The following is a 72,089-nucleotide window of genomic DNA, read 5'->3' on the forward strand; positions in this document are numbered from 1 at the left end:
TGGCTCAGTCACAAAACAATGCTTTCATTAGTAATCTGACAGAAATTTCTCTCTTCAGAAAACTGAGCCTTCCCCACTTTCTATACCTGGCCAAAACCCTCTCTCTTCTTTTCTCCTTGATCAATTTCGACCCTAGTGAAAGAGTAAGTGCCCACACACAGCAAGCAGTAACTCAATCATAGATTGGAAGACTGTGAAGGATCAAACTTGAAGAAGAAGGACATTCGGGCTCAGATCTTGATTATACTCGCTACGTAAAAGGAATCAAGGGTTAGAGATCTGAGTGGAAGGAGACATTAATTCCGCTGCATCAATGTAAGGTTTTCTTAACTTTATATGTGTTTATTTATCGTTTTAGAAAGTTCATATTTAGGATGTTTAAACAACATACTTGTGAGTAGATCTAAGATTCTGGTAAAATAATTTCCAACAATTGGCATCAGAGCCATGGTAATTGATTTACTTGCATGAAATTTGGACTTTAAAACGATTGTTTGTTTGTTTTTGGATGGTATCATGTTGTATTGAGTGTTATTTGATGGTTGATTGATGTTTGTAAATTTTCGTGAAAAATAATTGCGATTCTGTCTCTGGAATTATTTTTATTGGATAGTATGAAAACAATTAAGCAAGTTATCCTTTTACAGAACTCAATTTCGATTTTATTTGAATTAGTTATGAATTTTTGAAAATTTGAAAAAATCGGGGCTGTGCTGAAATTTTCATGCGATCGCGAAACTGTCCGTACAGTTCACAATTTTTTCGTTTTCCTTCGATTTTTCATGCTTTTTCATGGAATTAACTTCCGATTTTTTGTATAGTTTTGTATATATACTATTACTATTCCTAATTCAATTCTAATTATCATTTTGAATTAATTTAATATTTTTTAAATTTAATTCAAGATATTAGTGTAATTTGAATTTGAATAGAATTAGTATCTATCTTCTTGCTTAAAAATCTATCTTATTTTTAAATTTGATTATATCTTATCTTATTTTTAAATTTAAGGTCAGATTTTATATATATTTTTTTTTAAATTAAATCTTTTTAGATATTTTGACCTTATTTAAATTTAAAATAAGATATTTATAATCATGTAATTTTAAATAGATGTAAGATATTTTGCTAACTTTTAAATTTTGTTATTTTATTTATTTAAATTAAATTTAAAAATCTGATAAGATATTTCATTTATCTTTTCTAATTTTTATTTAATTTTTATTTTTAAAATAACATTTAATTTTTAAAAGTAGTTAGCAAATTTTGAAATGATATTTAGGTTGGTTGAAACCTAATTTTTCAAAAAGTAGGTTTAATTTTAAATATTTTTTTTTAAATTTCGAAATCTAATTTTTTTTTATTTCCGAAATTAAAATATTTTTTTTTTAATTTTTTTTGAAAATTAAAATATTTTTTATTTAATTATTTATTTTTCGAAATATTTATTTAAAATTAAATAAATCCTACTTCCAACTATCCAGCTAACCTTGTTCCAGGAGTATGTGGTTTTAACTTGTGTGTAAGTTTTCAAAACCTATTATTACTTGATTGCAAATAGCCATGGTTACTTTTTGCCAGATCTAATGATCTGATGGCTCCCTTGGTCAAGATAAAAATTTGTAACAGGTATATTTACAATCTTCTTTCATCTGTGTATGACCTAGCAACATGATAGGATCCATCCAAAGTGTGCCTGTGTGAGCCTATATGTTTATTTTATTATATAGATGCATATAGGTTATTGCTAAATAAAATGTCACACCATGATAGATTTTATTTAGGTCCATTTAGTTCTTGGACCTATTCAATTAATAACAGTTATTTATTTTAAGGTTATTTAGTTCCGCTGCATCAATGTAAGGTTTTCTTAACTTTATATGTGTTTATTTATCGTTTTAGAAAGTTTATATTTAGGATGTTTAAACAACATACTTGTGAGTAGATCTAAGATCCTGGTAAAATAATTTCCAACATGTCAAACCTAAATGTTTCCAATATGGAAGACGAAAAAAGATGGATTTTATTTGACAACAACCATTTGGTTTCTTTTTTTTTTTTTGTGTGTCTTTTCATACTTAAAATCTATTGGTTCTACTTCTTAGAGAATTTGTTCCCCTGATAGTGGCAAAGGAGTCATATCTCCCTCTTTAGTATCATCGAATGTTTTCTTCTTCTATCTATCAGGATGATCTTTAGGCAAGTACCGTCTATGACCCATATAACACATCTTGTGTCCATTTGGCAAGCAACAAGCTCATGTGTCAGTGTAATAAATCGGACAACCTTGGTAACCTATTGTGTTTAAGCTTGATAAATTACTCTAAGCTTAAAAATTGCTAACAGTCCACAATAACACTACCTTCAAATTAAAGAATTCTTTCTTAAGACCATCGTAGGCTTGAACACCATTCTCATACAATTCTGTTAAATCGTCAATTAATAGTTCTAAATATATCGATATTATGTCCAAGTTGTTGTGGGCCTGATATAATTAAAGAAAGCATATTGAATTTCCTTTTCATCAATAACCATGGAGGAAGATTGTACATAACAAGAAAGATAAACCACGAACTACGAGACTACTTAGAGATATATATGAATTTACTCCATCCGCAAATAGACTGAGATGAAGATGTCTTGTTTTAGATTTGAATTCTAGATTTATGTAGTTTACTTTTTTTTTCAAGCTTGTGAATCTACAGGATGTTTGAGTTATCCATTTTAACTCTCTCTGTCTCGTGTCAAATCAAAATTTCAGAATGTTTTGCACTATGATATAATCGTTTAAGTCGCATAATCAAAGGCATGTACCACACCACCTTTTGGGGGATAAGTTTCCTATTCTCCTTACTCTTATTTATTTTATGGCAGGATTAACCACAAGTTGGGCAATTGTCCATGTCTGCATATTCTTTACACTATAAAATGCAATCGTTCGAACATACATAGATCTTTTCATACTTCAATCCTATAAAATTTAAAGTTTTTTTCATTTCATATGTAGATTCTGGGAAACAATTATCAAATGGAAAAATATCTTTAAAAGCAGCTAAATTGAGTAAAATATTTATTGCTCACTCAATTTCTGCTTTGATATTGTAAAACTTTACTATTGTAGGTAATCTTATTTTTTTACAACCATCGAACAAGAGTTTATCTGCACCACTTAGCAAATTATCGATTTTTTTAGGATCAACAAGAGATTCTTCTTGTGCTTCATCAAGCAAGTCCATTGGATGATCATCAAAATTATTACCCTCAATATCATCTACCCCCGCTTCCCTAATGGATATGCACCATCAGTTAAATGTTCATCATGCTAATACTATGTTGTCTAACTTCTATTAAAACTTCTTAAGTACACAAAATCCTTAATCATCGTAATGTTTTCTTTTGATCTAATACGGTAATTTACGCATGGACAATGAATACATTCGAGTTTCTAAAATTATTTAGGGAAAACTCTATAAAGGCCTCAAATCCTACTTGAAATTGTAGTGTATCTCTCTCCTCACGCGTCCATAATTTATCCATAACGAAAATTAATAAAAAAAATCTTAACATGCAAGTTTGAGAGAAACTTAAATCAAATAATTTTATCCTAATTCTACCAAAATTTTGTCAACATAACTGCATAACGTCTATGATTAAACGTTCTAAATTTTTTTAAAGCTACTAATAACTACAAAACCATTCGAAAACAAGATAAACCAAACACAACAACACTAATCTCAATATTTAGTACTGAATTACTAACTACTGACTCAATCTTAATGTGCCTTAAATTTCAAACAAGATACAATGTTTTAAGAGATAATCTCTTATCTCAAACTCTAGATAATTTTTTTATGTCTTTATTGATTGAGATGCATAACTCTAACCACTTATCTCAAACTCTAGGTATTTTTTTATGTCGTTATTGATTGAGATGCATAACCCTAAGATTTTAAAAAATGGTAGCAATTGAGACAAGGGTTTCTTTCATATTACTAATTAAAACTAGTTATATAATTTGTAACTAACTAGTTTCTCACAACTAGCTATTATTTATATAATTTGTAACTAACTATTAACTAATCTTACTCTAAATTACTAACTAGTAACTAATTATAGTATACTAAATTACTAACTAGTAACTAGTTCTAATTCTACTAAAATTTCAGCAACATAACGACTATAATTGAACGTTTCCAAAAAATTAAAGTTATTAATAACAACGAAACTCATTCCAAAATAATATAAATAATCACAACAACATTTAGCAATGTAAATTTTTTTCACCCATCCGACCATAGTATAATTTATCGCAGAACCTACTTCACTACTTTTGAATATTTAGAATATTTAAATCCATCTAACATGCATATTATTCCACCCATCCGACTGCAGTACAATACATCACAGAACCTACTTCACTACGGATGAATATTTAAGATATTCAAACTCTTCCAACATGCATATTATTCTACCCATTCGACCGCAATATAACATATCGTAGAAACTATTTCACTACGGATAAATATTTAAGATATTTAAATTCTTCTAAGCATTGATAATTAATTAATGACAAAAGTTAGTGAATGCATACATCCTGGCTAAAAACAGATCAACACCAAATAAATCAGATCCTTGCAAATTGATCTTACAACCTACAATATAAGAAATACTATAAAATTAAAATTTTAATTATTTAATTACTTACTAGTTATATCATTTATGAGTAACTAGTTAAATTAGTACTTTATTACTAATGAGTAAGTAGTTAGTAAAGTTAGTAATTAGATAGTAATAAAAATATATGAATACAAATAAAAATTAATAACTAGTTAGAGGACTCCCAACAGCTTCTCTACTTTATTTTTTTAAAATATCTCGCCAAAATTTTATTTTTTTCTAATTTACTTCACACATTTACATTACACTATATATCAGTTTCTCTATATTTTTCTTTATATCATTTAAATATTACATCTTTATATATATTATATTAATTAAAACAAAGAGAAATATGAAAATGAGTAAAAAAGTAATTAAAAAAGTAATTAATGGAATGAAAGAGAGAAAAATATATATATATATATATATATAATATATTTTACCACTTCACTATTCATGAGAAAAAATTCTTGAAGTTTGGGATGAGGCATAATAGCTAAGGGTTAGCATTTGGTGGAGCTCAATTTTAAGCTCTTAGCTATTTTTTTTAGCTTTTAACTATTATAACTCAATTGTTGCAAGTGCTCTACTAATTGTAACTAAATATTAGTTACTAGCTAGTAAAAAACTAAAAATACATGAATAGGAATGAAAAAATAAATTAAATTTAATATGCAAATAGAAAAATAAACAAAAGAGTTATTTTTTTTTTCTTATCTTATATTTACATAAAAAAAAAGTTCCATATACATTATGTATAATCAATTATATCTTACTAACAAATTTTTTAGAACCTAATTTCTAAACTTTTATTTTAATATTCTCCTATCTCATTCTCAATTTATATTTTCATCTTAATATTTAAGATATACAATATTTAACATATAAATATTTACTAAAAAATAATTATTTTATAGGGTAGACCCGACACGTCTCGTAAGTCTGGTAATTTCGTACCGTGCTCAGATTCGTATAGTGATTTATTCGGGTTGACCCATTTTTGTTAAATAGACCAACCTATTTTTTTATATGGGCTCAAATTCATACTTAAAATTTTTGTATCTTTGTTACAATTGATGAACTAAATACTAAAATATATGTGTATTTTATAGTTTTAGTTACTTTTATATCTTTTTTTAATAATAGTTACACACAATCATATAAAAAATAGTTATAATTATTATAATTTGAATATTCTTATCATTTTAATTGATAAATAAATATTTATCATTGTTATTATTATTAAATTAATGGACATTTTAATGTGTTATGCTTTTAAGCTAATCTATTCGTGCTTTTGGGCTTGTCGTGTCGTGTCATGTCGTGCCTAAATCTATATTTTTTCGTGTCGTGTCATGCTTAAGCCCATATTTTCTCCTGTCGTGCTATGCCTTATCTAAGCACATATTTTTTCGTGGCCGATTGTGCTCATGCCTCTCGGGCTTGTACTGTGTCAAAAACCCGACTCATATTTGCATCATTAAAAGACATCTTTAAGTACCAAATATCATAAAATGTATACTGTTATTAGTGTATTTTAATATAAATCCAATATAATTTAATTTAATAAATAATATAAGGAACTAATAAATTACATTGCCACACCACAAATGTGTAAAGCATAATAAACCTATCCCCTCTAAAACAATACCCTAGAATTTATTTTTCTTTTTTGAAAAAACCCTACAAAGTTAGAAACGTGTAAAGCATAACAAACTCATCCGTGTTGGGACCGTGTACCATTACCATCCACATTAAAATTATTAAACTCTTCATTTTCTTCCCCTAAAAAAATAAATAAATAAAAACACTCCCATTTTCTTTTTCTTTAACCTCTCTCAAGTCTCAACTCTTAATTCCTAATCTTACACCCCACTTCATTTTATTTTCTTTCATGTTCTAACATAACACAAACACCATTTATATCTCTTAAGAAGATAAATAATCATACAATAAACTAAACAAAAGTTTATCTTACAAAAAAAAATTAAACAAAAGTTTAAAAAAAGAAATTTGCAATAATAATAATAATTATAAAGATAACTTTATTGTATGCAGAATTTCAAAAAAAAAAAAAACTTTATTGTATGCTATTGATGGTGGTGGTGGGGTGGCCATTGGGTCCCACGTGGCACTCTTCCAAGCTGTCTTCTCTGCCCTTTGGCTCTGACTCAAGTTTTTTATTTTTAATTTTGTTTTTTAAAAAAGAAATATAATAATTGTACTATTTTTTTTGCTGAATAATAATTGTAGTTTTTTTTAATAAATGATACAATTTTATTAATATTAATTAACTTAAATAATAGCATACAATTTAATTAAGATATATTTTTAGATGCCATCAAGATTAGAATTAAAAAAGTAAGTTAAATAAATAGTTATTTAATTTCAAATTGTTTGATGAAAAAAATTTAAAAATATAAAAAAAATAAAAATATTACTGTTAATCTTAAAAAAAATACATATAGTTATTTTCATCTACCACTTAAAAGATATAATAATAAAAATTGTTATAGGTTCATTTAATCTCATAGTTTGAGCATTTAATACTTATACAATGTTAGTAATTGTACTACTAATAATTCCTTCAGTTGTAAAGAACTTATTATTAACAATCACTAACAACGATTTGATAGTGAACCATTAAAGAATCAACAACGAAACAAAACAAAATTATGTTACGAGATAAAACTAAAATAATAAAAATTATATCATAAATATAAAATTAAAATACTCAAAACTATAACAATAATAAAAATCGAATTACAATAATAAAATACAACTCCAACTAAGTTGCAGATGCTTAAGGAAAGACGGATGGCGTAACCGGGAAAAAAAAAATTAACCTCCTTTAATTATAAATTTAAGATAATTTTTTATATAAAGTTAATAGTTATTGAAACTATGTATTAAATAAAAAAAATATAAATATATAATTGTAGTAGTTTAGTATGGTTTTTTTTTCTTTTTTTTTTTTTTGATAAGTATGGTTTTAGTATGGTTTTATTTGCTGCTTTGGATTTGGGGTTTTTGAATTTCATATCATATAATTAATATGTATGTAGATGTAGATTGAGAGATGAGAGAGAGAGAAAGGGTATGAAACTGAAGTTACTGTTACTCCCGCGACGCCATTGTTACATCCTTGTTCTCCATCTTCCCAATTACTATTACTATTACTATTATTAGTACATACATACCCACTGTTCCTCACCTCATAATGGTTCTTCCTTTTCTCTCTCTTTTGATTCTTATTTAGGTTTATTGGACTGATTGATCACTCTGTTTCGCCATCTCTTTTTCTTTCTACCCGATTCGAGACCTTCCTTCCTTACCTAGTACCCACCACCACAATACCATAGAAACTCATCCGAATTCAATTGATTCCCAGTATATTTCTACTAGTTCTTGGGTTTTTCTAGGGTTTTCCTTCTACTATGCTGCTTAATCTTTATTGGGTCGTATTTACTTTCCCTTGTCAATAGTATTTTCGATCTGATTACCCTTTACCGACTTATATCCAACTTCCCCTTTTGCTCGAAAAAAAAAAAGGAAAAAAGAGAAAAGAAATTGTCTTTCATGGCGTATCACCATGTTCCGGGTCCGAGCTCGGGATCGAGTTCCAGTTCTGGGTATCAGTTTCTTAATTCCCCTTTTGGGGATACTACTTACACAAAGGTTTTCGTGGGCGGTCTCGCTTGGGAGACGCAGAGCGAGACTATGAGACGTTACTTCGAGCAGTTTGGGGATATTCTGGAGGCAGTTGTCATCACTGATAAGAACACTGGACGATCCAAAGGCTACGGTTTTGTGAGTATCTATTGTTTTCATTTTATATGTCATAAAATGTAAACATGTTCATCTGGGTTTTTAACTACCATTTTTGAAGTAGTTCCTCTTAAGTGGATTAATTGCATTTATATATTGACCATAGAATGGTCTATTTGTACATATGGAAGGTTTAGGTTTTACGTTATAGAGTGTTAAACATGTTCATCTTGTTTTGGGAAGATATTTTTTTGTGATAGTAATCATTGATGCTTCCATAAAATGACTTGGTGTTTGGTCTGTCTTTACATGGAGGGTTTAGGTGACTTTCCGGGACCCGGAGTCTGCTAGAAGAGCCTGTGCTGATCCAGCTCCAATTATCGACGGCAGGCGCGCAAACTGCAATCTTGCTTCCCTTGGCCGGCCTAGGCCACCTATGCCCTATGGTAGTGTCTCTTGTTTTAGATTTTGTTGGTTTACTTTATTGATTACAATTTCTTAGCAATGTTTTAGGTCTGAAGTTTTGAAACCTTTTGCTCTCAATTCACTTCTTTAGTTTGTTTTCTTACAGGACGTCCAAGACCTTCGGCTCAATACATAGGAAACATGCAAACTGCTCGTGGGAGTTATGTTGGAAGTTTTGGGTACCAACAACAACCTCTCTCTTACAGCTACCAAGGGCTAATGTATCCACCTTATGGGTGAGCTATATATGTATATTCATGATCAAGTTGTTAGTATGTAGAAAACTAAATACGTCTATCCTGGGTTAATTTGGCTCGATTTCATTGTTTATGGAAAATGTATTATTCCTTAAATTCTTCCCTCCATGTTATTTATTTATTTATTTTTTTGAAAAAAAAACAATATCAATGTAATTTCCCTCTTACCTCGCTGTTGTTGGCAGTTATGTATACCTGTTTGAAAATGAACAAATAGTTAAGTGGCACAATTATGGTGATTGCAGCCCTTTCACTGCAGAAAATCTTGTGCCTTTGATTTTTGTGGTTAGATGTTGCACTGTTTTCTGAAAGTTTTACCTGGTTCTGGCTACCGGCATGTTGTTTGACATAGTATGGCTTTGTGCATCTACAATTGTGTCCGTATTAGCCCAACATGTATAGGGAGTGGCAGATACTTGATAGACTAGCACTAGTTAGTGGGTGTTATTTGTTTACCCTTTTTTTGTTATTGTAGTTGTCTTTGACTGATGGTTGGAGAGCTGTTAACTCATTTTCGTTCGACTCCTTTGCAACTCCTTTCTCATTCTTTCTTTCTTTTGTGTGGCATATGCCAATCTCAACACACTGCCCCGCCCTAAATACATAATTGGTCAATCCCTTTCAAGTCAGGGTTGGTTCTATCCAAATTATAGTGATGTGATATGGTGTGATTGGTAATTGCAGGAATTCAAAAGTTTTAGTTGCGGAGGATATGTGCCCCAGATCAATGTTTATTGAGCAGGCAAGATTGTAATTGGTGTTGTTTGATAAGGGCCCCGAATTGTGTTGTTAGTCACTTTTTCCTGATTGATCTTGTACTTGGGATAAATTACTTGTAGAATAGGAGCCGTTTAGTCTGTAATTTGGAAGTTTTCTTGTCATAATGATTCATGCGTGCTAATGTTCATTTATGTGGAACTTCATATTGTGGAAGTTAAGGTTCATTTTTGTTTAATGAACTTCAATATATACATATATATATATTTGTCTAAAAATCACGACTGGAGCTATTCTGTTCAGGAAGTGTGATGCCTGTTTAACTTTTGCAGGTATGCAACATATGGACCAGAGTATGTGTATCCACAGGTCAATAGTGTAAAATAAAACCATTGCTTCTGTTATTAATATTCTTATTATGTTTGATCCTTTGATTCCGACTTCTTTCATTGTTTTCCATATTCATGTAGAGTGGTTACAATCCGTATGCTGGTCAGCAATATCTTCAGATATATGGAGTACCTGCGGCAGTTAATTCAGCTGTTTATCCATATGGACAAGTAGGTCAATCTGTTCCTAGCGGTCAGGGTTATACCAATATGCATGGATATACAATGCAAAGTCATCAACTAGTGCAGTTTAGTGGACCTGGGGTGAACCCTTTAACAACTTCACCTATGCCTACGATGCAAACACCATATCCTACAGGTACAATTCCGGTGATAAGTTAAACTAGTTCTTATGTTTGAAACTACTATCATAATAAAACTGGCAAATTATAGGCCACCTTTTGGTTCTAAGGAGGCTTAGGTTTTCTAGTTTATGTTATTCGTTTATGGGATTTGGAACATTGACCATTCTCGGGCTTCTGCTGTACTAATGTGCATCAGAAAAACAAAATATGAATTTGGTGTAGATGTTTCTTCAAGATTGATACTATTGCTATGTAGATAGACCTGATTGGAGATTTCTTGTGTTTTTACTTTTAAGGTATGGCAGCACCTGTTATGGCCCAACCACAGTTTATAGTTCCTGCTCCATCTCAGTATGTACACGGTGGCAGTTCTGACCAAACATCTGGGTGAGGGGTTGATTGAGGTTAGTTTCATATATCTTGCAGTTAGTAGAATTCTCTAATTTTATGCAACTTCTTCAGCTATTTTAAGATTGTTAGTTGTACTCACTTTTCAGGTATCCTTAGATTGCAGCAGGACTAAGAGCAGGGGAACTGCTACTTGAGTGGCAGGCTTCGAATCTAGCCTTGCAAATTGTTTGTTTTGCATTCTAGAGGTATAATTGATTTGGCATTGTGACATATACTATTGGTGAGCATTATGAGACATGAATGAATACACCCTAATACTCCTGAGAACTCTCTTCATCTACATCTGTACCGGGGTCTTTATTATGTCATGTTTTCCTGATTTTTGCAGGTCATACATAGTCATGCTCACCAGAGAAGTCAGATGTCTGTGTCGTCGCTCCAGATGGGTGGAGAAGGATTTTGGAGGATGGCAGGGCTGTTCTTCCTCTAAAGATCTTTCCGTTTAGCATATCTAAACCCTTTGTAAACTTCCATTGCTCAGACAGAGCTGTCATGGATTGGTGGGTGCCGGAAATGGCTTCCGGCCACCCAAGTAGGAATAAGAACTATGTAAAAAAAAAAAAGTCGACACGTTAGAATCAACATATGATTCTTTTATAGCTTAGTCTTCCCAGCATTTTGGGTGTATAGAGTCTCTGGTGTTATCTATCTTCGTGGGTTCATTGTTGTTTAGATGTGATATGTCTTAATGTGCATATCAGTCTTAGGATTTTTTTTTTTATTTTTCTTTTTAAATTTCAAAAAACTGAGCTCCTACAATCTGGATGATTCTAGGGGCTGGCTTCGTAACCAAAGCAGAAGCTTCAAGTATTTATTATTGTTTTTTTTTAAAAAAAAATTATTTGTGTGCCTAGTGATACTCAGGTCTTATTAATCTTTCTAATTGTTTTAAAAATAGAAAATACCAACACAGAATGGTAAAGTTCGAGTCTTAAGGGCGGAAAGAAAATAGTCGATTAAACTGCAGTCTCACAATTTTTTTTAAAAAATTTAGAATAATTTAATACGTTAAAAAATAATGTTTAAACAGTTTGTTGTACGCTTAATTTATACGCATGTAAAATAGTATTTAAATTTTGCTTTGAATTTTTTAAAATTATCATATCAAAAATAATAATGGGGTACATTGATGCACTCCAAAATAGAACACAAATAATTAATGATTGAGAATTGAGATTATAACATCATTTTAACACCAAACAAGTTGAAACTTGGGATTGTTATGTATCCATCTATTTGGCTGGTTACACTATCAGTTGTCAGATAAACCTAAACGATTTGACTGCCTGCAAAACCAGTTGAGAAGTGGATTAATAGCTACTTTCATTATAATTTGAGTGAAGATTTATTACTTAAGTCCTCACCTGCTGTATCTGTGAGCCATAGTTGTCCAAATCTGCTTCCTCAAACTACATCCAAAAATGTTATATCCAATGAAATTGGTTGGTTTCAAGACATCAAAAACTTTAAGGGCGGGAAACTTTTAGTTACAATATGCGGGTTTGACGCGAATACTAAACGGAATTTTACAGGTTTGACACGACAGAAATTTATGCGGACTCAAGTTTGTGTTGGGGTTGTATTTGTGTTTTTATCAACTTTTCGTGGCACACGTCGTGTTTGTCGTGTTTATGTCAACTTCATAAAATAAATTTAAGAACTCAACGTGACACTAACACTACACGATGACGCAAAAAGCAACTGCTTAGCATACAACACGACACAAAATTTATGTGAGTCGTGTTTGTATTCGTGTTTTATAAACTTTTCATATCATGAATCGTTTTCTTCTCAGCAGTTTTTCAATAAATTTAAGACCTTAACACAAGGTGATCATACGCTAAGATGAATTTTCACCCTAAAAAATCTTGGGAATGTATTAATACCTGTCCAGTGATTGTGTATAGCCTATTGTTCCAACCATTAGATGCCATTCCAAGCGCTGAGAACAAGTATCTGCGAGTCTCCCCTGGTCTTTGCAAGGAGTACTCGATGTAATAGAAACCTGATATGATTACAGTACAAAATATACTGCAACATTAGTACAATACCAGAGTTTTGTAAACCAATGCTCGATTAATTTTTTTTTTTCTTTTCTTTTGATTAAGAAGAAAATGAACTTCATTAATCAACAAGCAAACATACGACCACCAAAACACAAGAGAGCTACAAGCAGCACTCTTACAAAAAGCAAAGAACAAAACTACTCATTCATAATTTTTGAATAAAAAATCGTCTCCTGTACATTTGCTTTTTTCACTTTAACATTCAAAATTCTGATCCGAATCAACTTTTTGATATTTTACAACTATGTCCCAAGCCATTAAACTGCTTCTTTCGAACATACATCTGTTACGACTGAGCCAAATGCAGCTATGTAACATTGGATTAAAGTCAAGAACATACAACTATGTGCTGGATTAAAGTCTTTTACCATTGGAAGATTTACTATTGATAAGCTTGGCTGCCACTCCTGGTGGTCTTTGCCAACTCCTGTCCAATCCACTCACCTGTTTGTAATGATTACGAAATTGAATTTAAGACAGGAGAAGAATAGAACAAAAGAAATGTCACAACAACAACAACAACTTGGTAGAATTTGAGAATGCTTACCAGAGTCTCAGCAAACTCATCAACTTTGCCGAATGATTCTATCTTGGTGAAATCAGGACCGAGCCCTGTGATCACAACGCTCACTGGTAGCAGTGAAAAAGGAAACCAAACCCAATTGAGTCATTCTATCGAACACATAGAGATCAGAAATACAACTATGATCTTATACCGTTGGAGCTAGTGTTCCCTTCTGGGTAAAAAGCAGTGACAGATTTGAATCCATCAGGCTCACCTGCAGCCACTAGCCACCCTACAAAAAGCAAGTGATTGAAAATTTGAAATTATATACAGAACAAGTTGAACAGAAACAAAAAAGGCAGACATTTTCAGCTCACCTTTTGGTACAGATATCTTGAACTTGTTTACATCATCAGTGTAGATACGAAAATCTTCTGCCACTTCTGAAAGAATTACCCAATACCCACTTAGAATAAGAAATAATAGTAAAGAAAAAATGGCAACTTTAAAGGAAGGAAGGCATTGATACCGGTTTCTGCTAATGCATCTGACAAAATTGAATTAAATGAAAACCCAACAACACTCATGGTCATGCCCACCAAAATTTCCCTCCTATTTTGGAAACTGCACCAAAATTAACAGTTAATATTAGAGAGAGAAAGAAGCCTATTTCTCACAAATGCTAAGAAAAATGGAAGGATACCATTGTTGTTGCTCGTTGTTCTTGCAGCATCGAACAACCCATTGTTGTTTACCAAGTTTGGGAGACCCTTTTATGAAGAAAAAAGAGAGAGCAGAGATTTTGATTAAAAGTAAAGAAAAAGAAGAAGAAGAAGATGAGGTGACCAACCATTGTTATTCTTCGATACAAATGTGAAGTGGCTCAGTGGACGTTGCAGAGACCAAGGACACCAAAGCCCAATACTCGCCATGGATTTTTAGATTATTTCCTACTTTTTATTATAATATATATCAAATATTACTTTTATATGGCTGAAAATTGATGTACTAGCATTCGTTTTGGCAAGTAGAGTTTTTGTTCTTGGTCTTTATGTACTGCCTTTTGTTTGTTATTTGTTATATAATCTAATGGTAGATAGAGAAGGAATAATAATGAAAAATATTTGTGGAGTGCACTTTTAACTTTTTATTATAATTTGTCAGATGCTTGAAAATACATATTGAAATATATTTTGTTGAGAAATGTAAGTAAATGATCTTATTTTTAATTCTATAGATAATTAATGTCCCTTTTTTAAAATAATAAAGTAAATGTTCTTTTTTACTTTTTAATACCTAAAATACATTTCATTATATAAAAGGTATTATATATTTTATTCCTTTTATAAATATTATGAAAAACAATAAATCAACACCTCTCTACTGAATTTTTGTCAACTATTTTTTCATTATATAAAAAGTATTATATATTTTATTCTTTTAGATTTTGCTGCTGCTGTTGTTGTCTAATATGTTATTTAATCATATAATTAATTTTTTATTAATATATCGTATGATATACAAACAATATACCTTAAACCAATATATATATACTAAATGAAATTTACGTGGCCAGCCACGTAAATATTAGTTTTATTTAAGTTCTAGTGGTTTTTGTTTAAGAATTCGGTAACTAATTGTAGATTACTTTACAAACAATGCTCCTCCACTGGGTCAGTTGAGAGATGACTGAGGAAGAGAAACGGCAAAGTTAACTGGCGAGGTCACAAAATTGTAAACATCATTGGGTTATACAGCATTAAAATGCTTATACAGCATTTGGTTCAAATATCTTTTAATAATCTAACTGCGCCAAACAATACAGCAGTGCTTGTAATAAACTTGCCTTTTGACCTTCAGATACGCCATAGCCCTGTTTGCATAAGCTCTCCAACAAAATCCTTGTTTCCTTCTTGCTCTCTTGGTTTTGTTCCTTCTATCTCTCTAGATTTTGAATCATTTGCATCTGGCCCAACTGCTTTACCTTTTTAGAAATCTAAAACAATCTTCTTTGGTCGTACAAATAGTCGTGGGAAATCCTCAGTGAGAAGTTTTTTTAAAAACTGGAGAAATAAAAAAATTAAGAGATATCTATGTGTCCAAAGGTGAAAGCTATACACAAAGGATGGATAAATAAAATGGCATGTTGCTATAATTCCTAAGTTTCTTTGATGCTTATTGTGTAAACAAGGGATAATTGCGGCAAAAGTCCCCAAAAACTTGAGGTTGATACCGATTAGTCCTCAACCTCAAAAATTGGCGGTGAAAATACCCAAGGTGGACAAAGTTGTTTGTCCGTTCATACTCAGTCCGTTAGTGAGACTAACGGGACACGTGGACGCACCAGATTTAATCCCCTTTTTATTTTTAATTATCCCCTAAAATATAAAAGTATTAACTAAAAAAAATTAATAAAACCTAAAAAAATAAATAAAACAAATTAATATAACAAATTAATTTAAAACCTGAAAACATTTCAAAAAAAAAAAAACTTCATTACAGAAGTAAAAACCAAACACACTGAAAACACGCAGCCCTAAATCAAACCTAAATCCCTAAATCCCTAGGTCGAAGGTTTAAGAACGACGATGATGGACGAAGCTTAACAACAACGAAGCTTGGACGAAGGTTGAGAAGAATGGATGGGGAAGGTTCGTACAGTAGTTCTGGTGTCAATAATAGAAGGTTGAGAGTAGCTGGTGGTTCAAACCATGAAAGGGAACCTCAAAATTGCTACTGTGGTATCCCGTGGATTTCAAGAACATCGAACACAGAGGCAAACCCAGGTCGTCGTTTCAGGAGGTGCAGATTTTCAAGTGTAAGGATTTAATTTTTGAATTATCCCTACATCATATAAATTGAACTTAGAACCTTATGTGTGCCGCAGCTTATTTTTCAACTTTTGATATTATTTTTCACGGTTTGTTCAACTTTAGAGCAACACTAACTTGAAGATGATCAAGTTAGACATAATATGTATCTTGTTGTGAAAATTCAGTGTTTTGTGAATAATGGATCTTTTACTTGATCCCACCACATCTATATTTTACTTTTACTTTCAAAATATATTAAATTAGTTAAAAATGAGCAATTGAAGTTTGCAGAATGTTGGCTTGCTTATATAGCAAATGAAAGGTTTAGCCAGATTAAGTACAAATATATGTAATACACTTGAATTCAACTGTCTTCACTTGTGTTCACTCAGTAGTTATTTGTCATTATTTTTTCAGGCTGATGGAGGATGTAAGTTCTTTGAATGGATGGATGTTGAATCTTGTGGAAGGTGCAGAGAAATAATTCCAGGACTTTTGAGAAAGATAACCAAACTTGAAGATCAATTGATGTTGTATGAAGAAAATGAACATTTGCAAGCAAATCAAGATTTGGGAAAGGTTCATGGTTGTGATTGTGGGCACATATGGGTACTGAGAAATTGGAGAAAAATTCTGATGATTACTTGTGTATTTGTTTTTGTAAGTTATCTGGTGAAGTAGTGGTAATCTCTATGTAATGACAATTTTCAATTTTATGTAATGGTATTATGTAATGGACATGGCACTTGTATTGCCATTGTTAATGGAATGTATTTTTGGTACAATATGTGGTACTGGTACTGGTTTTGGTACAATATGTAATGGTATTATGTAATGGACATGGCACTTGTATTGCCATTGTTAATTGAATGTATTTTTGTCAAGTATGTGGTACTGGTTTTGGTGTGTGTACAACAAAAGTTGTTAATGGAATGTATTTTTCAGACAATATGGCAATGCATTACTGAAATTGTAGTTTTGGTACAATTAGAACTATGTCATTTGAAGCAAAACCTGTAATTTGATTTTTGGTAATGCAATATCACAAAAACAGTATATAAACCTGTAATCAAGAACTTCATACAACAAAATATTGAACTATTAAGACAATACCCTTTAAAAAAGCACAAGGCAATGTTCTAATTTAGTGATCAAAGCACAAAGCAGTAGGCAATGTGATCAAAAAGATCATACAATATTACATTCACTACTGGTACCATTAAAAATGCACAAAGGCAATGTTTTAAGTCTGTCATCAAAGCACAAAGCACTAGGCAATGTGATAAAAAAGATCATAAAACATAACATTCACTACTAATAATATGCCATCTAAGGTGTTCACAAAATATGGCCTTAATTACTATGACATAATCCAAAATACAATACAAAAGTTGAGTAGTACAGCAACTAATTTGCAGATGATGGTGGTTGAGTGTTTCTTGATTCCCTTTCTTGCTGCTTGGTTCTCCTCATGTTCCTCTTAACAGTTTGAGGATCTGGATTCTTTTTGGGAGGACGACCCATCTTTTTCTTCTGGGGAGGTTCCTGATACCATGATAAATGTTAGGTTATATGTATACCATGGAAAAATCAATACAAAGTTAATTGACATTAATGAAATAATATACCTTCTCCTGTACTGGTTGTTTGCAAGTGGTCTTTGTATGGCCTGGTTTTTTGCAATTAGAACAGTTGTTAGACTGCCCGAATCTCCTCATTTTAGTTGCACCAGGTGGAGGTTCATCTACTTCTCTTCTCCTTGATTTCTTGGGCTGCCCGAGTAGAACGATTCTGTGGTGGAAGGATTGGATTCAGGCCTTTATTAGGCCAATGTTCAGGACCAGGCATAGGTGCACTTGACCCTTCATAAGTTGCTAAGAAGGCTTCTTTCTTGTAACATTCAGCAAGAAAATCATACTCACTGAGGTTGGAATACCATATGCAAGCTAATGCATGACCACAGGGAATACCTGTGAGGTCATAAGATCTGCAAGAGCATGTTTTGGTCTCCAAATTTGTTGCTTCCACAGCCGAGACACTGTCACTTGGAACAAGCCTCCAACAGATTTTGTACACTGACATTTCATTGCTAACTTCCTATTCTTCTGCAGGATATCAAAGATTCTCTTCCCAACTGGTTTTGTCCACTTACTAATACTTTCTCTTTGCTTTCTCATTCTATCCATCAGCCAGTATCTTACATACTCTAACAGAGTTATGATTGCCTTGTCTCTTCCATCTAGTATGGCTGAGTTGAAACTCTCACAGAGATTATTTAGCAACATATCACACTTACTGAAAGTCCTAAAGTGGGACTTGGTCCATTCAGATGGTGACTTTTTGGACAACCATTCAAAAGTCCGCCGCATTAGTCTCCTTCAGTTCATCCATTCTCCTTTTGAATTCTTCCACTGTTGTAGCTCTAGCACAAGCCCATAATTGTTGCTTCAACAACAATCCAGGGAACTCCTTCTTGAAGTTGGCATAAAGATGCCTAACACAAAAACGTATTTCAGAACCTTCATAAATTTCTGCTACAGCCCTTTCCAGCCCCTTCTGCCTGTCTGAAATGAATGTGAACAATCTTGTGTCTTGTACATCTAGGTCCTCTTTCAGTAGTTGCACAAACCAAGTCCAACTATCAGTGTTTTCCTTCTCAACAACAGCATATGTAAGAGGAAACATGCTGTTGTTTGCATCTATACCAATGGCTACAAGCAACATACCCCTGCAATACCCTTTCAAAAAGCAACCATCTAACCCGATGATGGGCCTACAGAACTTGAAACCAGCTTTACATGCTGCAAGGCATATGTAAACCCTCTCGAAATACCTTACATCATCCACTAAGCTTGTTCTGATGAAAGCTGTGCTACCAGGATTCAGTTTCACTAATATAGCACAATAATCATGCAGAATAGCATATTGATCTTTAACGGTTCCATGTATCTTGGCCATTGCTTTGTTCTTAGCTCGATAAAAAGTCCAAGAGGAAAGTTTGGAGTACTTACCCTCAGGATTTGCTTTCTTGAAATCACCAAAAGACATGGCTGGATTTGCTCTGAACTTCTCCAAGAACTCTTTTACAATCCAATTAGCATCTACCAGCCTGTTCTCCCATAAAATTCCACAGTTGTGTTCTTCCTCAAATTTGTTGATTCGCATTGTAGTGCAATCATCTCTCATCCTTCGAGCATACATTAACCATTTGCAGCCTTCTCCTTGGCATACAATTCTAATTCTTAACCTGTCATTGTGAATATACTTGTACTGCCTGTCAATGCTGATGAAATGCTCCTTCAATGCTTCCCTCAAGTGCTCAACAGTAGGGAATTCCATTCCTAACTCAAACTTGATGTTCTCAGGCTTGAAGTGTGGATCAAACTCAATGTGTTTCTTTTTAAGCACTGGTCCATCTTCTTCATCACTAACCAAGCTGACCAAATCATCATCCTCTTCATATCCTCCACCATCATCATCATCTTGGTAAGCTTGACTGCATAGATCATTGACTGACCCCCACCATTGGCTAGGGTCAGTTGCTCCTTCTTCTGCTAATTCAGGATCTTGGGTATCTGCAGCATATTCCTCTTCCAAAAAATCTTCCTCTTCCACTGATTGGTTTTTTTTTCTTCTTGGTTGGTGTTTTGGATGGTGTTTGTCTTGGTCTCTTTCTGGTTTGGGTTGGTGTTTTGGTTTGTGTTTCTCTTCCTCTTTTTCTGCTTTGGGTTGGTGTTTCTCTTGGTCTTTTTCTGGTTTGGGTTGGTGTTTTTGATGGTGTTTCTCTTACTCTCTGTCTAGTTTGAGCTGGTGTTCGAGATACACTTTTGGATCTGGTTTGGGGTGGTGTTTGAGATACATTACTGGATCTGGTACAGGGTGGTGTTTGGGCTAATGTGTGACTGTTTTGAGGTGTTGTAGAAGCTCTTTGGGATCTGGTTTGTGGTGTTCTCGAACAACCCTCTCCTTTCCTAGTTCTGGATGTTGTTTGAGCTCTGTTTTGGGGTGATTTGTTGAGGTCTGACTGCCCTTTGTTTTTCCTGGTTTGGGGTGGTGTTTTGGATGGAGTTTTTGACCTACTTTTGGGTGATTGCAACAGCTCAGTCTGGCAACTTTTTTTCTTGGTTGGAGGTGGTGTTTGAGATGTTAATTGGGACCTTGTATTGGGTGATGTGCAGGGATTTAAATGTCCAGTTTTGCCTTGTGTTTGGGATCTGGTTTTTGGTGTTCTTTTACTGGTTTGGATGGTGTTTCAAATATGTTTTGGGCATGTGTTTGGGTATTGGGGTGTAAATGGGCCTCCTCTGTTGGGCCTTCATTGTCAGACTCAATATCCACCACTGTCTCAATAATTTGGACACTAGAATCAGTGTCTTCATCACTTCCTCCAACACCATCTTCCATGTCAAACTCTGGCATGTCAATATCTGGCATGTACACAACAAACTCATCAACCCCATCATCAGAATCACCACTGGAATCCTGTAAATTCTCTGCCAATTCCTCTTCAACATCCCTCATTGCTGCTTTGGACATAACATAGTCATCTGGTCTAGCACTTACCCGAGCATCAACAATCACATTTGCATCATCTGGTAGCTCCTCTATTATGCATCTTTTCAGCTTACTTCCAGCAGGTGGTGTATTCTCAACACTCACATTTGCATCAACAGGCAAAATTGCTAATTCACCATTGTTGCCTCCAAAAGTTCCAGATAAATCAGCATAAACATCCACCTTCCTATATCTCTGTTGTCTCATGTCCTCAAACATAGCCAACAAATCCTTGTCAGTCTTAAGCTCAAATCCATCATGTAGTTCTTTGTCTTTAGGCTTAAACCAGAAATACAGAGGGGAACCATGACACCACTGTACTTGCAAAAGCATCCCTTCAAGTTCCATCATGTTGAAGAAATCTGTATGGCACTTATCAAACTCGGTTGTAGTGCCACCCACATAGTGTTTCAACCCATTTCTAGTGCACCAAGAACCCCCATGGTGCATATTCACACTAAAATACAAACCTGCCAGCAACAAACCAAGGCCAATTTACAATAAAGTTGATGACATACAGCCTAAAACTATGTGCAAAGATGCTCACATGCTCACATGCTCACTAGTCAAAGCCTATACCCCACACAACATTGAAAAATAGTTTAATACCAACTTTATCATGTCCCAACAAAAACAATATAGATCAATTAAATGTGTACACCTAACACATTATACTCAACCCTATATAAATATCAAACTGCCATCATCTACACACTTTTTTCATACAGTGAATGGGAAATGGAAAAAATATACACAGTAAAACTTATAAACCATTTCTCAGTAAAACCATAGACAAAAAATTTACTGCAAACCATTTTTCTTCACTAAAATTACATAATAAACTATGAATAAGCAAGGAAATGAAAAATGGGATTGTACCTTCACCATCGTCGTCCTCCATTATACGACTGGTTTTTTGGGGACCTCCTTTGCTGTATCTTCAACCTTTAGGGATTTAGCTTAGGAATGCTCTTCGAATGGGGTCAATATTCAAAAAATCGACTGCATTTTAATGGATACACAGTGTTCGCCTTCGATTTTGAGGGATTTAGTTTCAAATTCGTGATTAGGGTTTGGGTGTGGACAGAGGGCCTCGATTTCGTGTTCAGTGTGTTTGGTTTTTACTTCTGTAATGAAGTTTTTTTTTTGAAATGTTTTCAGGTTTTACATTAATTTGTTTAATTAATTTGTTATATTAATTTGTTATATTAATTTGTTTTATTTATTTTTTTAGGTTTTATTAATTTTTTTTAGTTAATACTTTTATATTTTAGGGGAAAATTAAAAATAAAAAAGGGGATTAAATCTGGTGCGTCCACGTGTCCCGTTAGTCTCACTAACGGACTGAGTATGAACGGACAAACAACTTTGTCCACCTTCGGTATTTTCACCGCCAATTTTTGAGGTTGAGGACTAATCGGCATCAAACTCAAGTTTTTGGGGACTTTTGCCGCAATTATCCCTGTAAACAAATATTAAGAATACTATTACTTTTTTATACCTTTTGAAAGTCATTCCCTGGTACGCAATGTAACATTTGAAAGTTCTCTTATCTTTCCATCAATGGCTTGCGGAGAGAAAAATAAACTAGGTCAACCACTACTGCATGTTATCAATTCAGTAACAATAGAAATTAAAAAGCTATCAATTAATATCTATCTGTGGCGGCGAATCATAGGTATCAAAAGCCAAGAATGTTACCCCTATTACTATAGTCTGCCAATTCCACTGTAAAGTAATGATAGATTAGTTGAAAATTATTAATTCAAGTAGTATAAAGCTTAAAAAAAAAAGAATCATAATATTTTTATTCAAGTAGTATAACATTACCATTAAAAGAATCTCATTATGCAATTTCAAATTCAAACTACAACAATACCATTAGTGTAACTCAAAGAAACATCACTAAAAAAATCAGAGCATGGAGATTAAAAATATCAATGCTTAATCCACGTTGTTACCTCTAGCTGAGTGCAGAGTAGACGACATCATTACCTCCAACAAATGCGAACAACGACCAAAGAGAAAAATGGCAGCGGAGGAAGCGATGATGGGCGAGGCTTGGTGGTGAACTACCTGAGAAGAATCGAAGAGGGAGGAGAGAGCTTGTCAATTGGTTGGTGGTCTGATATGGGTTCTCGTTTCCCCTGGTCAAAAATCTGGGGATTTTAGTTTATGTATGTGTAGGGAAGACAAAGAGAAGCTTATAAATAAAAGGACATAAAAATGCTTTCATTCTTATACTGTATATTTTGTCCTTATACAAACATATATATAATTAATTAAATAGCTAGTGCTGGCATCTCTAATAACAGTATGGTGATATAACACCAACTCTAATATTTTTCTTTATTTTTTTAACTTCTGAGAGATCAAAACCAAAATAATAATAATAATAATAAAAAAACTTCTTCTCAATATTTGTTCATCCATCTTATTAAAAAAAAGAAAGAAAGAAAGAAAATAAGAGTATGCATCAATTATTACACACCTTCATAAAGCTTTGCAACTATCTCAGAGACAACAAAAGCCTCAATTTTGTTCTTGCTACTATGCTTGTTATTAACAGTCTCTTTTCCATATGGCACATTTATGAAAGAGTAAGAGCCATACATCTTTCCTTGCAGAAAACATTGGCTGTAACTCCTTTGTTTAACATTCTGACCATCAAAAATCTCATTGTTATAAAACTGCTTATTTGGAAAAGAACTGATTAAAGGGTGCATCCTGTGCTAGACATTGAGAAGGTGTTTCTTATGGCCAACCAAAGCCAATCCCTCAAACAAACTTCTTCCGAAATTGGCTTTTGCTGAAACTTGATACAAGAAGTTTCATAATGGAGAGAATACATAATATGAACACAGTTCACATAATAAACAAGAAAATTCTCCCGATGCAGCTAGAGTATGAAGAGGTAACCATTTTTTCTGGAAAATATGAAGAAACGTTTATCCTTTTAGTTAACAAATGGTTAATTTTTAAAATAAGAAAAGGGATTATCGATAGAATAATTGTCACGAAACATTGAAAACTTACACAGGTAGCAGATTTCAGATCAGGTACCCGCTTATTTAGAAGAATTTTCTCCTCCTTTGTAAACACATGGTAATCGTTAACTTCCTTCGACGATTAAAATATTACATTGTAAATTACCAGTGATATTATTATTCGCCACAACTTCAATTAGAGAGCCATTAAGAAAAATGGAGAGGCTGGAGCTGGGAGATGCCGAGTGCCGAGAAGGAGAGAGAGATGAGTGAAACGGAGAGAGAACGGTGGTGGAGGTCGACGCCGGCAATAGGAGCCGAGAAGAGAAAGGGAATCGTGGAGGGTGAGAGTGAGACGCAGAGAGAGGGAAAATTATAGTAATTTGCCTCAGCTTAATAAAAAAATATCAAAAATTGGAGATATACGGTTTGTTAGAGAGATATATGGCTAAGGTGATTTTTTTAATTTAAAAAAAGATTATTAATATTTAAAAGATTGTTTAATTTTTTGGGTTTAATTATTGGGTTTATTTGTTAACGGGGGATCAAACCTAATCGTTAAATTTAACAGAATATTATTCTGTTAAACTAAGAAATGTTAAACCAAGAAATGCCGTTAGATAGACACTTTTAATATATAAAGATATCACAAACTTAAACTAATATACTATTAAATGAATTATTTTCCACAATATATAGTAGCATATAAAAACTATATACCACAATCATAAGCAGATATACTATAGTCAAAAATTAATATACCACCAGCATAGTGAAAAAAAATTATATAAAAAACTTAATTTAATATTCCACAAATTTTTTTTTCTTGTTCTTTCCTTCATGAAATACGAATGAACATAAAATCAATATACCTCAGTCAAATATAACTATACCTCATACTTAAATTAATATTTAATAGTTTTTTTTTTCTTTATATCCTTCACAATATACATATCACATACAAACGATATACCTTAGACCAATATAAATATACCATAAACTTAAACTAATACACTATTAAATGATTTTTTTTTTCACGATATATAATAGCATATATAAACTATATTCTGCAATCATAAGCATAAATACTATAGTGAAAAATTAATATACCACCAATATAATGGAAAATATATATATACTAAAAACTTAATTTAATATTCCACATGTTTTTTTTTTCTTTTTCTTTCCTTCATGATATACTAATGAACATAAAGACAATATTTCCTAGTGAAATATAACTATACCTCAAACTCAAACTAATATTCTATATTTTTTAATTTCTATCTTTTGTTCATTATATACCATAGCAAATTAAAATAATATACTACAATCTTAAACTAATATACTACCTTTCAGTTATTTCAAAATATATATATATATATACTACCTTTCAGTTTTTTTAATATATTATTGCACATAAAAACGATATACTATTGTACAAAATAACTATACCAAAGACTTAATTATTCAAGGTTATAATTGTAATTTTATCATCAAATTTTTAACTAAAAGGACATTTTGTTAATTTTTGTTAAAAAGGAACATTTATTAACTTAATTGTTAGATTTAGGGCCATTTTACATCTTGGCCCTATATTTTTTTAATTTTTATTTTATAGCGGTGTTCGTTATGCTTACAGTATCATTTTCGTAAATTTTTTAAATTTTTTGAATAGTTTGCAGAGCTGAAAATACATTTAAAGTTTTTTAAACGCGCGTGATAAACTGGAATATCAAAAAATCTATTTTTGGTATCGTAAACTATTCGAAATTTTTCAAAAATTTACAGGGATGATACTGTAACTATAACGAATACTGCTATAAAAAAAAAATTGAAAAAAATATTCTATTATGTAATTTAAAGCATAAAGATTAACTAAAAAAATTGTAATTAGCATTCCTCAAAATATTTTATTTTTAAAAACCACTTAGAAACTTATTGTTCTAGTTATATTGATATTGAAATAATAAATTTTCCTTTTCTCTATATTTTTTTCCTATTTACTCTGTTTAGGCATGTATTCTTGCATTTTAATAATTTTAATATAAAATAATATTTAAATTTTTAATGTAATTTTTATGAAAAAAAAGCATATTTAAATACAATTTAATAATTAAAATATTTCATTGAATTTGAATGATATTTTTGGTCACCAAATAAGTTATGTTTATTGTAAATTAGCTAACTAATGCGAAGTCTGACTAGATCTAATTTCGTTTATGGTTGTCACGTGCAGAGTGATAATAAATATGAAGGACACAAGAATTTATAGAAGTTCGACCCATTTGATCAGGTAATAATCTACTCTCTTTTTGTTGTATTCACTCTTGAGATAATACCATACAGATTACAGGCTAAAATCTTGTACTTTCTAGCTATAACTGTCTTCAGTATTACAATAATGAGAATGAGTATGAGAAGACTTGTGAAATGATGAGAAGATGAGAGAATGCAAGAACTCTAAACACTTAGGTGGTGTTTGGTTGAAGGTAATGAAATGGAATTGAATAAATGAAACAATTTTCATTTCATTCTTTTGTTTGGTTGTATTTAAAACAATTGGAATGCCATTTCGATGGAATGGTCTTTCCATCATTTTGGTGGAATGACTATTCCATTTTAAAATGGAAGGAAAGACCATTCCAATGCAAAATTTGAAAAAATTTAATAATTTTTTTATTAATTTTTTTATGCATTTTAAATTTTATTTCATCACATTCCTATTCTTATTCCAATATTTTCATTCCTCCCAACTAAACGCCACTTTAGGATCTTAGGTAGCATTTGTTTGAGAGGAATGAAAACATAGGAATGAGAATAGGAATGTAATGGAATAAAATTTAAAATGCATAAAAAAATTGATTAAAAAATTATTAAATTTTTTCTCATCATGCATTGGAATGATCTTTCGTTCTATTTTAAAATGGAATTGTCATTCTACCAAAATGGTAGAAAGGTCATTCCATTAAAATGACATTCCAACACTTTAATATGCAACTAAACAAAGAAATAGAATGGAGATTATTTCATTTTCTTTCCATTCTACGTTATTACCGTGTTAAGACCTTTTATATAGTGTTAACTGTTAAGTTTTTTCATGTATCACATTAGTGTATTACAACTCTAGCTATACCCCTCTATTTATAGCAACTTTGATACTTTATTTTTCTTCTAATTATTTAATTAATAAAAATAAAACTAATAGGAAAAATGCATTCATAATCGAAATCTCCTATGTGAATTTAGACTTGGGCTTTTTTTAATTTTGAGTAAAAGTCCAATTGACTTTTAACTAAAAATATCATTTTTTACCATATTTAAACAATTATGCAAAATAGTTATTTAACTAAAATTACAGGTAAAAATAATATCTTTCGGCCATCTTACGCAAAGTGTTGGTCCAATATGATTTTACTCTTTTAGTTCAAGCCCAATGGTCTTAAATTAAAATATCCTTTTAATTTTAAAAAAATTACACCTCATACTTTTTTTTTTCATTTTTCTTTCTTTTTTATTGTCATACGGTATTAATTACTTTCATACTGTATTTTTTTTTTATTCTGTTGTTATACTATATTATTTTTTAAACTAATTTTTGTCATTTTTTGTTACACGTGCCATCTCACAGTTCAGTCATATCTTTATATATTTTTTTAAGAATTTAAAAAGTGTTGATTTGACCCGGTTGTCACTTTAGTGATAGTTTTCTTTTTCTTTTTTTTTTTAATTTTTCTTTTAAATAAAATTTATGTTGAAAATTAGTTTTCCTTTAATCTTCATTACCCCTTCATTTCAATTTAATCCCTCTTCCCCATCATTCCATCTTACTGTTCATCATCTTCTTCCTTTTTTTTAATTTTTTTATTCATACGGTTATTATGTTGGTAGGGGCAGTTTCAGTCTGTTTTATTTCAAATTTATTCAGTTTTTTTTTTTTTGTTTTAAATCACAAGTTTCCCTCTTCTTTTTCCCCCCTTTAGTTGTAGTTCTTCTTCTATAAATATTATTCTTATCTTCATTATCTATGACTATTACCCGATCAATCTCTTCTTCTCCATTTATAAAAAATCCCGAAAAAAAAAAACTCTAGAAAAACAAACCTCGATCACCAATGGGTAAGATGAATTTCAAAAATCATCCTCCTAGCCCTACGCCTCCAGTTCCTTCCAAAAAAAAAAAATTAGTTGGTGGAACTTCGAAGAAGACGATATCCAAACGTCCTCGCCCCATTTTGGAAAATTCAGACTCTGATTTTGAGTTGGAGCCAAAGTTTTTACAGTCGCCCAAACTTGATAAGATAATTTTTAGTTATTTTTGTGTTATTTTACGAGTTTTGTTTCAATTTTTTTTCCTTACAGATATCTCTGTCTGTGATTTCTTTATCTTCCATGTCATTTTTTTGTTATATTTTTTGTGTTTGTTTCGTTTGAATAAAGTATCCTTTGTTTAACAGTTGTCTTCTTGTTATTTTGTTCTGTCGTAAGGGAAGGGTAAAACCCAGTTAAGAAGGTTGGATTTGATGATGTGTTTAAGGAGATCACTGAAAAAATGGTTGTTAAGGTGTGTACTTTCTTTATTTTTGTTTTAGTATCTATTTTATGCTTGATTTGTTGTTATTTTATTTTTGTGTTGTTTTAGTAGTTTTTTTATTCTGTTTTTCTAGGATTTGGAATGCAAGTACAGCCGTTTGGAACACTAGCATTCCTAAGTTATAACCTCTAGTTATTAATATTATATTATAAATGATATTAAAATTATTCTCACTGAAACCTAATTATAAATATTTTCCAAAACTGTGTTTGGTCATTTTCTTCGTATTCTTGAGAATAGTATCTACTTTTAACTAACTCATGGTCTGGTGTTAAGGGAGGTTCAACAACCAAATGAGTTAGAATTTTGAAAATTTGTGCAAGGCAAATTTTTGAGGTTTAGTATTGAGGAATTTTCGTTAATTACGGGTTTAGATTGCCATGTTGACTCTGATATATTCCAGTACAAACAGGATGATAATATGCTTGTTAGACACTATTTAAAGGGACATAAAAAAATTACAAAGAATGTTATCCAAGTTGTACTTATTGCTGACAATTTTAAGGATAATTATGAACTTACAGTCAAGTTGACTATTTTATATTTTGTTCATTGCTATTTGTTGGGTGGTCCTCCCAGAAAGGTTGTTTCCATTGAGAAAATTGATGGTTTGGATAGCGGTTGTTACAATGATTATGGGTGGGGAAAGGAGTGTTTCGATATGATAATTCAATCATTGAAGGGTAAGATTGATGCTGGTATTAGGAAGGTTAAGCAGAAGGAAGAAGATGGTGGGTTTTATAGGTTATTGGATTTTTCGTTAGCGTTACAAATTTGGTTTTTTGAGTGTTGTCTTTATGCTATTGGGAAACTTACGTTGTATTCAAACATTTGGCATTCCAAGGCTTTTTAATTGGCCTAAAATGCCAAAGCCAAAAGTACCCCAGCTGAAGATGGATAATGTGAACAACTTCATCTTTAACCGATCGTTGAAGGAGGTACTTGTTTGTTTTTCATATTTTTTTTTTGTTATTTTACAATTATTTTTTCTTTTGTTCTTATATTCAGTTTCTTCCATTTGTCTATAATTTTTTATTTTGTTTTGTTGAAATTAAAACTGAGAAACATTTCTCCAACATCTGTGCAGAGAGTAAGTTTGAACTTGCATAACTATTTCTAGGGTGATGCAACTTTGGACTTTATTAAGGTTAAAGGTAAAGGCATGTATGGTCAAGATTCTAAATTCGTCCCCAATTCTTCTGTGGAAGCTGATTTTCTTAGTCCATCATCATCAAAGGTGCATGAGCATGTTACTCGTATTGAGTATGAGGACTTGAAGAAAGATATGTCTGTTATTATTGGCTAGACTGGTACACAATTTGATGATGTGCTCCGCACTTCTGAAAATGATGATGATATGGATGTTACTCGTATTGAGTATGAGGACTTGAATTCCTCATAAGGAAGAACAACCCCACTTGTGTCATTATGTGCAGAACGAATAATCTCAAGCACAAGTTGTCCAAAATGGAGATCCCATGCCACCTCCAGTGGCGGGTCACTTAGGGGTCATTATCAGCCGACCCCACATTGCAGGCAAGACCAATAAGGTTAGGGAGCGCTATGCTCAAACACTCTGTCATAAGCCTAAAAGCGATACCCTGACCGTCGAATAAAGGGGCTCTAAGCAACCAAAGCTTAGAGAACCCACCATCTCTTTCACAGAAGGAGATGCTACTCAAGTCAATTTCCCGCACAATAACCCCTTAGTCATTACAACACAAATCGGGAACATGACAGTTGCAAGATGCATGGTGGACAATGGAGCCTCCTCCAACATTCTTTTCAGATCAACATATGAAGAGATGGAGCTCCAGCTAACCGATTTGGCACCCTACACACAAGTAATGTATGACTTCTTTGGCCAAGACATTGCACCCATGGGGTACATCCTATTACCCCTAACTATTGGAGAGAATCCAACAACCAGGCACATTTCATTATAATCGACGTGCCCTCAGCTTTCAATGCCATGATAGGTCATCTAGACCTATACAACCTAAAGGCAGTGACATCCATCTACCACCTTTGCCTAAAGTTCCCAACAAGGCATAGGGTAGGATGTTTGAGGGGAAACCAACAGTCTGCCTGTCATTGTTACAACTTGGCCTTGTCCAAAGCTAAGAAAGAGAATATGCCTGCCAAGAGCCCTAATGAAGAGCCCAACAAAGGGCAATAAAGTCCAACCAAAAGTGGGGATGCAAACATAGATCCTCACTTTGGGGATCCCGTAGATAGCTTTGGACCTGTAGAAGAACTGGAAGAAGTGGAGATTGATCCCACTTTTCCAGCTAGAAGACTGAAGATTGGGAAAGGTTTAGTGCCAAAAATAAAATCAATACTGATAAAATTTCTAAGGGCAAACCTGGACCTCTTCGTATGGTCACATAGAGACATGGTCGGGATAGACTGCTCTGTGATGACCCATGCTCTCAACATTGATCTAAACTTCTGACTTGTGCAATAGAAAAGGAGGTTGTTAGACAAAGAACGTGCCCAAGCGCTCAAAGATGAAGTCGAAAGGCAACAGGCCCATGACTTTATCACCAAAGCATTCTATCCACTTTGGGTATCCAACCCTGTGCTGGTGCCCAAACCAAATAAAAAGTGGAGAGTGTGCATATACTTCACCAGCCTGAAAAAAGCATGTCCAAAGGACTACTTTCCGCTTCCAAGAATCGACTAGCTGGTGGATGCTACTGTTAGGCTAAAATTAGTCTAAGTTTCGGGTCATATTTTCAGTTAGTTTTCACTCTTTGTTTCTAGTTTTAGGGCTATTTTACGCTTGATTCTTTTGTTTCAGGTCTTCGGATGTTTAAAGAAAGTATGTACAAGAATTGAGGACAAGTGGTGAAAGAATCGAGAAGAAAAACCAAAAATTGTGTCGCTGCCTGTTCCAGTCGCGACGGGGAACATTCCAGTCGCGACGGGAACTGGGAGAGGAAATCTCGAAGTTTCAAAGTTTAACCCCGTCCCGACGGGGGCATTGCCAGTAGCGACGGGGACCCCAGTTATGGGATTTTTGGGCAGTTTCGTAATTTCACAAATTTTAAAGATGAGACTTGGTTTAAATAGAGAGAGTTCGTGAAAATTAGGGTTAATTCAGATTGGGAGCCCTAGAAACAAAGGAGGAGGCTAGAAGTGCGACTTGTGGCAACCCGGATCAATTGCTTCAACTAGTTCTTTCTCTTCTCTTTAATTTTTCTATGCTATTTTCTGTTTCAATGTTAATTATGGATTTGATTATGGATGTTTTGAACTAAACTCCTATTTAGGGAGGATGATGAATGTTGTTTTAAGTTTTTCCTAGTTAATGAATAATTGTCATTCCTCCATCTTGATTGTGAAATTATCTATATTTGTGCTTAATTCCATGTGTAAGATTGATCACCTTTTACATGTTTTATGATCTCAATTCAAAATCTGAAAAAGTGAGAATTGAGAATGCTAAAATTAGATAATCTAGGTTTTGATGTGAAATGAAAGTATTTGCATAGCCTTTGTGACATTTAGATTATTGCTTAATGCTGATTTCATGTTAGTTTAATTAAGAGATTAATTAGAGAACATGTGATTTAGAACCTAAAAGATCTGAAAAGAGTTAGGTTGATTTATAATCTGTCATTCACTTCAAGAAAAGGATAGCAATTAGGCATTAACGATTTGGTAAACTAACAACAAGATTCTTCTCCCTATTTTCTCATCTTGATTAATATTCTTTTGTTATTTTAAGTTTCTGAATTATTTTATTGAATTCATAAAAAGTATTGATTTTCTAGATAGAATCATAAGTATAATTTAGTGGTAGTTAATCCAATTCCCTGTGGTTCGACCTCACCTGTGTGAGTTTATTACTTGATTGCGTATACTTGCATAGTGTTCATAATTTTTGCAACAAATTTTTGGCGCCGTTGCCGGGGAGTTGTTTAAAGATTAATATTACACAAAATTATACTAACTTCTACTTTGGTATATTTTCTCTTGCTGAATTTCTAACCTTTCTCTTGCAAAACTGTTCTTATCTATTTCAAGTATTTTGAGTGCATGCGCCACCAAGGGCAAGCAGCTGTATTACCCGTTGACCCTGAAATCGAGAAAACTTGTAGGAGAAACCGAAAGATCAAGAGGCAATCAGCAATTGCTGAAACATCAGAAATCATGGCTGCCAATGTAAATGCTAATGCTGCAAACAATGGAGGCAACAACGGTAATAATGGTGGTGCCGTTGAAGATAAAGCTAATGGTCGTAGCTTGAGAGATTACATTTTCCCTACTCTTACGGGAGTGCAGTCATGTATCAGGCCATCGGCAGTGGATGCTAATAACTTTGAGATCAAGTCTGCCATACTTCAAATGGTGCAGTCCTCAGTTCAGTTTGGTGGCCTCCCTTCTGAAGATCCCAATCTGCATCTATCAAACTTCATAGAGTTGTGCCAGACTTTCAAAGTAAATGGGGTTAGTGATGACGCCATCTGATTGAGACTGTTTCCTTTCTCACTCAGAGAAAGAGCCAAGAGTTGGTTAATTTCCCTGCCACCCAACTCTATTGCCACCCGGAATGACTTGGCAACGAAATTCTTGTCAAAGTTCTTTCCTCCAGCAAAGTCTGCCAAGCTGGGAGGAGAAATCAACAACTTCTGTCAGCAAGAAAACGAATCTCTCCATGAGTCTTGGGAGAGGTTTAAAGAGCTCATCAGAAAGTGCCCTCATCATAGTATTGAGAAGTGGATGCTGGTTCACAACTTCTACAACGAGCTGATTGGTAACACAAGAACACTTATAGACGCTGCAGCTGGTGGAGCATTTAAGAGAAAAAGTGCGAATGAGGCTTATGATTTGTTGGAGGAGATGGCCCTAAACAATCAGCAGTGGTCAACTGAAAGAAGTCAAACTAAGAAGGTAGCTGGTGTGCTAGAGGTTGATGCCATTACAAAGCTGACAGCTCAAGTTAAGGCCCTAACAAAGCTGATCGCAGGGCAAGCTAAACAAGCCCAAGTTGTTTGTGAGATATGTGGAGGCAACCATCACTTTTCTGAGTGTCAGGCAGATGTGGATGACTTGCCAATGGATGAAGCAAAAGGCATTGGAAATTATTCGCAGAACAACAATAATTATGGGTTCAACCAAGGAGGTAACCGAAGGAACAGTGGGTTCTATCAACAGAGAAATCAGAACCAAACTCAGAACCAACAGTATACTCAGCAACAAAGTTCTAGTGGAAATTTTGGTTTGCAGACAGATTTATTGCTACAATTTATGACTGAAACTAGATCTTCCATTAAAGATTTGCAGACTCAAATGGGGCAACTAACAACTCAGGTAGCAACCCGTCCTCAAGGAAATTTGGCTAGTACAACTGAAGTTAATCCTAAAGAAAATTGCAAGGCAATTACCCTGAGGAGCGGTAAGAAATATGATGGGCCTGAAATGGTACAACCAGTGGATGAAGAGATTAAAGATCAAACAACACCAACTCCAACATCATCAGATAAGAAGACTACCGATAGTCCTGCGCGACAACAACAGTCTCCACCAATCAGTATAGATCATCATGTGAAGATACCTTATCCCAGAGACTCCGAAAGACCAATCTAGACAAGCAATTCTCAAAATTTTTAGAGGTCTTTAAAAGATTACACATCAACATTCCTTTTGCTGAAGCCTTGGAACAAATGCCCCGTTATGTGAAGTTCATGAAGGAGATATTGTCTAAGAAGAGAAAAATGGAGGACTATGAAACAGTGGCATTAACTGAGGAGTGTAGCGCCATTTTGCAAAAGAAACTACCGCCCAAGCTTAAAGATCCGGGTAGTTTCAATATTCCATGCTCTATAGGGGGTTCGGTGGAAACTAAAGCTCTATGTGATCTGGGAGCAAGCATTAATCTAATGCCCTTGTCTGTCTTCAAAAGGCTAGGATTGGGAAAAGCAAAGCCCACAACTGTGACTTTACAACTGGCAGATCGTTCTTTGACTCATCCTCGTGGGATAATTGAAGATGTACTGGTGAAGGTTGGTAAGTTTATCTTCCCTGCTGATTTCTTAATTCTTGATATGGAAGAAGATTCAACTATTCCCATTATTTTGGGAAGACCATTCTTAGTCACGGGCCGAGCATTAATAGATGTTCAAAAAGGAGAGTTAAAGTTGCGAGTGCAAGATGAAGAGGTCAGTTTTAATGTTTTTGCCCCAACTGACATTCCTACCTGTTGCAAGATTGAGAAGGTGAAGGGTTCTTTTGTTAAAGCTGATAAGAAGAGAGCAAAGCCTAAAGAGAGACTTCGAACGATTCGTCGTCGTTGGAAAAGATTGATGTGTGGTAGTTCTGAAGGTGAACTTACTCTTGTGCAAAACTCTGGAATTAGCAACATTGGAGGTCAATTTTCTTCATTTGGTACAAGGACCCTATTGGATGCAAGAGGTGGACTTGATCCAATTTGAAGCAGTATTGAGGCCAAACCCCTTCTGATGGGGGTTCAGGTAAGTCTTTCTCACCTTGAATATAATATCTCATTGGGGACAATGTGAATCTTTAGTTTGGGGGAGGGATTTAAAAATTTTATTTTCTGCATTTTTAATTTCTGCTTTAATTTTCTGTTTTTAGTTAGGAATGGGCAAAAAGCTAGAAGATAATTGTGTCCTGCTGTTTATTGTAATGTGCTATGAAATTACAAAATAACTGTGTGCTTAATTCTGTTAACTCTTTGGATTAGTTTGGATGCTTGTATAACATGTGTAAGAATGCAATTTGATGATCTGTGAAATATGTTATAATTGTTTTACTATGGTTTGTGGTAAGATTGACTGGATAGCTTAGAACTTACATGTCTTATTCTTTTGAGGCGAAATTCTTGACAACATTCAATAGGAATATGATTTAGGCATTTGTTGGATAGTTTGAGCCTTTCAATCCTACCATGAAATGATTATCCTTAGTTAACCCTCTTGAGCCTAAACCTGTTTTGTTCTTCACCTGTTGAACTGAAATATGTATCCACACTGTTAATTTTGTCCTCACTATTTTATCAAAGATATCATAAGCTATATAATTAGTTTGGGGGAGCAAAATACATGGTGTGAGAGAAGATAGAAAAAAAGAAACTTACAAGATTGAGAAAAAAGAGATATGTGGTAAGATCAATATCACTGAAAAAATAATGAAAAAAATAGAAAAAAATAGAAAAAAAAAACATGATTCAAGAAAAATAATGAAATTCAGTGATGTTGGGAAAAGAAAGAAAATATTTTTCTCAATCATGGTTAGTTGTGGGAACAGTTTGGGAAATTCGAAATTAGAAGAAGCTTGTGGGTTATTTTTGTGCTTATGATATCTTTAGCCAAAATTGTTTTTCATTTTCCAAAAATCTAAGCTATACTTTCTAAACCTCAAAAAGTCCTATTGATTCTGAAAGGATGTTGTCAACATTAGTGGAGAGAGGTAAGCATGCAAGCATATGAGTTATCGGGTAGTGGAATGGTTGAAAAGAGTAAAACCATTATAACATTATTTCGATTGTGAAGTCATCTTCTGTTTATGCAGCGTGTGACAAACTGAGCATCTAAATTAATTGTTAGAGTTGGTGGAATTGAAATTCTAGTTTGAGCAGTGGAAGAAAACAGAACATGAGGCAGTAGTATTGTGATTATCTCATAGCGTAGTTAGTAGATTAGTCGTTAGTAGTATTTATCTTACTCGAGGGCGAGTAAGAATCTAGTTTGGGGGAATTTGTTAGGCTAAAATTAGTCTAATTTTTGGGTCATATTTTCGGTTAGTTTTCACTCTTTGTTTCTAGTTTTAGGGCTATTTTACGCTTGATTCTTTTGTTTCAGGTCTTCGGGTGTTTAAAGAAAGTATGTACAAGAATTGAGGACAAGTGGTGAAAGAATCGAGAAGAAAAACCAAAAATTGTGTCGCTGCCTGTTCCATTCGCGACGGGGAACATTCCAGTCGCGACGGGAACTGGCAGAGGAAATCTCGAAGTTTCAAAGTTTAACCCCGTCGCGACGGGGGCATTGCCAGTCGCGACGGGGACCCCAGTTATGGGATTTTTGGGCAGTTTCGTAATTTCACAAATTTAAAGATGAGACTTGGTTTAAATAGAGAGAGTTCGTGAAAATTAGGGTTCATTCAGATTGGGAGCCCTAGAAACAAAGGAGGAGGCTAGAAGAGCGACTTGTGGCGACCCGGATCAATTGCTTCAACTAGTTCTTTCTCTTCTCTTTAATTTTTCTATGCTATTTTCTGTTTCAATGTTAATTATGGATTTGATTATGGATGTTTTGAACTAAACTCCTATTTAGGGAGGATGATGAATGTTGTTTTAAGTTTTTCCTAGTTAATGAATAATTGTCATTCCTCCATCTTGATTGTGAAATTATCTATATTTGTGCTTAATTTCATGTGTAAGATTGATCACCTTTTACATGTTTTATGATCTCAACTCAAAATCTGAAAAGTGAGAATTGAGAATGCTAAAATTGGATAATCTAGGTTTTGATGTGAAACGAAAGTATTTGCATAGCCTTTGTGACATTTAGATTATTGCTTAATGCTGATTTCATGTTAGTTTAATTAAGAGATTAATTAGAGAATATGTGATTTAGAACCTAAAAGATCTGAAAAGAGTTAGGTTGATTTATAATCTGTTATTCACTTCAAGAAAAGGATAGCAATTAGGCATAAACGATTTGGTAAACTAACAACAAGATTCTTCTCCCTATTTTCTCATCTTGATTAATATTCTTTTGTTATTTTAAGTTTCTGAATTATTTTATTGAATTCATAAAAAGTATTGATTTTCCAGATAGAATCATAAGTATAATTTAGTGGTAGTTAATCCAATTCCTTGTGGTTCGACCTCACCTGTGTGAGTTTACTACTTGATTGCGTATACTTGCGTAGTGTTCATAATTTTTGCAACAGCTACAACTGGCCATGAAATTCTAGCTGGTGGATGCAGACTTAGTTAATTGGTTTTAATTAATCAATTATAATTTTAAAATCAGACTATGTGTTATTTATGAATTTTCACTAAGTAAGGGCTTAATTGTGAAAAAAAGAGATATTGGGATTTATTTATTAATTATTAAGAGACTTTGTATGGTCTAATTAATATATAATATAAATGTTAATTTTATTTGATAATTAATTATAATTATAAATAAATAGTTTTGACATTTATAGGATTGAAATTAGAAAATATAGCATTATTGAAAGAAGAATAAGTGGTTAAAATAAAGTGGCAAAATTGTAACTAGAGAAGCCCATTAAGTGGCCAACCACTAGTGTGTAATTTTGCCTATTATTTTATTCTTTTTTAATCCATATAATTCAATCCTAAACCCTAGTTGAAATACTATAAAAGGAACATGATGCTCTCATTCTCATCCAACACTTTCAACATAGCAAATATAGTTTATAACTCTGTCAGATAACTAGTAGATGAGAGACACCTTCTATAGTGATTTCAAAACCTCCTTGATTGCTCTTCACCTATTCGCCAATAGTGATAGAGTGCCATGCCCTCACATAGCAAGTCAAGTACTCAATCATAGTGTAGAAGATGGTGGTAACCAAACCGAAGGAGAGAAGGAGGTCAAGGCTCAGATCTTGTTATTACTCTGCGGCAAAAAGGAACAAGGGTTAGAAATCTGAGCGGAATGAGTCATATTATTCTGCTGCAGTCAATGTAAGGATTTATAAACTCTTATGTGTTTAATTTCATCGTATTAGAGAAAATTCATATTTAGGGTGTTAATGAAACATACATGTTAGTAAATCTAGATTCTGGTAAAATAAATCCCAACACTTTAATACATTGTACTAATTTAACATAGGCAACAAATTTGATCTCTGGAAATTTCCAATGTACCCAAGTGCTTATGTATTTGTCTTAACAATGAAATATTGAATTTTCACTTTACATACGATATTCATCACTCTTTACATGTCTGTTTTACTTGTTCACTATACTTGTCAATCGAAATTGTCAAAGTGAGCAAAACAGCTCAAAAGGAAGAAGAAGAAGAAGAAGAAGAAGAAGAAGAAGAGAGGAAACATATATGACTATGAGAGGGACGCCTCTCTAAAAGGAATATCAGTTTTCTAGTATTCAAAATGTGCTCTAAGTGCCACGAATGTAGAAAAAGAGGTTAAGCGATGCCCAAGAGGCCACAAGGTCCCCTAATTAAATAATTACACAATATAAGGGGTTGAGTTCCGCCTAAGAGGCCACAAGCTCCCCCAATAAATTCTTAAATCCTAAAAAACGTTAAGCACAGCCTAAGGGCCACAAGCTCCCTTATATCCAACGAGTAACTTATAAGAGGTCGAGGGTGCCCAAAGAGTCTATATTCCTTCAATAATAAGGTTACACTAGAAAAGAGATTGAGAAAGCCCAAGTGGAAAAAAGCTCCCTCAAGCAAAGTAAAAGATCATAAACGAGGTCAACAGAGCTCAAGAGGCTAACCCTCCCTCCACGTGACAAGTACCCACCATGAAAATGGATAGAGATAGCACCTAAGAGCCAACACTCCCGCAAGAAGGGTCTAAACAAGAAGACCTCAAGGCATAAGCGTTAAAAGGGATAACTACGGAGCTGAAAGATGGGGTCAAAGCTCATCGGAGTTAGTCTACAAGAACACTTAAACAGATTCTTATAAACTAGGGGGCAATTGTTTATCCCAAAAATTAGCAAGGCTAACTCTCGAGATTAGCCGACGCTTAACCAAAAGATCAACATATGTGCACCCAAAAGATCTCTTTGAATGTAAGGTTATGCATACCATGTGTTAACCCCAAAAATCGACACTTATGATTTTAGAAACTTATCCAAGCACATCGAAGGTCGAACTCATGGTCGTCCATGAATGGAATGTTGGGGAGATGGGGAGATGAGGGTGATGATGTTGGTGACTTGGGGGATGAGGAAATGAGGGTGGTGATGTTGGCGACTTGGGGAGATAGGGAGAGGAGGGTGATGATGTTGGCGACTTGGGGAGATGGGGAGATGAAGGTGGTTATGTTGGGGACTTGGGGACTTGGGGAGATGGGGAGATGAGGGTGGTGATGTTGGTAACTTAGAGAGAAGGGGAGATGAGGGTTATGATGTTGGCAACTTGGCGACTTGGGGAGATGAGGGGTGGTGATGTTGATGACTTGGGGATATGAGGGTGATGATGTTGGCAACTTGGGGAGATGGGGATATGAAGGCGGTGATGTTGGCAACTTGGGGAGATGGGGAGATGAGGGTGTTGATGTTGGCGACTTGGGTAGATGAGAGTGGTGAAGTAGGCGACTTAGAGAGAGAAAGCTGAGAGGGAAATGAGCAAGAAAGAGGTTATATGTGAATGAGGAAGTGGTTATGATTCTTCACTCAGTATGCATCAAGCATGCTTGTTCAATGATCAACAATCACTGAATTTTTCCCTAAGTGTTAAACATAGAGTCGTTAGGCCAACGATCAAGAACGCAAGGCAAGAACGCAGGCGGGTACATGTCAGGGTACACCCATGATGCTTGCATGACCTGAGTACGAGTAGTGGATGCGCCACTACTACAAGCCCTGACATCCTGACCAAGGGTGCACAATAGCCACCACCTCTACTACCCGGGACCACTTGACATCAAACAAAGGTACAAGGCGTAAGACTACTGTTGGGTTTTATGCCCTAAATAAAACTCTTTACAATCTGATTAGTAATCAATATAAGAAATTTGAAGTGATTTATGTTTGCATGAATTTTACATGCTAATGGTTTAATATGTTTATTACATTTACACACAAAATCAGTTAAATCCAGATCATATGTTTATTCACAATTACAGTATCGTCAACACAGTGGAATGTGATTGTGATCATATGAATCAAAAGACTAAGTCCCTGTTTCATCAGTGTTTTGGATTTACACTAATGTGATAATCAGCGATGATGTGTACTTACACTTGGAGTAAGTGTTATGTTCTTTCCAGGACATTAGTAAAGTATACAAGTTTCGAATGTATGGAGTATACATTGGACTGGATCGATATTGCAACTTAGTTAAGATATTACAAACTTACCGTTATATCTTTCCAAGTCAATATCAGTAGTTGATATTAAGATTAAAAGAATCTAAATCTTGATATGCTTAGGCTCAACTCAGGAGTACTATTCATGTTCTTTGATTTATTAGTTAAGCCTACTTTTGGGTTAGGGTGATACGTATATTTTGGGAACATGATAGTATGATTGAGTGGGAGTGCTGAACATAAATATGAAATCTATAGCTTCTACTGGTGTATAGAAGTCAAGTGATGATTCCCTTCGAGCTTAGCAAATAGAAGTAAATGGATGAGCTCTTGTTTAAGTGACTAATTCTTAGATCACTAAACATCATTTACAGGTAGCTAAGTGTTTTAAGGGGCAAAATACATTGAGGGGTGAGAACGGTAAAATTATCCCATCTCGATGTAAATCATCTATATAGAGGATCTTTGATCACAATAAGATTATAACAATGGTTAAAAGAGATAGCATATCTATATCGTGGAACATATAATATGCTCTATATAAGTCTGAGAGTGCAATTCTAAGTTCTAAGAGTGGATTCACTTATTGGAAGCTCAGCATATAGATCCATGGTCCCCAATCTAGTTGAGAACATACTGCTTGTAAGACTCAATAATTGATTCGTGATTAGTCAATTATAATTCTAAAGTTAGACTATGTCTAATTTGTGAATTTTCGCTAAGCAGGGGCGAAAATTGTAAAGAAAAGAGATTCTAGGTTTATTTATTTATTAATAGACTTTATATGTCTAATTAATAATTAAATTAAATGACAATATTATTTAATAATCTATTTTAGTTATTAAATAATTAGTTTTGGCATTTAAATGGTTAGAATTGGAAAATTGGGGCTTTTGAGAAAATAGAAATAAAATTTGTGAAAACTGCAAAACCAAGTGGGGCCCATTACACACACCATGGCTGGCCACTTTATGTGGAATTTCTAATTGATATTTTCATTATTTTAATGCCAAATAATTCCTAACCTAAACCTAGTAGTTGCCTATAAAGAGAAAGTGATTGCTCAGTCAAAATCATAACTCTGAATAATCTTCTGACAGAAAATTCTCTCTTCAGAAAATTGAGCCTTACCTTTTCTATTCCTTGGCCGAACCTCTCTCTCTCTTTTCTTCTTCATAAAATTTCGAACCTTAGTGATAGAGTAAGTGCCCACACACAGCAAGTGGTAACTCAATCATAGATTGGAAGACTGTGAAGGATCACAAACAAAGAGAAGGACATTCGGGCTCAGATCTTGATAATACTCTGCGACAGAAAGGATACAAGGGTTAGAGATCTGAGTGGAAGGAGACATTAATTCCTCTGCATCAATGTAAGGTTTTCTTAACTTTATATGTGTTTATTTTATCGTTTTAGAAAGTTCATATTTAGGGTGTTAAACAACATACTTGTGAGTAGATCTAAGATCCTGGTAAAATAAATATCCAACTACTGGCCTCAGATCCATGGTAATTGATTTGCTTGCAAGAAATTTGAACTTTAAAACAATTGTTTGTTATTTGGATGGTTTCATGTTGTATTGAGTGTTATATGATGATTGATTGATGTTTGTGAATTTTCGTGAAAAGTAATTGAAATTTTGTTTCTGGAATTATTTTTATTGGATAGTATGGAAAAAATTAAGCAAGTTACTTTTTTACAGAACTCAATTTCGATTTAATTTGAATTAGTTATGATTTTTTGAAGATTCGAAAAAAATCAGGGATGCTGCACTCACCCACGCGCGCGGACAGCAAGCATTCAGACAAGCAGCTCGACGAGCGCCTGTCTGAAGCCCCTTATGCGCGCGGAAATCCTGCACATCCCCCCCTTGCGCCGAGTTTTCTCGGCAGGCACCTCAGTATGCGCGCGCGGACGTGTATGCACAGCATACCGTCCGTACAGCTCGCATTTTTTTTTTTCGTTTTTCTTCGATTTTTCATGATTTTTCATGGATTTAACTTTCGATTTTTTGTGTAGTTTTGTATTTAGACATTTACTATTCATATTTCAATTCTAATTATCATAATTAAATTATTTAATTTTTTTTAATATAATTCATGATATTAGTATAATTTGAATTTGAAAATAGTATGTATCTATCTTTTTGCTTAATTATTTATCTTATTTTTAAATTTGATTATATCTTATCTTATTTTTAAATTTAAGGTCAGATATTAAATTTTTTAAATTAAATATTTTTTTTAAATAATTTTACCTTATTTAAATTTAAAATAAGATAACTATAATCATGATATTTTAAATAAATGTAAGATATTTTGCTAACTTTTAAATTTTGTTATTTTATTTATTTAAATTAAATTTAAAATCTGAAAAAGATATTTATTTATCTTTTTTAATTTTTTATTTAATTTCTATTTATAAAATAACATTTAATTTTTAAAAGTAGTTAGCAAATTTTGAAATGATATTTAGGTTAGTTGACATCTAATTTTTCAAAATAATAGGTTTAATTTTAATTTTTTTTTATTAATAATTTCGAAATTAAATATAAATATTTTATTTTAATTTTTCGAAAATTATTTTTTTTATTTAATTATTTTATTATTTTTTTTTCAAAATTTAATTATTTAAAATTAAATAAATCCTACATCCAACTATCCAGCTAACCTTGTTGCAGGAGTATGTGGTTTTAGCTTGTTTGTATATTTTTTAAAACCTATTATTGCTTGATTGCAAATAGCCATGGTTAACTTGTTGACAGATCCAATGATCTGATTTTAACTCATGGCTCCCTTAGTCAAGTAAATAATTTGTAACAGGTAAAATCTACAATCTTCTTTCATCTCTGTATGACCTAGCAACATGATAGGATCCATCCAAATATATGCTTGTGTGAGCCTATATGTTTATTTTATTATATAGATGCATATAGGTTGTTGCTAAATAAAATGTCACACCCTGATAGATTTTATTTAGGTCCATTTAGTTTTTGGACTTATTCAATTAATAACAGTTATTTATATTAAGGTTAAATTCCTCTCTTTTGGGCCTTGTGTGAGAGTTGGGAGCCATAGAAGTGGGTACGACATACTGAACCCATCACCCCCTTACATGAACTACCCCAATTGTAAAGGCTCATTTGCCTGATTTGAATAACTGTGCTAGGTTAATTATATTAGTTTGACCTAATAAAATTGAATTAGCAACATAATTAACTTATAAAATATATGAAAATTTATTTTCATTTTAATATTTTAAAGTTAATTTTAAGAAAAACACTTTTAGTTTTAGATATTATTTTTAGACAAACTATTTGTATTTTTCTTGTATTTAATTAAATAAAGAATTTTAACTAACTAGATTCTTTCTGGAGCTTATTTAATTAAATATTCCTATTTAAGTTATAAATTGGTTATATATTAACTGATTTTTTTTATCTAACTTAAATTTGAATATTTTATTTAAATTTAAAATTATGTTGAGGAATTCTAGGCATTAGTTATTAAAGATTCTTAAGATATTTTTTAAGTTAGTTTTAAACTTAAAATGGAATATTTTTCAAATTAAGTGGTTACAACTTAATTTTTTTGATATTTAATTAAATCAAAAAAAAAATATTTAAGTTCTAGATTTTTTCTATACAACTTAAATTAGATATTTTCAAATTTCTTGTTGAAAAGATACTTAGTCAAATAAGATATTTTCTAGATAGTTATTTCTAGACTACTTATTATTTCTAATATTTAAATAGGAAAATATTATACATTGTGAAATTAATTATTTAAATAATTAATTTTGGTAAAATTTAATTTAAGTATATTTTTCCTAGTATTAAACTAGAAATTAATAATTAAGCTTTCTCTACACTTAATTATTTATTTCTTGAATTTAATACATTTAATTAAATTGAAAAATTTAAATATCTAAGTTGATTCTCATCATGATACTTAAATATTTATTTTTCATGACATTTAATTAAATAGAAAATTATTTTTAGGTTGAAATTTAATTTTTCAACTTAAATTTAAATAATTTTCAAAATATATTTTTCTTTATTTTATTAATCAATTTCGAAATTACATTTTATTTATGCAAGATGATTTTGAATTTATCTTAAAAAATAAATTAATTTGTAAATTAATTATTTATTTTAATTAATTCTTGGACCAACTTAAATCAATGATTTTTTCATTTATTGATTAATTTAAAATAAATGAATTAAAATATATTATTAGAAATTGAATTAACTAGTCAAAAGAAAATCTAGATAGGTGATATTTTTGCTTGAAGTATTTTTTCTAAGTATTTATTATTTTTAGTATTTTCGAAAATTTAGTATAGTTTTATACTTTATTTTTCAAAATACAATAAATATATTCTTATGAAAATTTATTTTAAGTTGCTAATTAATTTAAATTAATACAACTTAAATTAATTTTCTTAATTTTTACATTCAAAATTACTACTAAGATGGAAATAATTCACTTTATTTCAATCACCATCTAAGTATAATTTTATAAATATTAAATTAAATTCTTATTTAGAATTTTAATTCTACATTCGATATTTAATGAATATATTTATTAGAATAATAAAGAAAATACATTTTAAAGAATGAGCTTTATTATTATTAAGATATTCGATCTCCATTGTTGGTTTTACATCGCGTTTGTTTTAGTGAGTAATCCTCCCTAATGGAGGAACGTTCATTAGCAATTTCGCACCGTTTAATCTCGAAAAATAAGTAATTTGTAAGTGTTTTATATGGTATGGATCACCCTAATGGTGGCGACCATATTTGACTTGCAAATTATGAAACAATGGTAGAAGCTCATAAGATAGAATAGCCTTGACTCTCGCCTAAACGGGATAATGCTGGATTCCAATCTTGATCGAATAAAAGGTTGCTAGAATGTTTAACATTTTAGATGAGCTGACAACTCTATTCAATAGATGGTAGCTTTGACTCTCGCCTAAACGGGACACTGATATCAGTTTGTTGAAAAACCTTGGAAATTATTTAGGATTGAATTTTTTTTTGTATTTTCTCTTATCATTCCTACATGCTACGTGCTTATAATTTCTGAATTGATTTTGTGTTAAACCATTATTGATTTCTATTTGTTGATTTCTATTATTTTGTAGTATCCTGTATAACCATGATGAATTTCATGTTATCACTGTTGACTGAAAATAAGCTAAATGGATCTAACTTTCCTAAATGGAATGAGAACATTAATATTGCTCTCATAGGAGAAAGTCCCTTGTTTGTGTTAACTGAGCCGTCTCCTGAAGTGCATGGGGATAATGCATCCAAAGCTGTGAAAGAAAAGTATGAGCGTTGGCAGAAAGCAAATGACAAAGCTCTATACTTTATGCTATCCAGCATGGTTGACACCCTCAAAACTCGGTTTTCTAAAACTGAAAAGGCTGCTGAAGTAATGACGAAGTTAACTGAGCTATTCGGTAGGGCATCTCTTCAGTCTCGCTTCGACGCGACTAAGAAATATATCAATGCACGGATGGAACCCCATCAAAACGTGCGTGATCATGTTCTCCTCATGGCAAGTTATTTCCAAGAAGCCGAGGATCATGGTGCTGAAATGGATCATACTACTCAAGTAAGCCTTATCTTGAATAGTCTGACTCCAGCATTTCTGCCCTATACATCAAATTATGTCATGAATAAGAAGGACATAGACTTTCATGAGTTAGTCAATGATCTTCAAACTTATGAAAATTTGATTGGAGGACCCAAGAAGAAAGGGAGTAAGCCTCAAAATTCTGGGAATGGTAATGGGACGGTCAAACCTGAAGCAAATGTTGCCTCTGCTTCGAAACCTAAATCGAAGAAGAAGTGGAAGAACACCAAGAAGCGTGCAAAAGCCATGAAAAACAAAAAGGCTGCTGCTTCTGGTGATGCTACACTCAAAGGAAAGTGTTTCTACTGCAATGAGAAAGGTCATTGGAAACCCCAGTGTCCTAAACTTTTTGCAAAGAAACAAGGTATTTCTTTTTATAAACTTTAAGAGTTTTAGTGAATTATTATCCCATTGTGTAACGTCCCCGCTTCAAGCCTCCATTGGGTCCTTACACCCACGGAAATAATGGCTCTTATACACGAGTATGTCACTCTGGCTGCATCATGGACTGATGACTGACCCTACAGACCAACACGAGTGTTTTCAGCGTGCTTTGTCCTCACTCACACGCATCCTGGGAAAACTTCCCAGGAGGTCACCCATCCTTGAAATTACTCCAGGCCAAGCACGCTTAACTGTGGAGTTCTTTCGAGATGGGCTACCGAAAAACAAGATGCACCTTGTTGATATAGGTAGTACCAATCAATCCATTTAAGCCCTCTTCAACTATGTAGTCCCATACCTACACAGTCTCAGAATCATCCCACTTGACCTTCCCCAGGCGGTGTGGGATTGCACAGCTTACCCGGTGTTTCCCCTTACGGATCACGGGACTACTGACTGTCACAATCACCCCCCCTTACAGGGTCCGACGTCCTCGTCGACCACACTTCCGGCTGGGTCAAGGCTCTGATACCATTTGTAACGTCCCCGCTTCAAGCCTCCATTGGGTCCTTACACCCACGGAAATAATGGCTCTTATACACGGGTAGGCCACACTCTGGCTGCATCATGGACTGATGACTGACCCTACAGACCAACACGAGTGTTTTCAGCGTGCTTTGTCCTCACTCACACGCATCCTGGGAAAACTTCCCAGGAGGTCACCCATCCTTGAAATTACTCCAGGCCAAGCACGCTTAACTATGGAGTTCTTTCGAGATGGGCTACCGAAAAACAAGATGCACCTTGTTGATATAGGTAGTACCAATCAATCCATTTAAGCCCTCTTCAACTGTGTAGTCCCATACCTACACAGTCTCAGAATCATCCCACTTGACCTTCCCCAGGCGGTGTGGGATTGCACAGCTTACCCGGTGTTTCCCCTTACGGATCACGGGACTACTGACTGTCACAAATTGGATTTATGATTCTAGACTAACTTTGTTTATTTGTTTCTTCTTCTTATAGGTCAAGCTACTTGAACTCAAAAGAGTTGGATCGGAAAGCTGGACAAAGGGTGAAGTCGTCCAAGATAAAGATGAAGCTCTTTTATCTATTTTTGAATTAATTGTTTTAGTTTAAAGACAATTTGGATTTCGAATTTTAGTTAGGGATATTTATCCATGTTTTTCTCATATTGTTGCAATACATTTTTTTTAATAAAGTTTATATTATTTTTGAATTCAAACCATTGCAATTTATGAGATTGAGCTTCATTTACTTTACCTTAAACAACAATTACCACATTATATTTATATGTTTGTATGTGTAGTGTTTTTATTATTGATGCAAATTCTATAATATTTACAACTCTTCATAGAGTTATATTAAATAAACACAAGAAATTATTTCTATGTTTATTAATAATTGTTAATTCTAATACAATTATTAAGAATTTGTTTAATAAAAGGATTTTTTAATCTGATAGGGGTGGAGAAAAGTTAAGAAAACTATGCAGTTCAACGATCTTTTATATCTAATGAACTCTGGATAGTATTCAACTCCACATAAACTCTATTACACTTAGAGAATCATGACCTTTACAACCTTTAGGGGTGGATCATAATCTCTATCTACTTAGAGAATCATGACCTTTACAACCTTTAGGAATGGATCATAATCTCTATCTACTTAGGGTTGGATATATTCCACAATACCCTGTGTAACACATATTTTCTTTAAACATGGAAGTAATATAATGACTTAGCTATTATCAATATAAATCCTTGATCTTGATTGTATGTTCCAATTCGTTTTACTGTTGTAGTAAATAATGATACCTATAAAAGTTCTTTCATAATGTTTCACACTACCTTAATTGAGTGGGAGAATTTTAAAATTCTTTACCCATATTCATTAGGTTGACACTTGTGATAGGAACTTAAGAACACTACTGAAAAACAAATCTAACCATTCACATGGATAGATATAACTTATCAAAATTATGAGAATAAGATAATAGAACTCTAGTTCAGTCTATTCGAATGACTTGAACCAAGAATTCTTAATTCTCATAACATTTTATGGTATCTTAATTTTGATTACTTAATCTCTGGCATGTATTTTTCACTTCAAATACTAGTCTGCTATGTTGATGACTTAGTCTTAACTTAAAGTTTCAGACTAATAAGTCACAACTAGATAACTCTCCAAACAATAAAGAGGTTAAATGCATTATTTAACCAGACATCTGCTATTGAGTGGGAGCTATCTGAGATGTAATCAAATATGGAACATTAGAAGATATTCAAGAAAGATTTATGAAAGTGATCTATATGTTAGATATTAAGGAGCAGTATATTAGTTATCCTTGTATCTCGCCAACTCATTCGGAATTCTTGAGATGGTGGTTACTTTGGGGGTGGAGGAGTTATTCTATAATAATTCAAGCTCTACCAGAGAAGAATTATAACTTTGTAAATTCGAAATTACCATAAAGTTATATTACTGAAGAAAAGTCTACATTGTATTATCTCAATTCTATATTTTAAAATATGAGAGATATGTCTTCTGTTCATTCAGATGTACCTTAAAACAGTAAGATTTCAGTATCCCTTGATGAGTAAAGCATATAGTAAAGGATGTTTCATAAATGTTTTTATGAACTAGTTTCCAGAAATTTGGGTGGATTCAAATATACTACACTTGATCTGAAGATCAAGACATCAGATTGGCTTATTTGCACACTTTGTTTTATATTAGTGCAAGTGGGAGTTTGTTGGATTTTATGCCCTAAATAAAACTCTTTACAATCTGATTAGTAATCAATATAAGAAATTTGAAGTGATTTATGTTTGCATGAATTTTACATGCTAATGGTTTAATATGTTTATTACATTTACACACAAAATCAGTTAAATCCAGATCATATGTTTATTCACAATTACAGTATCGTCAACACAGTGGAATGTGATTGTGATCATATGAATCAAAAGACTAAGTCCCTGTTTCATCAGTGTTTTGGATTTACACTAATGTGATAATCAGCGATGATGTGTACTTACACTTGGAGTAAGTGTTATGTTCTTTCCAGGACATTAGTAAAGTATACAAGTTTCGAATGTATGGAGTATGCATTGGACTGGACCGATATTGCAACTTAGTTAAGATATTACAAACTTACTGTTATATCTTTCCAAGTCAATATCAGTAGTTGATCTTAAGATTAAAAGAATCTAAATCCTGATATGCTTAGGCTCAACTCAGGAGTACTATTCATGTTCTTTGATTTATTAGTTAAGCCTACTTTTGGGTTAGGGTGATACGTATATTTTGGGAACATGATAGTATGATTGAGTGGGAGTGCTGAACATAAATATGGAATCTATAGCTTCTACTGGTGTATAGAAGTCAAGTGATGATTCCCTTCGAGCTTAGCAAATAGAAGTCAATGGATGAGCTCTTGTTTAAGTGACTAATTCTTAGATCACTAAACATCATTTACAAGTAGCTAAGTGTTTTAAGGGGCAAAATACATTGAGGGGTGAGAACGGTAAAATTATCCCATCTCGATGTAAATCATCTATATAGAGGATCTTTGATCACAATAAGATTATAACAATGGTTAAATGAGATAGCATATCTATATCGTGGAACATATAATATGCTCTATATAAGTCTGAGAGTGCAATTCTAAGTTCTAAGAGTGGATTCAACGAAGAATTAATAAGTAGGAATTTACTTAGTAAATTCGGTTCACTTATTGGAAGCTCAGCATATAGATCTATGGTCCCCATTCTAGTTGAGAACATACTGCTTGTAAGACTCAATAATTGATTCGTGATTAGTCAATTATAATTCTAAAGTTAGACTATGTCTAATTTGTGAATTTTCACTAAGCAGGGGTGAAAATTGTAAAGAAAAGAGATTCTAGGTTTATTTATTTATTAATAGACTTTATATGTCTAATTAATAATTAAATTAAATGACAATATTATTTAATAATCTATTTTAGTTATTAAATAATTAGTTTTGGCATTTAAATGGTTAGAATTGGAAAATTGGCGTTTTTGAGAAAATAGAAATAAAATTTGTGAAAACTGCAAAACCAAGTGGGGCCCATTACACACACCATGGCCGGCCACTTTATGTGAAATTTCAAATTGATATTTTCATTATTTTAATGCCAAATAATTCCTAACCTAAACCTAGTAGTTGCCTATAAATAGAAAGTGATTGCTCAGTCAAAATCATAACTCTGAATAATCTTCTGACAGAAAATTCTCTCTTCAGAAAACTGAGCCTTCCCTTTTCTATTCCTTGGCCGAACCTCTCTCTCTCTCTTTTCTTCTTCATAAAATTTCGAACCTTAGTGATAGAGTAAGTGCCCACACACAGCAAGTGGTAACTCAATCATAGATTGGAAGACTGTGAAGGATCACAAACAAAGAGAAGGACATTCGGGCTCAGATCTTGATAATACTCTGCGACAGAAAGGATACAAGGGTTAGAGATCTGAGTGGAATGAGACATTAATTCCGCTGCATCAATGTAAGGTTTTCTTAACTTTATATGTGTTTATTTTATCGTTTTAGAAAGTTCATATTTAGGGTGTTAAACAACATACTTGTGAGTAGATCTAAAATCCTGGTAAAATAAATATCCAACAACTACCTCCTACAACCTGCAACTCCTAGACACCTACAACTCCTCGATGTCATCTTGTCCCTTGGGACCACACTTGTATCTCATGCCATTAAATCCTATAAATATCCTTTCCTCTGATGTGAGAGTAGGTTGGAAAATCATTGTAATATTTCACTCTAAGAAATACAAGCATTTCTATTCCCCCATTGTTGCTCGTAACATTTATTTAAGTCTTTATATTTTCATCCTCATTCTAAGTCTTGTGTTTGAGTTTTCATTTTCTGGCCGTAATTTGGTTGATGAGTTTTCACCGTCAATAGAAAGTCGAGATTTGGAGGCTAGTTGATGGTTTCTATCATCGACGACCACAACCTTCTTGAACAACCACCTTGCAAAATCAGAGGGACCCATTGTCAGATCTGGGGTTGGTTTTGGTCATTACCGATCAGAGCCACGGTTTTGAATACGATCATCGTCTATAACCTTCTCTGAATCTCAGGAAGCTTACGTCATCAAAACCCATCTGTGAGTTTAGTGGCTTCAAGAGATACTCGTAAGTAAAGAAATTTGAGTGTGGGTTTCTGGAATTTGAAAGAATTGATGATGGTTTGTAAGAGATAAAGATAGATGATGTTTTGACCTTGTGAGGGAATTTGGAGAAGGAATTTTTTTTATCAGTTTCTAGTTATGAGATGATGATGGTGAGTTTGTGAGAGAAGATAGGAGTCATGAGTGATGGGTAGGGTCGATCCTGGCCTAAGGTGGGCTAGGCCCACGCCTAGGACCCACCGACCTAGGGGCCAAAAAAAAGTCTTTAAAAATATACACATACATATATTTTTTTTAGTATTTTTAAAAATTACACCTATTTTTAAAAGGCTATTTAGGATTTTTTTTTCCCCCGGAACTATTCACAGTATTGTAAATTGATCCTTCTGTCAAGTTTTGTCACACGTGGCAAATAAAATAATGATATAGATGCTTAGTCAGTTGTCACGCCAGTGTCATGTCAATGTCACATGTGTAATTAGTTTGATTTTTTTAGTTTAGTTTTACGTAATTTTCTTAATAATTAATTGATTTTAGTTTAATGATTTTTTAAAAAAGTATAATTTTTATTTTTTTTAATATTAAATTATACACGTGGTGCTAATATGGCAATTGACTAAGCAGATATATCATCATTTTGTTTGTCACTTGTGACAAAACTTGACAAAAAAGCAAATTACAATACTGTAAATAATTCAGGGACCATTTGTAATGGGCTGAAAAGTTCAGGGGGTGCAATAATGTATATGTCATAGTTCGGGGAGTGGGACAAAAATTCTAAAATAGCCTTCTTTAAATAAGGGCCAAAAAATTTGATGTCTTTAGTTTTTTCTTTTGAATAATTAGATTGTTTGAAAAAGAAGAAGTAAAAGAATTTAGTTTTTATTTTCTTAAATAATGTTATTATTTATTTATTTATTTTTGAAAAAAGATAGGCTTTATTCAAACGGAGTCGGCCAAAACAATGTCAAGCAGTAATGCCGGAGCATTACTAGCCGAAATAGGACAACCTGATAAAGAACGAGAGTTGCGAGTAATGAAACGGGCAGCTCTGTTCGCAGATCGTCGTACAAAAGAACAAAAAACATTTATTAGAGAATTTAAAAGACACTTGCAATCCTCCACAATTAAGCCAAACGGAGATGGTAATTGACCCGAACCATAAAGTGCCTGGATTGAAGTCAAGCTATCTGTCTCTGCAACAACATTGCTCCAACGCTTGTTTGCCACCCAACTTAAAGCTTCCTTGATGCTCAAAATTTCGGCAAGGGTTGGTTGAGGAGAACCAATCTTATAAAAAGCAAAGCCTTCGAGAAGGAAACCACCACTGTCACGGGCAAGACCACCCCCACCAAATGACCCCTCTGTTGGGTTTTATGCCCTAAATAAAACTCATTTCATATAATCAGATTTACTTATTAATAAAGATAAGAAATAACATTTTATGTTGCATGGTTCACATGATTTATTTCATGATTATATGTATATAATGTATGAATTCTTTTTAAGTCCAGAACATATGAGTTTATTAAAGATTATAGTGTTGTCAGCACAGTGGAATATAATCTTTATTATATGTTCAAAAGTTTATTCCCTGATTTGTCAGAACACTGGATTTAGACTGACATGGTATAATCAGCGATAGGTATTCTTACACCTTGGAAAAGTGTTATGTCCTTTCCAGGACATTGGCAAAGTTTACCAGTATCGGATGTATGGAGTATACATCGGAAGGGACCGATATTGAACTTTGATTAGATATATTAAAACTTACCGTAATATCTATTCAATTCAATATCACCTGTTGATCCTAGATCAAATGATCTTAATCCTGATATGGTTAGGTTAATCTCAAGAGTGTTATTCGTGTTCTTTGATTTGTTAGGTAAGCCTACTTTTGGGTCAGGGTGATACGAACATTTTGGGAACACGGTAATGCAATTGAGTGGGAGCGCTAACATAAATATGGAATCTATAGCTTCTATTTGGCAAATAGAAAGTAAAGGATGATTTCCTTCGAGCTTAACCAAACGAAGATAAATGGTGGAGATCTCATTTCATTTAGCTGAAATATCATTTATACAGGGTTAAGTGTTTTAAGGATAAAACACATTGAAGGTGTAGCGGTAACAGTAGTGCCTTCTCAATGTAGATCATCTATATAGAGGATCATTGATCACATTAGGGTTATAACAATGGATAACTAATGACGTGTCTATATCATGGAACATATAGAGCGTTCTATATGACTGAGACTGCAATTCCAAGTTCTAAGTGTGGATTCAATGAGGAATTAATAAGTTAGGGAATTTACTTGGTAAATTCAGTTCGACTTATTGGAAGCTCGGTTATATAGACCCATGGTCCCCATACTAGTTGAGACCATACTGCTTGTAAGACTCAGTTAATTGATTTTAATTAATCATTTATAATTCTAAAAGTTAGACTATATATGTCTACTTTATGAATTCTCACTAAGTAAGGATGAAATCGTAAAGAAAAGGGAATCTAGGTTTAATTATTAATTGAGAGACTTTGCATGTCTAATTAATAATTATTTTAAATGACAATATTATTTAATAATCTATTTTAGTTATTAAATAATTAGTTTTGGCATTTAAATGATTAGAATTGGAAAAATGGCATTTTGGAGAAATAGAAATAAAATTGAGGAAACTGCAAAATCCAAGTGAGACCCATATCACCCTATGGCCGGCCACCTATTTGTGATTTTCCCAATTATTATTTTCAATTTTAATTGCCATGTAATTGCTAATCAAAGCCTAGAAAAAATAAGAAAGTGGTGGATCACACTAAATAAGGCAGTTAATTGATTACACAGTAATTAAGGAAACTTTTTTATTTGGAAAGTTGTGCTCTCCCTTTTCCCTATATAAAGCAACCCTTGTTCTCTTCTCTTGTATGCTTGTGTAAGCTTAAGACCACGAAATTAAGAGAGAAAAAGAGAGAAAAATTTCGAAATCCTTGTCAGATGAGTAGTGCCCACACACATCAAGTGGTATCTCAATCATAGTATGTAAGACTATGGAAATTCTGCATCAAAGAAGGAGAAAAGAAGATCCAGGTTCAGATCTTGGTGATGCTCTGCTACAGAAAGGAATCAAAGGCTAGAGATCTGAAAGGAAGGAGTCATATTATTCCGCTGCTCCCACTGTAAGGTTTTCTAACTTTATATGTGTTTATTTTCATTGTTTTAGAATTCATATTAGGTTGTTAATCCAACATACTTGTTAGTAAATCTAGATCCTGGTAAAATAAATTCCAACAACTGGCACCAGAGCCATGGTAATGATTTACTTTCATGTAATATGAATTAAAACAATGTTTTATATGTTTCTGTGTTGATTTGGATAGTTTCATGTTGGTTTATGTGCTTTTAGGATGAATGTTTGTGTTGTACGAAATTTTTTCCATGAAAAATATATTTTCGATTTTTGAAAATATTTTATTTGGATTCCTTGTGAAAATTAAGCAATTTTGTTTTTTACGAAACTCGATTCCGATAAAAATTGAAAAAGATATGAATTTTGGAAGATTGTAAATCATGGCTGCTGCATGCAGCCTATCCTGGCAGTTCCCCACAAATTGCGAATTTTTGAGGTTTTTTCCCCAAAAATCCAATTTTTTCATGGGATTGTTTCCCAAAATTTATTTTTCCAATTTTAAATATTTCTAAATTGAAATGTTTCTAATTTTAAATATTTTCAATTTGGAATTTTTCCAATTTTAATATTTCTATTTTGGAATGTTTCCAATTTTAAATATTTCCTATTATGGTCAGATTTAAAAAATTTGTTAACTTCTTTAATATTTATTTATTATTTAATTATAAGATTAGATATTTTGATATTTAAGATATTTTAAATTAAAAGATAACTTTGTCTTTTTATTTAAAATATTATATTAAAATTATCTTATATGACAAATTAAATAATTAATAAATTTGAAATTAACATAGATATTTTTATAGATATACTTACCATAATATTTTCAAAATCCAAAATTTGTTATTTTGTTAAATATTTAATTATTTATAAATTATAAGTTTAAAAATGATATTTTTCTATATATATATATATCATTTTTTTCCTTATTGGAAATTTATAAATCATATCTTAAATATTTAAATAACATAGATATTTTTGTAGAGATTTGAATATTGCTTAATTTGAGATATTTTGACATATAATTATGGTAATTATTATTCATTTATTATTTTATTCCTAAAATAATAATTATCTAATAAAATCTATTTTAAAATTGGTTTATTTTATTAACTTATAAGATCTGAAAGTGATATTGAAGATTCTTTCCTTTCAAATCATTGATCATATTAGATATTTAATTTAAGGGTAAATACCATTTTGGACCCTGTGTTTTGCAAAAGTTACAGATTGGACCATGTGTTTTGTTAAATGACAAAATGGACCCTGTATTCTCTAAAATTAAAAAAATAGGACCCTGAACTTAATTTTTGACAACTTTTTTTTTAATACAACCAACTTGAAGAAATTGCTTAATACGAACAGATACAAAAAATGTAAACAGTTTTGTCATAGCACTTTTAGATCGGATTATAATTAAACTTTATTTTGACAAAAAATCAATTCAGGGTCCTATTTGTACTATTTTAGAAAATACAGGGTCCATTTTGTCATTTAACAAAACACGGGGTCTAATTGGTAACTTTTGTAAAACAGAGGGTCCAATATGGTATTTACCCTTAATTTAATTTGATTCAAATAAACCTAGATATTTTAAAATTAGTTTCTTTTATTTGGTTAGTTTAAGAATAATAATTTAATTATATTAATATCTTATTTCACATTTGTTACATGGACAATGTTTGTTTATTTATATTGTTTATTCAAAAACTCTTTTTAACAAACCTATTATTTATCTGATCTAAATTGGTATGATTAACTTGTTGACAGATCCAATGATCTGATTTTAATCATAATCCAATTGTCAATAGATCTTATAAATAATTTGTAACAGGTAAATTTTGTACTTCTTTCATCTGTGTAAACCTAGTAACATGATAGGACCCATCCAAATCATTTGACATGTGTGAGCCTATATGTTTGCTATTGGGCTTAGATGCATATAGGAAGCCCATTTAAGTTTTTACTAAGTAAATGGACTAGGTTGCTAAAATAAATTTTGACATAAGTAAATTTATTTAGGCCCAATTAGATTTGAGCTTATTCAATGAATAACAATTATTTATTTAAAGGTTAAATTCCTCTCTTTTGGGCCTTGTGTGAGAGTTGGGGGCCAATAGAAGTGGGTACGACATACTGAACCCAGCTCCCCCTCACATGAACTACCCCAATTGTGAATGCCCATTTGCCTTATTTAAATAATTGTATTAGGTTAATTATATTAGTCTAACCTAATTAAAATTGAATTAGCAACATAATTAACTTTTAAAATATATGAAATTTATTTTTCATGTAATATTTTAAAGTTAATTTTAGAAAAACACTTAGTCAATGATATATATTCTAGATAGTTATTTCTAGTACTAATTATTATTTCTAATATTAAATAGGAAAATATCATTGATTGTGAAATTAATTGTTTCTTAATTAATTTTGGTACAATCTAAGTTTAGTATATTTTCCTAGTATTAAACTAGAATCAATAATTAAGTTTCCTCTTTACTTAATTATTTATTTCTTGAATTTAATACATTTAATTAAAATGAAAATTTCAATATCTAAGTTGATTTTCATCATGATACTTTAATATTGTTATTTTCATGTTATTTAATTAAAGTTGAAAATTATTTTAAGTTTGGAATCTTATTTCAGAATAACTTAAGTTTGAATAATTTTCAAAATATATTTTATTTTATTTTATTAATCATTTCCCAAAATTTCGAAATTGCATCACCTTGATGCAGAAATTTCGAATTTTATTTGAAAAATAGATTAAAGTTGAAAATTATTTATTTAATTTTGGACCAACTTAAATCATTGATTTTTTCATTTAATGATTAATTAAAATAAATGAACTAAAATATATTATAATTAGAAATTGAATTAATTAGTCCATGAAAGTCTAGATGGTTATTATCTGTTTTGCTTGAAGTATTTTTCTAGTGATATTTAATTAAATAGAAAATTAATATTTAAGTTGATTTCTTAATCATGATACTTAAATATTTGAAATTTTTCTTAGATATTTAATTAAATAGGAAAATTATATTTTTTGTTGAAAATTAATTTTTATTAATTTTGGGCCAACATAAAATTAGAATAATTTTCCAGGATTTATTTTTATTTTATTTTAAAGCATTTTCGAAAGTAGTATTCTTATACACTTCTTTTTTCGAAATGCAATATATATTTATAGAAAATTAAATTTGAGTTGTAAATTAATTTAAATTAATTTTGAAACAACTTAAATTGAATAATTTTCTAAATATTTATGGAAATTATTACTAAGATGGAAATAATTCACGTTATTTTCATATCCATCTAAGTATAATTTATAAATTCCAACACCCTCAGCCGCAAATAACGCTCCATCCACATTTATCTTAAACAAACCAGCAGCTGCTTTAGACCAGTGCGAATCAACAGCCGCTATAGTAGACAGAATCCAAAGGGGATCAAAGCGACGTTCTCGTGCACATTTCCATTGTTGCAACACCGTCTTCGCCATATGAACAATAACAGCATCGGAGTTTAATTTAGACTGCCATAACAGCTCATTTCTTCCCTTCCAAAATCGACCAAGCAGTAGCAGCAGCAGTTTCCACGACAGTCGCGGGTTGAGTGTTCATCAAACCAGAAAACCAGCTTGCAAACTCAGCTGTACAAAGATTATGAGATGCCACCCTAGTGAGATTCCAACAAGATCGAGCAAATAGACAATTAACTAGCACATGGGAGATAGATTCCTCAGCACCATTACAAAACACACAATTGATGTCCACTGGCACATGTTTTTATTTGAGCTGAGTCTGTGTACGGAGCTAGCCAGATAACGCCTTCCACAAGAGCTAATGGGGTAGAAGCAGTAGATTGTTTTTGAGTTTGCAACAATTGATACGCACTCTTAACCGAGTAAAAACCAGTGTTCTCCAAAGACCAATACTAGCAGTCAACACCAATCGAAGCACTCAGAGGGATGCTAAGAATAAACTCTTGATCTCTCTCAGAAAACAAGTCTTTTACAACCTCCACATCCCATTCCCTCCTACCAATTTGTATAAGACTATTAACAATAAAGCTGTCAATCCCAGGAACCTCAGATGTGACAAAAGGATGAGTACCATATGGAAGCCAAGGGTCACCCATAATACGCACTAAAGTACCCACCCATATACTAATCTGTGCCCCCCAGTGATCAAATCCTTAGTCTCATATATGCTACGCCAAATGAAGCTCGGGTTATTACCCAGGTTAGCAGACAAGAAATTGCCATGAGAAAAATATCGAGCTTTATACACTCGACTGACAAGAGAAGAATCGTTCATCAACAACCTCCACCCATGTTTACCGAGAAGAGCACTAATATAATCATGAAGGTCCCAAAACCCGAGACTCTTGGAATATATTTTATCAAGATCTAGATTTACTAACAAGTATATTTTTAACATCCTAAACATGAACTTCTAAAACGAAATAAAATAAACACATAAAAGGTATGAGAAACCTTACAGTGGTTGTAGCGGAATTAAATGACTCCTTCCGCTAAGATCTCTAACCCTTGTATCCTTTCTGTAGCAGAGTATCACCAAGATCTAAGCCCGAAACTCCTTCCTTGTGTTTGGATTCTTCACAGTCTTACACACTATGATTGATGACTTACTTGATATGTGTGGGCATGCACTCAATCACTAAGGCTTGAAATTGTTTGTGAAGAGAGGCTATAGTATTTCGAAAGTAAAAGAAGAAGAAGAAGGAAGAGGTCTCATAAACCTAGAGAGAAAAGTAGGTTTTTAGCTTAAGAGGCATTAGTTGGATAATGAGACTATAGCCTTCCTTTTATACTATTTTCCACTAGGGTTAGGGTTGAATTATTTGGAATAAAAAATTGATAAAAATAGAGTGAAAAACCCATCTAGTGGCCGGCCACATAGTGGGCCCTACACTAGTTTGGTTTTTGTCATTTTTCTCAACTATTTTATCTATTTTTCATAAATACCACTTTTTGCACTTTCAACCTTATAAATGCCAAAATTATTTATTTAATAATTAAAATAATTATCAAATAAAATTGTCCTTTATAATATTTATTAATTAGACTCCATAAAGTCTCTTATTTAACAAATAAACCCCAAAATACTATTTCTTCACAATCAAGCCATATCTTAGTGAAAAATTCATAAACTAGACATAGTCTAATTTTAAAATTATAATTGATTAACTAAAATCAATTAACTGAGTCTTACAAGTAGTTTCTCTCAACTAGTATGGGGACCATGGGCCTATATAACCGAGCTTCCAATAAGCAGATCTAGAATTTACCAAGTAAATTCAGTAACTTATTAATTCCTCATTGCATCCACCATAAAACTTAGAATTGCACTCTCAGTTACATAGAAGGCTCTATATGTTCCACGATATAGACACACTATTAATTATCTATTATTATAATCCCAATAATCAATGATCCTCTATAGATGATCTACATTGCATAGGGATGAATTTACCGTTACACCCTTCAATGTATTTTATCCTTAAAACACTTAGCCACCTATAAATGATATTTTAGTGATCTAATATAATCACTGAAATGAGTACTCAACCATTTATCTCTGTTTAGCCAAGCTTGAAGGAAATCATCGTTTCACTTCTATGTCTAGATAGAAGCTATAGATTCCATATCTATGATTAACGCTCCCACTCAATTGTACTACCATGTTCCCAAAATGTACGTATCACCCAGACCAAAAGGTATGCTTAACTAACAAATCAAAGAACACAAACAACACTCTTGAGATCGAACCTAACCATGTCAGGATTAAGATCATTTGATCTAGGATCAACTAGGTGATATTGAATTGAATAGATATTACGGTAAATTTATGATATCTAATCCATGTTCAATATCAGTCCCTTCCAATGCATACTCCATGCATCCAACCCAAGCTTTACTTTAGCCAATGCCCTGGAAAGGACATACTTATCCAAGGTACAAGTAAACTATGTTGTAGATTATCATATCAGTTAAACCCTGTGTACTGATAAATCTAGGAATACATTTAATCACATAACCTTGATTACTTTCCACTGTGTTGACAACACAATAAACAAGAATATCAATGTGATAAGGATTTGGATGAATTTATAAATCAAATAAACATATAAATGATCACATGAACCAAATGGCATACTAAATAAGTACCGAAAATAATTCTGTTTCTTTATTGATAATTGAATGGTAAAGATTACATTGAAATAGAGTTTTATTTAGGGCACAAAGTCCAACAGAGACCACCATTGTTCTTGTCAACACAAATCCGCTTCCAACTCATCCAACTAACCCCTCTAGAATTCTTTGAATTAGAATGCCACCAATGCTTAGCCATTAATTTTTCTAACTCACCATAGGTTTCAAGTGGTAAGAGAAAAAGAGACATAGCATAACTTGGAAGAGCTTGCGCCACAGTTTTAAGGAGCACTTCTTTGCCTGCTTGTGATAAGAATCATCCATCCCAACTATTGATCTTCTTCTACATTTTTTCCTTCAAGAAATTCAAAATTGCTGTCTTTTTTCTAACGCATGATACAAGGGAGACCCAAATAGAAACTGTTCTTATCCGCTTCAGACATACCAAGAAAACCATAAATGCGTTGCCGCGTTCTCAACGAGGTATTGGTGCTAAAAAAATAGAGGATTTGCCATAGTTAACTTTCTAACCAGAAGCTTCCTCAAACAATCCAAGTAAACGAAACACATTCAAAGCTTCACGTTCGTTGGCCCTACAATATATATAGCTATCATCAGCAAAGAGCATGTGAGAAATTATGGGAGCTCCATTGGCCACTTTGCAGCCTTTAATAGCACTGTTATCCTAAATTTGGCACTCTGACGTGGCATCACGAGAATGGTGACACGTGGAGTCCACTTGGAGTATCTGCTCGGAACGATAGGCCAAGCAGGACGCCTCACTGGCACATCCAGAATGAAATATTCAACAAGCCGTGCAGGGCGATCAACACTTAGCGAATTCATCTTTCGCATCATGAGTCATCAGCTCAATCCCTACAACTTATGGATCAACTTACGTGAATGTGGCATACACACGATCCCACTATCAGTGTATTTAGCCTCAATCCCACGATCCTTGCATTCAACATTGATCACACGATCTTTCTGTTTATGCGCATTGTAACGAGAGAGGAAACTCTTCCTCCTCAAGTTTCCCAGCCCTATAAATAATGAGGAATGTTCACTGGGCAAAGGACCGAGAAATTATAAGCCGATATGCAGTTAAGCTAAGGCTATATTATTCTCTAAGAATTATATATTCAGAGATATTTTTGTAAGAGCTATAAGAAAAGGGAACCTGGAACACGCTAACTAGACTAGGCGTGTTAAGTGATTTTGAAACGTACTGTGCAGCTCGTTGCTAATCAACGAGGTTTATGGAAATCATGATTAATTAAATTTTTTGCTTTTAATTAAACTTATATAATATTTCATACAAAATACTTTGGGATCCCATTTACAAAATACTTTACAAAAAGTTTACTGTCTATTACAAAATACTTGTCGCCCAGCGACTAACTACAAAAGCGTTGTTGTCCCGAGGATCGTATGCTCCAAGCCTAACCGCCCCGACATGTACAATCTTCATCGGCTCGTCCTCACGGTTCCTCAGCCTTGGCCTTGCCCTTACCTACACATAAACATAGCACTGTGAGTCGACAGACTCAGTAAGAAAAGCATAAATCATAATCATACATAAATCCCGGATTATGATCAGATGCCCATACCCCTGACCACAACCCTAACTGTCGTGTCCCACACGATACTGAGTCCCGAACATTCGTACGACGGTACTTTTGACAAAATAACAGCCTATACTCGGTACACTGGTCATACTCCAGTTGCTAGTCATACTCTAGCCTTACCGATGTGTTACTGTATCAGCCTATACTCGGTACACTGGTCATACTCCAGCTGCTAGTCATACTCTAGCCTTACCGATGTGATACAGTCAAACTGTACAGTACCACCGACCATATTATCAGCCTATACTCGGTACACTGGTCATACTCCAGTTGCTAGTCATACTCTAGCGGTACCGATGTGATACTGTCGGATGGTACGAAGCCAACATACATATCTAATGTAATCTAACAGGCTTCCTAACATGCACGCTAAACATGTAATACATATGCATACTATTATACTAATCTTACCTCGATTCGGAATTCAGGTGTGCCGGTCAACTTGAGTGGAACGAACTGCACGGCGATTTACAGGCTCCTAAACCATAACAATCACAACACTGATAAGTGATACGCTAAATCACTTCTCGGGGACTTAAACTAGAAACTAGAAGTTTCCCTATCGATAAAAAGCATGGCAATACCCTAAACAACATAAAAATGGGAAGAACTAGGGTTCCCAAAAATCCCCCAACCGGCAGACCGGTTCTACAACCGGAATTCCAGTTCTGGGAGAAACCCAGAACACCATCCGGAATTCTGGTTCCTACAGGCTATACTGAACCGGAATTCCGGTTCAGTGCAGGAGACATTCAAAAATTCATATCTCCTTCAAATCAAACCCAATCTTCATGCAACCTTCCAGACCTGTTCTAAATACCCCAAATAACAAAACCCAAGCAATAGAACCAAGCTTCAAGCACAGAAACGCATTTCACCATTGGAGGTTCAAGATTGAGTTCAAAAACTCAAAACTTGACTAACTCCCCCAAACAGCCACTAAATCATGCATAATTCAACCTATTCCAACATAATTTAACTCTAGAAAATACATTACACAACAACAACAATCACAGCAACAAGATTCCTCATTTTCCTTGAAAACTATAGTTTTTTAGCCAAAATTCACAAACTTGAACAAGGATAACTAGCATGCATCAAAACCTATCTTATCTCACTTAATTAAACATTTTTAAACCACAGAAAACAACAACAACAATTAACAGCAGCTACAACCATAATCCAACAAGCATGCATCCTACTATTTTTCCTTAACAATCTTCAAGAACATAGAAAAAGTTGAAAGAACCTTACCAACAATTTGAATTACACTTAGAATGGTTGAAAATGCTTGAAAAATTAAGAAAAACTCCCAGCCCTAGCAGCCCACACCAAGCCGAGAGAGAGAGAGAGAGAGAGAGAGAGAGAGAGAGAGAGAGAGAGAGAGAGAGAGAGAGAGAGAGAGAGAGAGAGAGAGAGAGAGAGAGAGAGAGAGAGAGAGAGAGAGAGCTTTGAATTTCTCAAATTTTCCATTTTTTTCTAACTTTGAATAAAATGAAATAAATGATAAATATCTTCTTATTTCATCCAATAAATATTAGATAAATCACATAATCACATTACACTTAGTCCACTAAAGGACAAAATATCATTGGGGCAAAATGACCATTTTGCCCCTCTACACTAAAATAACATACAAGGGTACTAAAGGGGTAATTTGGGAAATTCTAAATTCCCGACCAAACCCGACATTCCCAATATCTAATAAACTGTCCCAATATACTAACATGCTAAGTTGTGATTCTACTGAACCAAACACCGAGTTCCATGTTGCTGGGCACCGGAAATGCAAAATTATGAAATTTCACTATATGACATAAAATGCATTCTGAATTCTAAAATAACAGCATAAATAATTATTTAAATATCTATAAATAATTTTCCATAATTAAATCATAATTAACTGCTAATTTCTAAATTAAACTAAGCGGTCTTTACAACTATCCCCCCTTAAAAGGATTTCGTCCCCGAAATCTAACCTGAACAACTCTGGATACTGAGCTCTCATGCCTGATTCAAGCTCCCAGGTGGCTTCCTCCACCTTGCTGTTTCTTCAGAGTACCTTGACCAATGCTATGGTCTTATTCCGAAGGACTTTATCCTTTCTATCCAGGATCTGCACTGGCTGTTCTTCGTATGTCATGTCTGGCTGCAGCTCAAGATTCTCATAACTAAGTATATGAGTAGGATCTGAAACGTATTTTCTCAACATAGAGACATGGAATACGTTGTGAACTGCTGAAAGAGATGGAGGCAACGCTAACCGGTATGCCACTTGACTAACCTTCTCGAGAATCTCAAAAGGTCATGTAAACCTAGGGCATAACTTGCCTCTTTTCCCGAAACGTTTGATCCCCTTCAATGGAGATTCCTGTAAAAACACAAGGTCCCCTACTTGGAACTCAACATCTCTGCGTTTTGGATCTGCATAACTTTTCTGTCTACTCTGTGAGGCAAGCATTCTAGCTTTAATTTTCTCAATTGCCTCATTGGTCCGCTGCACTGACTCCGGACCTAGGTACTTTCTCTCCCCTGTCTCATCCCAGTGGATGGGAGATCTACATTTCTTACCGTATAACAACTCATAGGGGGCCATCCCTATCGTACTCTGATAACTGTTGTTGTAAGAAAATTCTATCAACGGTAGATATTTACTCCAAGAGCCTTCAAAATCCATAACACAGGCTCGTAACATGTCCTCCAATATCTAAATTGTCCTTTCGGACTGCCCATCTGTCTGAGGATGGAATGTTGTACTGAATTTTAGTTTTGTACCCATTGCTCGTTGCAAACTCTGCCAAAACTTGGAGGTGAACTTCGGATCCCTATCCAAAACTATAGACTTCGGTACCCCGTGAAGTCTTACTATCTCTTTAACGTACAATTCTGCCAATTGGTCTACTGAATAGGTTATTTTAACGGGCAGAAAGTGAGTAGACTTCGTGAATCTATCCACCACAACCCAGATGGAATCGGAAAAACCCGTGGTTCTAGGTAACCCAACCACGAAGTCCATTGTGATATCCTCCCACTTCCATTCAGGTAGGGTTAAAGGCTGCAACAACCCTGCTGGTCTCTGATGTTCAGCCTTAATCTGCTGACAGGTTAGGCATCTCGATACGAATTCTACCAAATTCTTCTTCATACCGCTCCACCAGAAGTACGGTTTAAGATCCTGGTACATCTTGGTGGTGCCGGGATGTAAGGAATAAGGGGTAGAATGAGCCTCTTCAAAGATTTCATTCCTGAGCTCCACACTATTTGGAACACAAACCCTAGCTTTATACAATAGCATCCCGTTGTCTGACACTAAAAAATCTCTGGCTTGACCAGCTGAAACCTCTTCTCTAACCTTTACTAACTCTGGATCAGTCATCTGAGCGACTTTAATTCTTTCTAACAGATCAGATTGCAGCGTCAAGTTGTGAAGCTGGCCTACCACAAACTCAATGCTGGATCTAACCATGTCCTCTGCTAGCTGAGGTGAGATCTGAATCATGCTAGCTACCTGCCCGGGACCTTTCCTGCTCAAGGCATCGACCACTACATTGGCCTTCCCGGGGTGATAGAGAATCTCACAATCATAATCTTTCACTAACTCCAATCAACGCCTCTGTCTCATATTCAAATCTTTCTGAGTAAAGAAATATTTGAGACTTTTGTGGTCGGTGTAGATTTCACACCTTTCTCCGTAAAGGTAATGCCGCCAGACTTTCAATGCAAAAACTACTGCGGCCAACTTTAGGTCATGAGTCGGGTATCGCTGTTCATAATCCTTTAACTGACGGGAGGCATAAGCGATAACCCAATCGGCTTGCATCAACACACACCCCAGACCCTGTCTGGATGCATCGCAATAAACTACAAATTTCTCTTTGTTTGAAGGCAAAGCTAGCACTGGAGCTGTAATCAACCTATGTTTCAGCTCCTGAAAACAAGCTTCGCATTTATCTGACCACACAAACTGCTGATTCTTCTTCGTAAGTTCGGTTAAGGGTGTTGAGATCTTAGAAAACCCTTCCACGAACCGACGATAATAACCGGCTAAACCCGAGAAGCTTCTAATTTCTGTCACTGTCTTCGGTCTTGGCCAATCCCTGACGGATTCTATTTTCCCTTGATCCACCTTGATCCCATCTTTGCTAACAATGTGCCCTAAGAAAGACACGCGAGATAGCCAAAATTCACATTTCTTGAATTTGGCATAAAGCTTGTGTTCCCGAAGCCGTTGCAGAACCATCTGAAGATGTAACTCGTGCTCCTCTTCTGATTGAGAGTACACAAGGATGTCGTCGATAAACACAATTACACAGATATCGAGGAAATCTTTGAATACTCTATTCATCAAATCCATAAATGCTGCAGGAGCATTGGTTAGTCCAAACGACATAACCAAGAATTCATAATGTCCATACCTAGTACGGAAAGCCGTCTTCGGAATATCCTCCTCTCAGATTTTCAACTGATAATAACCCGATCGGAGATCAATCTTGGAAAAGACCGTCTTCCCCTGAAGTTGATCAAAAAGATCATCAATCCTAGGTAATGGATATTTATTCTTCATTGTTAGCTTGTTTAACTCTCGGTAGTCAATACACATTCTCATAGACCCATCTTTCTTCTTGACGAATAATATCGGAGCTCCCCAGGGTGACACACTAGGCCGAATAAACCCTATGTCAAGTAACCCTTGAAGCTGAATCTTTAATTCTTTAAGCTCAGCTGGAGCCATTCTATACGGAGCCTTGGAAATCGGTTCCACTCCGGGTGCTAGATCAATAACAAAATCAATCTCCCGCTGAGGTGGTAAACCCGGAAGTTCTTCGGGAAAAACATCTAGAAATTCCCGAACCACCTTGATGTCCTCTGGTCGAATGGTATCTGACCGTGTGGTGTCCATCACCACGGCCAGAAACCCTAAACAGCCGCCACATAGTAGTTCCCTAGTTGATAGGGCTGAAATCACCAGGATCTGAGATCCCCGAATTGAACCGACAAAAACAAATGGTTCTTCACTTTCCGGTTGGAAGATTACCATCTTCCTCTTGCAGTCAATACTGGCTGAGTATTTAGATAGGAAATCCATTCCTAGAATAATATCGAAATCTACTAAGCTCATTTCTATTAGGTCAGCACTTAACTCTCTACCGTCTATTCTGATTGGCATAGACCTAATCTACCTTTTGGAGATAACTAACTCTCCGCCAGGTAATAGGGTTCCAAACCCTAATTCATAACTATCATATAGTCTATCCAATTTACTAAAGATTCTGGCTGCCACATAAGAATGTGTGGTCTCAGAATCAAACAATACTGAGTAAAATGAGTTGTTAACTGAGAGCTGACCTGTCACCACTGAAGGGCTGGCTTCTGCATCAGCCTGCGTAATGGCGAACACCCTAGCTGGAGTGGGTCTCGCCGGAGCCCTTGGTGCTTCTATTCTGAGCTAGGGACAATCCATCTTGTAGTGCCCGGGCATGCCACACTGAAAGCACCCCTGACCTCTGCACTCATCCAGATGGTGCCTTTTACAACTGGGGCACTCTAGGTACGAAAAACGGGTCTCAGCACTACCCTGACGACCGCCTCGACTCTGGTTCCCCCGGAACCTCTTGTTCTGCCCTGAGCCACCGGATGCAGTGGATGTTTTCCTCTTCTGATCCATGGCTGAACCACTACCTCCCCTGCTAAAGCCTGATGCAGGAGGGGTAGGAGCCCCGCCACCCACTGGAGTCCTAACTGACTCTGACATACATCCAACTACGCCCTCAGCTCGCAGTGCTTTTTCCACCATCTCAGCATAGGTAGTCTTGTCGTCTATAGTGATCATTAGGTCATGCTTGATCTTCACATTCAGTCCATCCAAATACTTTTCCTTTTTACTGAAGTTGGTTGGTACAATTCCCGAGGCCAACCTTGCCAACCGATCAAACTGCGTTGTGTATTCCGTCACCCTCATATTTTCCTTCTGGGTAAGATGGGTAAACTCTTTCCTCTTGGCACTTCTGACGGCCTCATTGTAGTACTTTGCGTTAAAAAGTTCCTGAAACTTTTCCCAGGTCATCGTAGTGACATCATGTATCTGGGACACCATGTCCCACCATACCAACGCATCCTCTTGAAACTGAAAGGTGGCACACACCACCCTGTCATTCCCAGTGATACCCATGAAATTCAATATTCTCGTAATCACTGTTAGCCACTGCTCGACTTTCATGACGTCAGGACCTCCTAGAAAAACTGGAGGTGCCTGCTTGCGGAACCTTTCATACAGGGGTTCCATTCTATTCGCCGCTACTACTGGTTCGGCCTGGACAATAGGGGTAGGTGCCACTGGAACTTCTGGAACAGGTACTGCAGGAGCACCCTGCTGTCTCATCTCTGAACCTCATTATCTTGCTCCTCTATTCTGGCTTGCATTTCAGCAAACCTAATTTCCCAATTCTGGGCTTCCTGATTGGCTTGGGCAGCCTGGGCAGCCTGTGGCGGGTTAACATCATCCCGACCACGAGCCCTGCCCTTGGGACCTCTAGCTCGGCCCCTAACATTTGGGGGAAACTGAGCTCCTTGACCTTGATTTGACCCGACTGAGTTGCCCTGACTCCTGGTATTTCGCCTGCCGTCCATGTAGTCTGAATAGCCTGCGAAACCAAGAGTTGGCATATCAGGTCATGATCAACGAGAGCTTACTAATGCCGCTTAATTTGAAAATTAAAAACATGCGCCTATTCTACTATCAGGCTACTAACATGCTTCCTAACAGGCTTTTCTTATTTCATAATAATTAAATAAACTACTAAAGCAATAAAAGCTTACTGAACCGTAGAACGAGCTAACTGCTGATGATGATTATACATGTCATGACGATCTTCGCAAGACAACCTGGTGGCTCTGATACCAAATTGTAACACCCTAACTAGACTAGGCGTGTTAAGTGATTTTGAAACGTACTGTGCAGCTCGTTGCTAATCAACGAGGTTTATGGAAATCGTGATTAATTAAAATTTTTGCTTTTAATTAAACTTATATAATATTTCATACAAAATACTTTGGGATCCCATTTACAAAATACTTTATAAAAAGTTTACTCTCTATTACAAAATACTTGTCGCCCAGCGACTAACTACAAAAGCGTTATTGTCCCGAGGATCGTACGCTCCAGGCCTAACTGCCCCGACGTGTACAATCTTCATCGGCTCGTCCTCACGGTTCCTCAGCCTTGGCCTTGCTCTTACCTACACATAAACATAGCACTATGAGTCGACAGACTCAGTAAGAAAACCATAAATCATAATCATACATAAATCTCGGGTTATGATCAGACGCCCATACCCCTGACCACAACCCTAACTGTCGTTTCCCACACGATACTGAGTCCCGAACGTTCGTACGATGGTACTTTTGACAAAGTAACAGCCTATACTCGGTACACTGGTCATACTCCAGCTGCTAGTCATACTCTAGCCTTACCGATGTGTTACAATATCAGCCTATACTCGGTACACTGGTCATACTCCAGCTACTAGTCATACTCTAGCCTTAACGATGTGATACAGTCAAACAGTACAGTACCACCGACCATATTATCAGCCTATACTCGGTACACTGGTCATACTCCAGTTGCTAGTCATACTCTAGTGGTACCGATGTGATACTGTCGGATGGTACGAAGCCAACATACATATCTAATGTAATCTAACAGGCTTCTTAACATGCACGTTAAACATGTAATACATATGCATACTATTATACTAATCTTACCTCGATTCCGAATTCAGGTGTGCCGGTCAACCTGAGTGGAACGAACTGCACGGCGATTTACAGGCTCCTAAACCATAACAATCACAACACTGATAAGTGATACGCTAAATCACTTCTCGGGGACTTAAAATAGAAACTAGAAGTTTTCCTATCGATAAAAAGCATGGCAATACCCTAAACAACATAAAAATGGGAAGAACTAGGGTTCCCAAAAATCCCCCAACCGGCAGACCGGTTCTACAACCGGAATTCTGGTTCCTACAGGCTATGCTGAACCGGCATTCCGGTTCAGTGCAGGAGACATTAAAAAATTCATATCTCCTTCAAATCAAACCCAATCTTCATGCAACCTTCCATACCTGTTCTAAATACCCCAAATAACAAAACCCAAGCAATAGAACCAAGCTTCAAGCACAAAATCGCATTTCACCATTGGAGGTTCAAGATTGAGTTAAAAAACTCAAAACTTGACTAACCCCCCAAACAACCACTAAATCATGCATAATTCAACCTATTCCAACATAATTTAACTCTAGAAAATACATTACACAGCAACAACAATCACAGCAACAAGATTCCTCATTTTTCCTTGAAAACTATAGTTTTTGAGCCAAAATTCACAAACTTGAACAAGGATAACTAGCATGCATCAAAACCTATCTTATCTCACTTAATTAAACATTTTTAAACCATAGAAAACAACAACAACAATTAACAGCAGCTACAACCACAATCCAACAAGCATGCATCCTACTATTTTTCCTTAAAAATCTTCAAGAACATAGAAAAAGTTGAAAGAACCTTACCAACAATTTGAATTACACTTAGAATGGTTGAAAATGCTTGAAAAACTAAGAAAAACTCCCAGCCCTAGCAGCCCAGACCAAGCCGAGAGAGAGAGAGAGAGAGAGAGAGAGAGAGAGAGAGAGAGAGAGAGAGAGAGAGAGAGAGAGAGAGAGAGAGAGAGAGAGAGAGAGAGAGAGAGAGAGAGAGAGAGAGAGAGAGAGAGAGAGAGAGAGAGAGAGAGAGAGAGAGAGAGAGAGAGAGAGAGAGAGAGAGAGCTTTGAATTTCTCAAATTTTCCAATTTTTTCTAACTTTGAATAAAATGAAATAAATGATAAATCTCTTCTTATTTCAGTCAACAAATATTAGATAAATCACATAATCACATTACACTTAGTCCACTAAAGGACAAAATATCATTGGGGCAAAATGACCATTTTGCCCCTCCACACTAAAATAACATACAAGGGTACTAAAGGGGTAATTTGGGAAATTCTAAATTCCCGACCAAACCCAACATTCCCAATGTCTAATAAACTGTCCCAATATACTAACATGCTAAGTTGTGATTCTACTGAGCAAAACACCGAGTTCCATATTGCCGGGCACCGGAAATGCAAAATTATGAAATTTCACTATATGACATAAAATGCATTCTGAATTCTAAAATAACAGCATAAATAATTATTTAAATATCTATAAATAATTTTCCATAATTAAATCATAATTAACTGCTAATTTTCAAATTAAACTAAGCGGTCTTTACAGAACTTCTTCCTCGTTCTTTAGTTTTTTCTTTTGAATAATTAGATTGTTTGAAAAAGAAGAAG

General features: G+C 33.9%; 4 protein-coding genes and 1 non-coding gene across 5 annotated transcripts; 3 read left to right on the forward strand and 2 right to left on the reverse strand.

Annotated features, from left to right (window-relative positions):
* Positions 1-7,637: 7,637 nt before the first annotated feature.
* LOC115711738 (uncharacterized) lies at positions 7,638-11,824 on the forward strand. Its single transcript, XM_061106531.1, is given in 10 exon segments — positions 7,638-8,469; positions 8,750-8,873; positions 8,999-9,128; positions 9,834-9,867; positions 9,869-9,891; positions 10,199-10,235; positions 10,337-10,574; positions 10,857-10,964; positions 11,058-11,156; positions 11,300-11,824. Coding segments are annotated over 8 exon segments (912 nt in total). The 5' UTR covers positions 7,638-8,238; the 3' UTR covers positions 10,952-10,964; positions 11,058-11,156; positions 11,300-11,824.
* A 193-nt stretch (positions 11,825-12,017) lies between these two features.
* On the reverse strand, positions 12,018-14,635 carry LOC115711764 (psbP domain-containing protein 3, chloroplastic). The gene is made up of 10 exons (XM_030640104.2): positions 14,393-14,635; positions 14,246-14,312; positions 14,072-14,166; positions 13,920-13,985; positions 13,754-13,834; positions 13,585-13,667; positions 13,406-13,481; positions 12,858-12,976; positions 12,336-12,380; positions 12,018-12,257 (listed from the first exon to the last, which is right to left on the reverse strand). Exons 1-10 carry the CDS (start codon positions 14,472-14,474, stop codon positions 12,231-12,233), a joined length of 741 nt encoding a protein of 246 aa, XP_030495964.1. The 5' UTR covers positions 14,475-14,635; the 3' UTR covers positions 12,018-12,230.
* A 494-nt stretch (positions 14,636-15,129) lies between these two features.
* Positions 15,130-17,239, forward strand: LOC115721247 (uncharacterized). The gene is made up of 2 exons (XM_030650507.2): positions 15,130-16,360; positions 16,773-17,239. The coding sequence occupies exons 1-2, from the start codon at positions 16,181-16,183 to the stop codon at positions 17,034-17,036; spliced, it is 444 nt and encodes a 147-aa protein (XP_030506367.1). The 5' UTR covers positions 15,130-16,180; the 3' UTR covers positions 17,037-17,239.
* Positions 17,240-33,097: 15,858 nt separating this feature from the next.
* LOC115703379 (small nucleolar RNA R71) lies at positions 33,098-33,204 on the reverse strand. The gene has a single exon (XR_004009148.1). It is a non-coding gene; the product is annotated as a small nucleolar RNA R71 (small nucleolar RNA).
* Positions 33,205-34,158: 954 nt separating this feature from the next.
* On the forward strand, positions 34,159-35,036 carry LOC133032692 (uncharacterized). The gene has a single exon (XM_061106830.1). The coding sequence runs from the start codon at positions 34,159-34,161 to the stop codon at positions 34,924-34,926; it is 768 nt and encodes a 255-aa protein (XP_060962813.1). The 3' UTR covers positions 34,927-35,036.
* Positions 35,037-72,089: the final 37,053 nt, after the last annotated feature.

Source organism: Cannabis sativa, chromosome X (genome assembly GCF_029168945.1).
Source record: "Cannabis sativa cultivar Pink pepper isolate KNU-18-1 chromosome X, ASM2916894v1, whole genome shotgun sequence".
In the NCBI taxonomy this organism is placed as follows: Eukaryota; Viridiplantae; Streptophyta; class Magnoliopsida; order Rosales; family Cannabaceae; genus Cannabis; species Cannabis sativa.

Bases quoted from the DNA above. Each gene is read 5' to 3' on its own strand.
- LOC115711764 (XM_030640104.2), bottom strand. From the start codon at position 14,474: ATGGCGAGTATTGGGCTTTGGTGTCCTTGGTCTCTGCAACGTCCACTG. The intron at 14,313-14,392 runs GTTGGTCACCTC...TCTTCATAAAAG, and splicing joins TGTATCGAAGAATAACAATG to GGTCTCCCAAACTTGGTAAA. The intron at 14,167-14,245 runs GTATCCTTCCAT...ATTTTGGTGCAG, and splicing joins AACAACGAGCAACAACAATG to TTTCCAAAATAGGAGGGAAA.
- LOC115721247 (XM_030650507.2), top strand. From the start codon at position 16,181: ATGGATGGGGAAGGTTCGTACAGTAGTTCTGGTGTCAATAATAGAAGG. The intron at 16,361-16,772 runs GTAAGGATTTAA...TTATTTTTTCAG, and splicing joins GGAGGTGCAGATTTTCAAGT to GCTGATGGAGGATGTAAGTT.
- LOC133032692 (XM_061106830.1), top strand. From the start codon at position 34,159: ATGCCCCGTTATGTGAAGTTCATGAAGGAGATATTGTCTAAGAAGAGA.